This window comes from Protopterus annectens, chromosome 17.part0 (assembly GCF_019279795.1).
Source record: "Protopterus annectens isolate FY-2018-M chromosome 17.part0, PAN1.0, whole genome shotgun sequence".
NCBI lineage: Eukaryota > Metazoa > Chordata > Ceratodontiformes > Protopteridae > Protopterus > Protopterus annectens.
Window position 1 is genome coordinate 160,612,682 of NC_056751.1, and position 72,089 is coordinate 160,684,770.

A 72,089-nucleotide genomic window follows, 5' to 3' on the forward strand; every position below is an offset into this window, starting at 1 on the left:
TAATGATCCTCTCCATAGCTTTACAGACCAGGCTCATCAAGCTTATGGGGCGTTAATTTCCAGGGTCCGTAGAAGCACCTCCTTTGTGAAGTGGGACCACTGTTGCTGTATGCCATTCTTTGGGTACGTATCCTGTAGTAAGGCTGAGATTAAACAGCAGCCTTATGTGCGGGTTTAGTTCCTCTTGGAGTTCATGTAGCACACAACCCGGGACACCATCTGGTCCCACTAATGCTGCGTTTTTAGCTTTGGAGAGGGTGGTTCTCACCTGGGAATCTGAGATGTTAGAGAGGCTACACTCTGCTGCGATAGATATTTCTCCTTTTGGGGGGGAGGGGGGGGGGATTTGCACTGAACCTGTCTGCCAGAATGTTAGCAATGTCTGTGGGTTCAGTGTATTTTGTGTCATTTTGGACTAACTCTGAGCATATCTGGGAGTTTCTACCCAGGTTTCTAACATAAGTAAAGAAGGCCTTGTGAGTGTCTTTTGTGTCCTTTGTGATTTTTCTGTCAAAGTTGGCCTTGGATGATTTTATGAGTGATCGTGGTTTTTTGCTAGTACTGATCAGAGATGCCTTCCCTTTTAGAGATTTTGCTCTGTCATGTAGTAGCTTCCTCCTCCTGTTGTAAAGTTTGTTAATGGCTGGGGTCCACCAGACAGGATGCCTGCCTTTGTGGGAATGGGTCTTGGTTTTATTTGGGATTGCATGATCCATGCATTCTTGAAGGTGTCCGTAGAAAGTGTTTATAAAGGATTCAGCGGTGTGGTCTGTGGTTTCCAGTGGCCCAGGGGCCTTGAAGGATACCACTTCAGTCTTAAGAAGTGTGAAGTCGGCTTTTGAGAAATTCTTCACTGTGGTCTTTTGTGCAGGGGGTGGGGGCGGGATGTGGATTTCCAGTGAGATTAATTTATGGTCTGATCTCAGCAATGACGGGTATACTTCCAGTGTGGAGCATTGTGTCCCCATGTTTGTGATGATCAGATCTAGTATATTATCTCCTCTTGTGGGAGTGGTGACTAGTTGTTTCATTGCATTTGGGTTTATGAATTCTAGGAACCTTTGGGCTAGGGTGTTGGGGCTTGAGTAATGCTCCCAGTATATGTTTGGGTAGTTGATGTCTCCCAATATGATGGTATTTGGAGAGACATTCATACTCTCCAGTGTCTTCAGGAAGGCTGAGTGGGGTTCCTGAGTTTGAGAGGGTGGTCTGTAGCATGCTACAAACTGTATGGCAGTTTTGCCTATGGTTAGTTGCACATGGATGGTCTCCGATGCTTCATGCATTGCCAGTAACCTGGAGGTGTGGGTATCTTTGATGAATATGGCTACTCCCCCTCCTTTAGTGGTTCGGTCCAAGTTTTGGGGCCGAAAAGCATGATATGAGGTATAACCTGGTAGTGCTGGGGTTCTTTCAGTAGCCTTGAACCAGGTTTCCGTCATTGCACAGACATCGATGTTCTCCATACTGAGGAGGGCCTCGAGAGCGTGCATCTTGAGATTTAGACTTCTGGCATTGAGCAGCATTACTCTTAGTTTTTTTCCACTTGTGTTTTCTAGGGAGGTGGGTTTGTCTTTTGAGCCTTGCCTAAAAAAGGCACTATGGAGGTGGCAAGAGCCTTGGCCAATATCTGGAAGCCCACGGGTGACAGGTGCAAGCCATCCCTTGCGAAGCAGCGTGGCTTGTCAAGCATGTCATCCCGAGCAGACAGACATTGGATCCCCTTAGAATGACACCAGTAATTGAGCCAATTGTTAAAGCTGATCATTCTGTGTTTGTATTGTGGCATCATTATTGGTGAGGGTAAGATGCTGCTCAGGGTCAGGGTCATACCAGCCTGGGCTACATAATCAGAGAGCTCCTCTATGTCTCTTTTCATGTAGTCCAGTGAGGTACGTCTCAGGTCATTCACACCGGCATGGACAATGACTGAGTCATATTTGTACTTGCTTTGGAGTGACCTGAGTGCTTGTGTTATGTGGCAGATTCTAGCACCCGACAAGCAGCTTACTGTAACCTTTTCCTTGTTCAGTCTGGTGAGCAGGACATCAGTATGTCTGACTATGGAGTCACCTATTACAAGTGTATCAGGCATGTTGTTTGGCCTTAAGGGCTGTGACTGTTTTGCACACTGACTTTGTGAACTATGTGTTGCATGTGCTATGTTTTGAGGTAGTGGTTGCTTGGGTGTCTGCTTTGGAGGCCTCTTTTGTTTTGGTAGATTTTTAATTAGAGCCTCCAGGAATGTTTTTGTGTGTTTATGTGTTTGGTTTGCAGTTGTGATAGGTCTATGTGAGACTGGGTTTGTGGTGTGTGTGGTTACCTTCTCCTCCTGACTGTTTTTGCCAGTACTGAGTTCAGAGAGCTCAGCCTCCAGTTTGGCTAAATAGTTGCATCTCTCACATATATTTGTATTTGTTGGGGGGAGGAGGGGGTTGTCTGTGTACATGAGACAGGTGTAACATTGCCTCAAGATTCCCAGATTCAACATGTTGTAGCTGGCCTTAGAGGATTTTATGTGTGGCCATATTTTTTTGCCATAATACTGATCAGTGATTACTTTCCTTTTTGGGTTTTGCTCTATCATGTAGTAGCTTCCTCCTTCTCTTGCATGGTTTGGTAATGGCTGGGGTCCACCAGGCCAGATGCCTGTGTGTATGGGATTGGGTCTTGGTTTTATTTGGGATTGCATAATCCATGCATTCCTCAATGTGTTCATAGAATGCATTTATAAAGGGTTCTGAGGTCTGGCCGATATTTTCCACAGGCACAAGGCCTTTAATGGATTCCACCTCAGTTTGGAGGAGTGCAACATTTGTTTTACACATGTTTTTCACTGTGGTTTTCTGCCCAGGGACTGGGGTCAGGATGTGAATATCCAGTGAGATTACTCTATGGTCTGATTTTACCAGTGAGGGATACACTTCTCATCTTGGGCTTAGAGTACCATGTTGCTGATTATCACATCCAGTATGCTTACCCCTCTTGTGGGAGTGTAAGTTGTTCCATAGCATTTTGGTTTATGAATTCTAGGAACCTTTGGCCTAGGGTGTTGGAGCTAGAATAATGCTCACAGTCTATGTTTGAGTATTTTCAGTCACACAATATAATGTTGTTTGGAGAGACCTTGATATTTTCATGTGTTCTTAAGTAGGCCAAGTGCAGTTCCTGGAGTTAGGAGGGTGGTCTGTAGCAGGCTACTAACTGGGAGGCAGTTTTAGCCACTGTTACTTGCCCATGGATAGTCCATGCTGATTCTTGCTGTGGCACCAACCTGGGGGCGTGGTTATCCTTGACAATTATTGATAGTCACCCTCCTTTTGTAGTTTGTTCCATGTTTTGGGGCTGTAAAGCATGGTATGAGGTGTAACCTGGTAGTGCTAGGGTGCTCTTGTGAGCCTTGACCCAGGTTTCTATTACAGAACAGATATCAACATTCTCCATGCTGAGGAGAGTTTGGACTGCATGCATCTTGCAGTTTAGACTTCTGGCATTGGGTAGCATTACTTCTAGGTTCTTATCCCTTGTGATACCTATGGAGGTGGGTTTGTGTTTTGAGCCTTACCTATTCAAGGCACGGTGGGGGGGGTGACAACAGCCTTTGCCAGTATCCAAAAGGCCAGGGGTGATAGGTGCAAGCCATCCATAGCAGGTGGAGCATCGTGTCTTGCTCAGCATGTCATCCCAGGCTGACAGGCATTGGATCCCCTTTGACTAACAGCAATACTTAAGCCAATTATTGTAATTGATCGTCTTGTCTTCATATTGTGGCATCATGCTTAGTGAGGGTAGGATGTTAGTCAGGGTCATCAAGTTTGCATATACTACATGGTGTTACATTGCTTAAACATGGCAATCATGCCTCAGGTGGTGCTGCAGGGCTGTCTATGATGGATGCACATACTACACTCCCTGTACATGTTTGAAAGCAGGTTGTGTCAACTTAGGCATCCCTTTTACTATATGTGTGAGTCAGAGAGAGGTATCATTTCCAGGGTTCCTGCTGAGCCAGTGTATGTGCTATGCATTGCCTCTTTGCCAAGGCCAAGGCATACTGGGCACGCCTCCTTCTGCCTACTGGGGCAGGCTCAGGTTGTTCCTAATCTGAGTCACGCTCTGCCTGTGATGGCCTTGGCAATGGTGGGGGGGCTGTTTGGCCCAGCTCTATGCTGGTCCTGCTGCAGCTGTTTTCGCAGAATCATATTATGTAGCATAGCACATACCATGACAATTTGGGTACATGTAGTTGGTGAGTACTGCAAGGCTCTACCAGATGTGTCCAGGCACCGGAACCATGACTTGAGCAACCCAAACACACGCTCGATTACATTTCGTGTTTGTGCGTGTGCCTCATTATGGCGTTCTTGTTCAGGTGTGTGTGCATTTCTGATGGGTGTCATCAGCCACGTCTCCAGTGCATAGCCAGCATCCCCCACTAAGCGACCATGTGGGATGTCCCCATTGGCAAATGTCTGGTGCAGCTGCGTCAAATGCCAGATATGGGAATCATGGTAGCTTCCAGGGCAGCCAGCACACACATTCATTATTATGCCCTGGGCATCACATACGACCTGGCAGTTGATGGAGGGGAAGCCCTTGCAGTTAATGTAGGCCCTACCCTGCTCACCAGCTGGTGCTTTGATGTGTATATGCGTGCAGTCTATTGCACCCACTACCTCAGGGTATTTCATTATTTGCTGGAAGAGACGCATATTGCTGGCCAATACCTCTCAGGAATTGGGGAAATATACATGATCACCGACATGTGCTGACATGGCATCCAGGAACTGGTGCAGTACCCTGGATGCTGATGCCTGTGATACCCCCATCATATCACCAGTTGGTCTCTGAAAGGTACCAGTTGCTAGTATTCTTAGGCCAACACATACCTTGGTTTCCACTGGGATGGGTTCCCCTCTGTTGGTTCTGTGTGTGAGTTGTGGCCTGCACAGCTCAACAATTTGCTGTAGGAGGTCTCTGTCCACTCTATAGCGCTCCACTATCTCCAGCTCATGTAACCCCTGGTAGGTCACCCTGGGCCTGTACACTCTTCTCCGTCTCCTCACTGTGGGTTGTCCGGCAGCATTTGCATAGTCACCACCCTCAGCATGTTGTATATGTCTCCTTATAACAGCTATGGCAGCCCCTAGCATTTTTGGTCTGAGTGAAGCTTTTTCAGTTTTCACTTCTAATAGCTTACTCCTCTGTTGCAGTGTCTCTTGAGAGAAACATACTGCACTGTTGTTTGCAGAGTTTTAAGTGCTGGGCTGGGCTACTGTTCTGCCTGTGTAATTGCCTGCTTCTGATTGTTTTCACCGGCTAGCTCTGCCATTATTCCCTGCTAGCTTCCTACTATTTCTTCTGCTTCCTTTTTCCTTTCTGTTTCCTCGGGGGGGGGGGGAGCGATGAGCATACAAGCGCAAACACGCTCACAGCGGCTAACACACGCACACACATGCTTAGATGGACTAGAATCTGCTTATTCGGGTTAAACTGCATGCACAGCAGTGCAAACAAGCTTACAGGTCTTTAAACAGGCTCCTACATGCTTACTCCAGCTTAAACGCGTGCACTCACGCTTACACGCGCGCACCCTATCTTACTCGCGCCTCCAAGCGCGCACACGTGCGCATGCACACCCAGCAAGAAACGTTGGTGTTATCCATAGTGTACACCTTCCATTTCTTGGCTTTCCCATGCCTACTTGTTCATACTCCTCTTTCCATGATGTGTGACTGACATCTTTCACATGCCACTGTGCTCCAATGAGCTTCATTTCTTTCATACATACCCCCCTGTGATGTCACCTATCTCCTACTCTATTACTCCCCCTTATCCTACTCCTACACTCCAGGGAATGTGCTAATTTGCTATGTTACAGTGCGATTCACTATCCTACCACTCATTTACATAGGATTGCCTACTAATGCTTAGTTACATGTCTTACACTCAGCTTCCCCTCTTAGCAACCCCTACTCAGTGGCCATGTTGTTTTCAGCCTGCTATTCCCTTACATTGTAAATTCATGCTTTGCATAAAACCCATGTTTGTGGGTTTTAAATTTTTATTTTTCTGTTTTTTATAGCGCAGCCCGTTTGCGCGGCGCTACATTTAGATCGCCAAAAAATGTATTTCATTTTTGCATCGTGGTACGTTGCCAGTGGCCACATATTTGGCCATTGGCATGCTGCCTGGAACATATGCAACCTTTATTTGGAGCTGACAAGGCTCCATTGTGTCATTTGCAGAACGGTACTGTTGTCAACCGAGTACATTTCTGCAGATAACACGGCTCTTACACGGGCAGGTTTCTGCTTCCTGGATCGCTAAATTACCTCATTTGCATGCCTTTTGGCTGCAAGTGAGGTAATTAGCATATCCACGCCCTGTCCGTGTAAGAGCCGGTTTAGGTGCTCTCTTACACGCAAATACAGGCTGTTCCTGGATCGCTATGGCTGCATGGAGTCTTACACTACTCTTAGACTCCGTGCAAGCCATCGTGAATCCTGCCCCATGCCTTTCATACTTTAATAGCATTTTTATTCACTAGCTCAGCACAATGATTAACATAATAATATTATACCATGATATTTTTATAGCACACTTTTTTATTTTCTATTTCATCAATTTTTATTTTCCATAAAAGATTTTTTTTCTTGATAACATCTCATTTCCTCATTTAAACATTCTGATTCTCTTTTGAATTTTTTAACATATCACAATGCTGCTCATATTTGTACTTTAGTAAATTTACTGCTAACTTTTCATTTTTATTATTTATTCAAAACAAAATGTTATACGAATTCAAAGCAGCAGCGTAAACAATTGGCTTTATTAATCCTAATGCTCCAAGTTCCTTATCCATATAGAAAACTCCTCTCTTCACTGGAATCTATCTGAAACCCCATATAAAAGAAAAAAATACTTGTAGTATTTATTTTTCATAGATTATTGACAACATATTTACACTAGCTAAATATGCAGTCTTTCCCAGTATAACAAAATTAATCAAATTAACCTTTTTTATTAAACAATAGCTTGTATAGTTCCCAAAAACAATAAATATCTTTTATTTCATATATTATCCTATTCCATTCTTCCTCACTTACATTTTTACCTGAAAATCTTATAGGTTCATAGGTTCATAGGTTTATACTAGGCTATCTGCCCTAAGGCATTTATAAGCCTAGCCCAAATTATTGTGGCTTACGCCACCCCTTATATGAAAAAATACTGTGCCCATTAGTTTGTTGTGCCTCTGTCCAGCAGTGACCACATAGAGATTTATTTCATTGAAAAAGATACTCCTCCTATCTTTACTTCACTTTTTTCTTTATTTAAAGTCATGCCAATTATACTTAAACATTGATGTATATAACATATAACTTCTTTCATCCAGACTTTGTTTCTTGTAATTAATATGTCATCTGCATAAGTAAACATAACTGAAATTTGTATCCCTTCATTGGTAATATAAGTAGCACCTTTCATATGCAAATCTATATCTCTAATACATTCATAACTAATGTAAATAATATGTTACATATAGGAAGTCTATAATATATGCCATTTTTATATATTTATTTCTTTAACCACCCATTCACTAAAATTCTTACTTTATTTTTATTATGTTCAGAACAACATAATTCTTTATGTTTTCGCTGATGTTATACTCTTCCATAACTGTCCACAAAAATTTACGTTGTACTGTATGATATGCTTTATTTAGCTCTCCTATCATGATCTTGGTCTCATTAGTCCTGTTTATATTATCATCCACAATTTCCCTTACTATTAATAATAATTCCTGACATCCTTTTACCTTTAAACTATATATACTATTTTATAATATGCTTCATTTTACGTTCCATTATCTTCTGAATTAGTTTCATAAAAATCTTATAATCTGCATTGTTCAATATTATAAGTATCCAATTTTCAGTTTTATTTTATCTTCCTTTTAATATAAATTTAAGTATACCACTGCATAAATATTTATACATAAAACCTTCATTTAACCACTCATTCATAACTTATAAAAAGTGTTTTTTTTTCTGTGAATCCATAAAATCCTTATAAAATTGGTATAGTATACCCTATGATCGTGAAGCTGGTTGTAAATTAACTTGTTCAAATACCTTATCTAATTCATATAAAGAGATTTTGTTTTCCAATTCTTTATTTGCTTGTTCTGTTAATTTTTTAACAATATATTTTTTATTTTATTTCTATCTTGAAGCATTTTCTTTGCATAATTTATATTAGATAATTTGGTCCTGAGGTCTTCTTATCTCTCCTCTATCATCTTTCATGTCTCTCATTATACTAGTATTCTTGTTAACTATGCAACTCAAATAAGTTGATAGCTCTTGTCTTTTCTGTTACATTGTAAGTAAGATCTTTGCTTACATAATCATTCTTTAATTTTCTCTTGATTCTTGTCATAAATTCTCAATTCTATCAAATAATATTCTCTATTATTCCTTTCAAAATCATTTCAAGCATCTATATACATTGTTTTATATTTTTTCTGCTTTTTTACATCTAACTGCCATTCTAAAAAACATTTTTTATATTTTTCTTTAAAAGCTACCTACCACTTGGACCAGGTTTTATAACACACTCTCATGGAAATGTGTTCTTTTCATAATTGCATACTTATATTCTTTCTATTTTCATCCCATAATCTCATTTATTCTTTTGATTCTTTGTTTATTATTGTTTGCACCACTGCAACTTTGTCTTCTCTTTGTATTATGTTCATTCATCTCTTATCTGTGCTGTACTCTCAGACATGCAGTCTGTATGGCATTTTGTGTTATTGTCCTTAAAATATATGAGAGTACTACATGACAGTAATATACAGTTTTCAACAAAGGTAGGAGAGTTTGACTATTTCTGAACAAAAACTGGGAAATGTGTGCCGATCACTTCCATTTTAAAGTGTGCTGCAATTACTTCTATACTTTGTAAATGCATCATGGGTGACACACCCACTGCAGGTAAGGGAGTCTGAAATGCTGTTGAGTTTACCTTCTCTCTGCCAGTAATTATTCGCAGTTGTAATCCATTATCAACTAACACTAAGGAATTCCCTACACCATGTTTACACCCACTACACAAATCAGTAAGTTCACTCTAATAAGTTCACACCTCGTTTGCATCTTCACTGTGCTCAGAGGCCTGAATCTACTCTATAAAAAGGTGACCATATAGCTAGGGAACTTGAAAATGTATGTGGAGAACATTGAAGAAGATTGCTATTAATTTGGATTTATCTGCACAGAAACCTTCTGATCTTGCTAAGATACAATTGTATTTTTCAAGTACATGTTAAATTTGTTAACATGTTACATGGAAAATATTTTATGTATATCCATTAGAAAATGGAACTTTTATCCATATGCCCTTCTTATAAGTTCACTGTTGGTACAGGCATTTTGTCAGGCATTTTACTTTCTCATATAGACAGCCTTATTAACTTTCATCACAAGTGATATTGGTACACCTGGTTATCTTATAGTCTTCTATGTTATTTCAGTGAAATGTAATGTCCTATATTGTCAATGAAACAGGGGTGTTAGTCTTCTAAGATAGCGCATAGACATTTCTAAGGGCATACTGGCCACAGGGAGCACTGACTGGCAATCTGTTAAAATTGACTTTTCTGTTGTAAATGTATACACATTTTGTAAGAATTTTTTGAAAGCATTTATAAAAAATTGACTAACGTGTTATTCCTTGCTTGGTGCAGACTGTCATTTGCCTGTTTTTTTTGGAGGTGGGGGAGGCAATTACCATTTGTGTGTTGCCACATCAAAAGTTGTATTGTGTAGTCATCCAGTTCTTTCTGTGATAAACAATACATTTTATTGTTATTCCTTGTTTTGGGTCAAACATTGGCTTGATATTATACAACCACATAACCTTAAATTTTAATACCTGAAATGTGTGTCTGCAGTGGTTATTATTGAAAATACATGTGTGTATATAAAATTTAATTATGTGGTATTTATGTGTTGTATCCTTTCCTGTCTTATTTTACCTAGGAGTATGGCACTCAAGTGTCCCAATCCACATAAACCCCCTTTCAGTGACCCAGAAAATGACATAATTGTGCAAACATTTTGCCGCCATGGTGCCTTTCTGCTTGAGAGAGGACATGGGGATATGTCTGACAGAAGTCATAAATATAAAAAATGTTTTTTTAGAATGGCAGTTAGATGTAAAAAAGCAGAAAAAATATAAAACAATGTATATAGATGCTTGAAATGATTTTGAAAGGAATAATAGAGAATAATATTTGATAGAATTGAGAATGTATGACAAGAATCAAGAGAAAATTAAAGAATGATTATGTAAGCAAAGATCTTACTTACAATGTAACAGAAAAGACAAGAGCTATCAACTTATTTGAGTTGCATAGTTAACAAGAATACTAGTATAATGAGAGAAATGAAAGATGATAGAGGAGAGATAAGAAGACCTCAGGACCAAATTATCTAATATAAATTATGCAAAGAAAATGCTTCAAGATAGAAATAAAATAAAAAATATATTGTTAAAAAATTAACAGAACAAGCAAATAAAGAATTGGAAAACAAAATCTCTTTATATGAATTAGATAAGGTATTTGAACAAGTTAATTTACAACCAGCTTCACGATCATAGGGTATAGTATACCAATTTTATAAGGATTTTATGGATTCACAGAAAAAAAAACACTTTTTATAAGTTATGAATGAGTGGTTAAATGAAGGTTTTATGTATAAATATTTATGCAGTGGTATACTTAAATTTATATTAAAAGGAAGATAAAATAAAACTGAAAATTGGATACTTATAATATTGAACAATGCAGATTATAAGATTTTTATGAAACTAATTCAGAAGATAATGGAACGTAAAATGAAGCATATTATAAAATAGTATATATAGTTTAAAGGTAAAAGGATGTCAGGAATTATTATTAATAGTAAGGGAAATTGTGGATGATATTATAAACAGGACTAATGAGACCAAGATCATGATAGGAGAGCTAAATAAAGCATATAATACAGTACAACGTAAATTTTTGTGGACAGTTATGGAAGAGTATAACATCAGCGAAAACATAAAGAATTATGTTGTTCTGAACATAATAAAAATAAAGTAAGAATTTTAGTGAATGGGTGGTTAAAGAAATAAATATATAAAAATGGCATATATTATAGACTTCCTATATGTAACATATTATTTACATTAGTTATGAATGTATTAGAGATATAGATTTGCATATGAAAGGTGCTACTTATATTACCAATGAAGGGATACAAATTTCAGTTATGTTTACTTATGCAGATGACATATTAATTACAAGAAACAAAGTCTGGATGAAAGAAGTTATATGTTATATACATCAATGTTTAAGTATAATTGGCATGACTTTGGAACCAGATAGTTAATGATGTAAATGCCATGGGGGCACAGCAGGACTTATGATCAGGTGCATCGCATCATAGGGCCACTGATATGATTTCATCAGACTGGAGGAGAGCAGCTGCTGTTGCCTGTGAACAGCTGGCTATGGGGGGGGGCTGCAATAGAGCTACCAATGACACCAAATGAAGAGTTCCTGTCCACCATTAGAGATCCAGAGAGCACAGTGGAAAGTGCACAACAACCAGTGATTGATGTTGGTGCTGATGTTTCTGGGAGGACCCAGGATAAACAATTTATAACATTTTCTTGTATAGTAAAATATTTAAAGTAATAGTTCTTGCTGTTTCCATTTTTTTATTAAACATATTGATAAATTGATATAGTTAACAACATATTTTTGTTCAGTACACATGGGCTTTGGCTGGACGTGTCAGGCACATTTCAGTTAAAAGTATCATTAATGGACATATAGGCAATAATTCTGTCCCCTGTGTTATTGGAATTGTGATGACTGTGTCCTTACCTTTTGCTTAACTTCCAGCACCATCCTCCCTAGCAAGTGTGGCGTCATCTGCAAGTGGTAAGCCAAGCATTTTTATTTGAATATTGATGACTATTTGTCAGAAATATGCATTTTTCTACGTGTGAGGTGGGTGTCATGAAGGTAGGCAGGCAGGCAGTATTCCCAGATAGAATTTGTATATTTTCACAAATACTTGTCCTGTTTGTTTATTGTAAGCTGCTATTTTGTCAGTTTCAAACTAGGGTTACCACCTTTTAATTGTCCAAAGTGGGACATTTTTTTACAGAAGCATAACATTTGTGCAGGATAAACCATACCCACAAAAATTGCAAAGGACTAGACTTTTTTCTTTTTTTTATGCAAAAGTAAAAGCTCATTCTTGTACAGTTTTATTTGTTATGTTGTTTCTTCTAATATTTAGGAGTTTCAGATGCAAACCAATTGCTTTATGCAACTATTAAAGGAAACTTATGAAATATTTTCAGTCCTAAACTCTCTGGACATTCATTATTTTTCAAGTGTCTTTGCAGGACACAAATGGACAAATAGGGACTGTCCTGCATAAAGATGGACAGGTGCTATAATTTTAGTTTTAAACTGAGCATAACTTTTTCTTGAAAGAAAATAATACGACTGATATGATTTTCTTACTCATGATTTTTGTTCAGGTCACCATTGTATTAAAAGATTGGGGAAATGCTCTAAAACACATCTCAGTGCATCTGTAACCTTATGCCTTCAGGGGCCCTGGCTTAATTGTGTTATTTCTTAATGGTTATTGTTGTGCTATCTTGGCCAGGTAAGGTGTTTTGAAAGGATGTAAGGGCAACTAAAGCTGAACAGCAACACAGAATGTATTTCTTTGATCATAATTTTAAACTCTGTACAGGCCATCATTGGATGAAGAAGTTGCATAAAAAGAAAAAAAAATGTAAAATGCACATCAGAGCATATAGAAAGACATGGTTTCTTGAAAATGAAGAAGAGTATGGCACACCTCCATGGCAAAGCCAAGGTTTGCTCTGAATTAGTACTTAACAGTATCACTTACACTTATCCTGTTGACTTAGCCAACCTGCTAGCAGACAAGTTCAGAGCAAACTTCAACCCCCTGTCCCCCTAAAGGCCCTTTCAATATCCCCGATACTTGTCCCACACCTCACATCTTCATAGATCAAGTGTTACAGGCCCTATCCAAGGCAAAGAATACAGCTTCCATGGGACCTGATAGTATCCCAGGATGTATTCTGCACCATTTCCAGCAAGAACTGGCTTCACCACTGAGCAGCCTATTCAACCACAGCCTAAGTACTAGCTTCATTCCAGCAGAGTGGAAAACAACCATTGTCATCCCCTTGCACAAGGTCGGTACCACTACTGACCCTGGAAACCATCACCCCATTAGCTTGACAAGTCTGATCTGTAAAGCCATGGAGCATATTATGGATCTCATAAACATGGACATAGGCAATCTCCAAGCACTTGACTCCACCCAATTCGGATTCGTCAAGGGCAGATCTTGCCTGTTGAACCTGGTTGACTTCTTTGAGACTGTCACCAAGGCACTGGAAGAGGGAAAGTCAGTGCATGCAACTTACCTTGACTTGGCCAAGGTCTTTGACACAACCCCACCCCCACTCGGGCATCATCGAAAAGCTAACACAACTTGGAGTAAATCCCTATCTCATCAGGTGGGTGGCTAACTGGCTCACTGACAGGACCCTCAAAGTCAAAATAGGCACCTCCACCTCCGATAGCAAGCCTGTCACTAGTGGAGTTCCTCAAGGATCTGTCCTGGAGCCCCTACTGTTTGGCATCAATTTTTCAGAGGTCCAGACAAAGAGAAAAGGCCTGTGGCTGACCAAGTTTGTGGACAACTGTAAGTTGGGTGCTGTCATTGACTCCCCATAGTTGTTAACATACTGCAAGAGGGTCTCACAGCAACTAATGACTGGTGCCAAAGTCATGGGCTCAAGCTAAATGCAAAAAAAATATCATCATACCATTTGGCAAAAACACAACCCATACTTGATTACCACATCAACGCAACCCCCTAAGCACACAACCTGTGGTAAGAGGCCTGGGCACTCAGATTGATAACAAACTCACATTCGACCATCATGTAGTGGCAGTGGTCAGAAAAGCCTTTTACTTTACTTGGTTCATTTCATAAGTAAATGGATTGCATCCAGAAAAAAAAGGGTTATTACCTCTCTATACTGCTCCCTCATTAGACCAATAATTGAGTATAACACCCCATTCGGGATGTACCTCTCCAAACATCTGCACCACTGAAATACCTCACAAAGAGAATCCATGGCCTCCAACAACTGTCCTATGCAGACAAGCTCAAATCGCTATTACTCTACTCAGTATCATACATATTGCTCAGGGGTGATCTATGATTAGCCTACATGGCAATCTTGGACCCTGCCCTACTAGAGATGCTCCATATCTGTAAGTCTAACTCCGCATGCACTACCTGCTCAAAAGGTCTGAATCTAATATGCAACATCAACAAAACCTGCTGGAGCGACATGTTTGTCTCTCAGAGGCTGCCCCATCTCTGGAATAGACTCCCCATACATGTCAAACAGAGCACGACACTGACCTTCTTCAAGCACAACCTCGATGAGTGAATGGGTAACCACAAATTTGTTCCAAGGACTCCACCTGTGTCCCTCGCTGACAGGGGTGACAGATGCTGACTGAGGTTTCTTTTTGGGGATAACTCTTGGCTAGGCTTGTAAGGGCCCCAGGGTCAGTGGCCTAGTAACCTCTTATGATCCTATGAAAATATGAGGAAAAAACAGAAAGAACTAATAGACATGATGTAGGAAGCTTGGAATGGGGGACAATAGAGGGGACTACTGGAGGATGTGCATGTGTGTGTGTGTGTGTGGGGGGGGGGTAAACAGCATTCCAGGCCTATAAGTAGAGGTGTTGTGAAGTATTATTGTTACAATTAAATGCCAGCTACTGTGAATGTCCATCTATGAGATGAACCAACATGGTGTGATCCACATTCCTGTCATTATATAAGAGCATTGTAGCTGCAACTCAGTCTTTGCGTATTACTCCTAAAAATGCAGCATGATCTAACAAGTTGCTTAGGAGTGGGTGGAAATAACAGGATGATACTGATACTGTAAGTGTCCAGGGGTCCCCCAGCCTGGCACTTGCTGGGTACCTCCAAAATGCTAACACTGACCCTGGCTCCACCAGTGATTGAGGTGTCCACACCCAAACATGGTAGGCCATGGGGTCATGTTCCTGAGTGTACTCATGAGAAGAGCTCATCCAGCAGACATCATTTACATTCAGGAAGCAGCAGCACAGCTGACCATGAGCATGGACATGGCAGTTGAACTTCTGGCAGAGCTAGTTCTTGCAGTCGGGGATGATGATGATAAACTGTCACCTCTACCGTGCACTGCTCACACCTGTCTGACATACCAGGATGCACAGCTTGCACAGAGTTTGGCTGTGTTCTTGAAGACACTCACATACACATTTCACCTTGAGTGTCAATACAGACATGCACACATAACAGCTACATGGTTCAGTCGTGAGGCTTACAGCTCATTCTGTCTCAGTGGCCATTTGATACTTTATCAAAATGTCTGCCTGTCTGTCTTTCTTACTCACATGCACTCATTGCCTTTTGTGTCAGCCTTGGCCTCCTGCCCCCTCACACACATACAACATTCCGTGCAAATAATAACTGTGCCATATCCTTGATTTTCTATCTTTTGGCTTCAGGAATACATAAGTCTTTGTCTGATGCCCAGGGTGCATAGCTGACTGAGCTCTTAGTGTATGTGTATATATATATATATATATATATATATATATATATATATATATATATATATATATATAAATGTGTGTGTGTGTGTGTGTGTGATGCTCTTTTGAAAACTGTACTTCTTTCGTATAGGTTTTTACAATGTTTGACTCTTTGATGCATGAAGCCTATTACTTGACAGAGAGCAATTCTACTGACATAAGTCACTGCTGTCACATATTGATGTAATTTCTGTAAAAATCTCCCCACATTCTACTTAGTTACATTAGCAAGAACAGTATGCAAGGTTATGACATTCATTTGTGTCTTAGCCATTTATTTTCCTCTTCCAGGTTCAACACTTACCTTGGAAGTACAGCAGTTCCAAGAGTTTTAATTCAGGGCTGAGGATGTGTGATGCTACCAGTTCACAGCCATTACATGGGCAAGTAAAGGTTGTGAGGATTGTCTGGCATCAATGCCACTGTATGTATGTGCATAGGATGAAAGTTTTAGCCCCTTAGGTGGCGAGAATATGTGTTATCCATTGTCTTTTGGCCAGAGGCCATATTGTGCACCTCTGTGTTTGCCTACACCCACAGTGACTGGTGGTTCCCCCTCTGACTCCTCACCTGCATGTGGCTGTGATGACCTTGCTAGTGGTGGTGGGATGTGTGCCCCTTCTCTTGGTGTTCCTGCTGAAGCTGTTTTCTCAGGATAATATTGTGAAGGATGGCACAGATGGTGAAAATTTCAGCACAAGTATGGGGATTGTACTGCAGGGCTCCCCCAGATGTATATATGCACTGGATCCATGACTTTAACAGCCAAAACACATGCTTTATGATATTTCTTGTTTGAGTATGTGCCTCATTGGTCTATATTGAATACATGAATGTTCACAATGTCGAATCTGACATTGTCGACATGTGAACAGCGAAACTGCAGAACATAGAAAAGGTAAATGGAAATCTTCGTAAGGGTAGATTTCCATTTACTTCAATGTAGTGCAGTCTCGGAGTTGGTATATTTAAGTAGTGGGGTGTGTGGGGGCGCAGCCCCCCCCATGTGGGGGTTGCAGGGGGGCTTTCCCCCCTGCTTACAGCAAGTAGTATTGTTTCTTGACTGTTTTTTGCTGTTTTTATTAGGTATTCGATGTTGATCATATCATATTCAAAGTTCAGTAACTTTGAGTATCTAATATAGACCCATGCCTCATTATAGCATTCTTCAGTTGGTGAATGTGCATTTCTGATGGGTGTCATCAGCCACCGGTCAAGTGCATAACCTGCATCCCTTAGTGAATGACCCTGTAGGATATCCCTCCAGAAAACACCTGATATAGTTGAGAGTTGTGACAGATATGTGAATCGTGGTAACTATCTGGGTTGTCAGCACACACATTCAGGATGCTTTCCTTAGCATTACACACAACCTGGCAGTTAATGGCATGGAAGCCCTTTCTGTTTATGTACACCCTTCCCTGTTCTCCGGGTGATACTTTGATTTCAATGTGCGTGCAGTCTATGGCATCAAGGACTTCACGGAAATGTGCTACAGGGTAGAGCCCCTGCATAGTTGTGGCTCTTTCCTCAGGTGTACAGGGAAAATATATCTAATCACTGGCATGTTGTAGCATAGCATTCAGGAATTGTTGGAGGATCCTTGATGTTGATGCCTGTGACACCCCCAGCATATCCCCTGTTGGTCTCTGGAAGGTTCCTGTAGCTAATATTGTAAGTGCTGTGCATACCTTAGTCTCCACAGGTATTGGCTTCCCTCGGTCTGCCCTTACTCTCAGTTGAGGATGACAGAGATTGCAGAATTCCTGTAATGTGTCTCTATTATCCACAGTATAGCGCTCTACAATTTCCACCTCATGCAGACCATGAAACGTTAAACGGGATCTAAACACTCTTCTCCTACTTGGTCAACTCCTATTAGCAGCAGCAGCAACATAGACTTGGGCCTGTTGCACATACATATAAATAAAAGCAACAGTAGCCCCTAATATTCTTTTTGTGTAGAATAGTTTCCTTGGCTATATTCCAATATGTTTTGGAATTTGCAGGCAAAACTAACACTAAGTCTACATGATTGCTTTATAGTGTGTTGAATAGCTCCTCCATCTTGGATTGGTTGGTTAGCATACAATTCAGCTGCTTATGCCACAATGTTTACTGGTTTTATGCAGCTCTATATGGCATGTAGAGCCTCTTACTGAATAGAATTCAGCCCTAATAGTTTATGCTGAATTTTTTGAATTAACTAATTAAGCAATCAGTCTATTTGTTGACCAGTATCGTGTTGATCTACAATGAACCTCTTTCAGACATATCCTGGGTACATAATACAAGTACAAATAAGGTTCATAGTATGAACATAAAAATCTTCAAGCTCTACAACATTCATAAAATACACTTAGGTAGTTACATATAAACAGTCTCATTAGATACAGACATAAAATATTATCATTCAATCTCCATTTACCTGCTTTATCCAATTTAGAGCTGGAGCATAACCCAGCACTCGGTGGATACAAGCTAGAGAATCTAATCCTAGAATAAATGCTAGTGTAAACACACACACACACACACACACACACACACACACACACACACACACACACACGCATGCACGCACGCATGCACACACACAGACACACACACACACGCACACACACGCACACACACACACACACACACAGACACACACACACACACACACACACACACACACACACACACACACACACACACACACACACACACACACACACACACAGATAAATATGGTAAACAAATCTAAGTGCAATTTGGATGATCATCAATTCACCTGTGGCATGTCTTTGGGAAGTGGAAGAAAACAAGAGCACAATCACAGTAGATCATACAAGGTATTCACTGTCACAGTGCATGGACCAGACTGGAGCATGGAAAATGAAAATAGCAACAGCTTTATTTACTCTAATTTTGTAATGTTCAGACTAGAAAAAATATAAATTATCCATCATCATGGAAAAAAGCCATTTAATGAAACTGGTCAGCATCTGGTGGTCATTTGCCGGAGTGTTCCAAAATTGGACTAAACTAATATAGTGTTATTATGTATGCTGGAGATTGTTTACTTCAGAGGGCCTGCAGTAACAATTTGATCTTCTGGGTGTTGTACTTTTCCTATCATTGCCTGTCTGACAGGCATCTGATATGTCATTGAGTCATGCAAACCTGTTAGTGTATGTGTATGTGTGTGTATGTGTGTGTGTGTGTGTGTGTATGTGTGTGTGTGTTTGTATACACACAACTGACTGTCAATGTCCCATGTACGTATATGCTGCCTTCAATGCCATAAGTATGTCCACTAACCTGTTCCTTGTCGTTGTGTCTCTGTGACATTTCTTCTCCTTTCTTATATGTACTGCAGCTATAAGCATTTTATTATCATACCCTTCCTTTATCAGAGCACTAAATCCCTGCAATACACTATTACCTAAATGCACTGCTACACCTCACCTAATATACAGGAGTCATCATGGAATTTGTATCACGTCCTGCCCTTGCTGTGAGTTGCCACTGGTGTACCCTCCCCACAGCCTGGTATGACAGTGTCTCATCATTGGTATATCTTCCTATTCACATATAGTAGTTCCTCTATGTTGCTGTTCCAGCTATCCACCTTGGGTGTTCGGTACAATGAACTGTTACTATACCAGGTGTCTTGTCTTCCCACAGTATGCCTATTTCACCTACTTCAAATCCATTGTCTTAATACAGTAAAGTTCTGATTCTGCAGCTGCTCTATTAGTGAGGTTTCCTGCCAATTTGAGCCTCACAGCACAGCAGTTATGTTAATGGTGAAATTTTTCACATTATGCTATAAATCAAAAGCATAATGCACAATGCCATCAGCATGGTTTACGCTCTACTGCATTACCCTGTCCATCCCAGGATTTTGCACTACATGCTTGTGCAAGGCATCTGTGAAGCTTGTAGTACTGAATGCACTACATAGCAGTTTTGTAGAACCTCACTACTGCTCTGAGATCTGTATCATATGATGTCTGAACATGCCTCCATGTGCACGAGGCTACCATTAAATTCGTCATGCTGATTGATCTGAGTGACTATAGCTTCAAGTGCTGTGTACAGCAGGACTCTTGTGTGGTGCCTGAGGGATGGCAACTTTTTCTTGATCTTCCACATTGACTTCTTGTTGAAACTTCTGGGCCAATATGGTGATCCTCTGTACAAGTTTGATGCCTGTGATGAGCTTGCCTGGATGGCAAGTGATGCATCTGGCATCATTCCTTCTAGTTAGCAATTCAGGCATCACCTTAATAACCTATGGTAGCATACCTTCAACCTGCTTAACCAGTTGGAAGCAGAGGTTAGGGACAGACATACAGACAGACAGTGTTTTACTTTAAGCATTTTTCTTGACTTTTCCAAGTTCAACATTGTACGAAATTATTCCTACTTTGTTTTATAATGATGGAGAAGTGGAGGAAGAACATGGAAGGGTGCTACAAAGGCAAGAAAGCCTATCCCAGGATTGGAGGTTTACATGCTATGTGCATCACTACACTGTACAGCTTCAATAGTATGTGTAACGTGTGTACTAAGGAGTTCTCTTCTGGTTTTCTTTTCACTCTGCAGGTCCAGTTGTAGTCATGACACAGGACCATCAGTGGCCACCTTTCTCACTGTGATGCTAGTGGACATCAAGCATGCTTCTGAGCAGGATGAAAATGCCACCTTGCTGAAGATGACCTGGTGACCTCACTGATGACCTCCCCTCTGGTCACCTAGCTTAATTTCCATTCACTAGTGAAGTGTGAGAAATGCTGGCAGTAGGATGGCTGCACCAAGACCATGGAGGGCCTCTAGGCATAACAAGTTGAGATGTAAAATCAGCATACCTTAGTCATCAAGCCACTAAAGGTGTGTCCTGCACATGGCATCAGCTATGTCTTTGTGGATAGGCCTCTGGGCCAATGTGACATCTGCAATGTACTATGCCCCATCTGCCATTCCTGTGTTACCTCAGTTTTTGTGCACTCACCATAATTTGCTTATTTTTCAGTTCTCCACCTCATCAAGGTGTCCACCCTCAGAATGCATCTGTCTTCTGCTATCCCCATATTTCATATCATAACACTCATGTTTTTGTCTGAGTTTATGTTTATTCATGTTCCCCGGCATTCATGTCTTCTTCCTCTATCACTCCCACGACCATTCCACATTCCCTTTTCAAGCTACCTCCTTGTCTTATATGAAAATTGGGAGCTATTCCCATAAATTAAAATGTGCCACCCCCCCACCCCAGTTATTCCTTATAGTTACTCCTTTGTGTTTTCCCCTGCTTGCTCTTCTGTCCTTTTCCTCCTCATTTATATGATGAAGTGGGCTGACACTTTGCTGTGCTGGTCCTCCTTGGCCTGATTGCCACTGTGCATACAGCTGTGATGAGGCACTTTGTTGCATGTATGAATGCATATAATCTTGTGCATGCTGGAGCCCACATTATGAGAGCTCCTCCCCAGACCCTGCTTAATGTCATTTGTTCCTACATTACAGTTCCACTATTTTTTTGACTGCATTTCACTGATCAATGGCACTATGCAAGTATTGAACTGTAGTCAAGGAGTGACATGTCATACCTTAGTATGGGATCCTTGAAATGAAGTGTCATGCAGCTATGAACTGCTTGTCTATGAATCCCATCTTAAGTTAGATAGTGAAAAAAAAAACTTTGTTTTTCCATGGAAACAGCAGAAACTCCTCTCTGGTTTCATTGAAGCCTGATAGGCCACTTAAGACCTTCTTAATTAAAAAATAAAAATAAATGAAACTGAAAACTACTTTTATTTTATTTTTGTCATATTGCTTATAAATTCTCTAAAATTTAAAAAAAAACATAACATTTCCAAAATTCATGCTACTGAAACAAGTAGGTTCCTGCATTGATAAATATTGTTTATACCAAAGTTCTTAGCATATGAAATAGAAGAAAATGAAGTATTTTTCATATTCATTGTTTTAACCCTAGTTTTATAAATTTTTAACTGGGTAATCCCACTGGACACGTGTCCCTTTTCAAGGGTGACTTGTGAGCACTGCCTAGTTAAGTAACTTACTCAGTCACATAGTAGACAAATAGTCATGGAAGGAATAAAACTCTCTGCCCAACAATGTTCAAAGAATGTCTACAATAATACTGTCCACTGTGACCCAGGAGAAACAGCTAATAGCTTAGCTGACAAATGTAGTGCAAATTGTGTTCCACTCACATTTATAGCTGTTCCCTGAGGTACTCCACTTGTCACTTGTCTGGAGCTGGATTTGGAATCAGATCAATCATTGAGTACAATGCTCCCTTTGGAATGTCCATAACCAGGCATATCCAACAACTGGAATGTCCACAAAAGTTCCTCACTACAAGCATACAGGGTGTAAGTAACATGTCTTATGCAGACTGCCTCAAGGCCCTATCCCTGTAATCTGTCTCGTACAGGTTGTTGAAGGGTGATCTATGCCTGACATTCAAGGCATTGTCTGTTCCCACTCTGATGCACCTCCTATACATCTGCAAAACATTTAGCACTAGAATTACCCATTCTAAAGACTTAAATCTTGCCTGTGATATAAATAGGACCAACTGGAGAGACAGGTATGTAACCCAGAGACTACTCTATCTCTGGAATAAGCTCACCATCCGTGTGAAGCAAAGTTCCGCCCTAACCCAATTCAAGTGTAACTCGGACAAATGGATGAGGATCAGGAAATTCATCCCTGGTTTGGCAGCTATGTCTCTAAAGAACACAGGCAGACTGTCTGCTTGTTTTCTTCTTCTCCTTTTGGCTTTTCCCGGTTGGGGTCACCACAGCGGAACAATGGTCCGCAGAATGATTGGCAGTGGAGTTTTACTGTGTCGAGCTGCCAACATACCTCTCAAGTGTACCTCATTACGAGGATCATAGGAAGTTACTAGGTTATTGACCCTTATAAGCCTAGCCAAGAGTTTAGCCCATGCATAGACAAATCAGCACCTGATGCCCCTATCCAGCAGGGACACTGGTGGAATCCCAGGGATGTATTTTCTATTTCCCATCCAGTTATCCAGATTGCACTTAAAAACAGGTAAAGAGGTACTCTGCTTGACGTGGAGAGGAGTCTATTCCATTGATGGGAGAGTCTCTGGGACACAAAATCTGTCCCGCCAGCAAGTCCTATTGATGTCACAGACCAGGTTAAGGCCGCATGTGCGGGTTACTCGAGTGGAGCTTGACTTGCGAGGAATGTACCTCATTTGGGGTCTTAAAAATTTCATATTCCTCGAAGTTCCACATTTAGAGGGTCTGTCACACATTCAGGAAGGTTTTTAACTCATATTCATGGCAAATAGAAATGAATCATATTAATTCATTAAAAGACTCTTTTTATAAGTAAAGCCAGCGTATTTTAACCATTCTATGACCTCCCTAACTGAAGTTGTTAGTAAGCCATTAGTATGTGTTCCAGATTTTGCCCATTTGTTCCACATTATGAAGGCAGATGTTCCTCATTTTGGAGATGGAAGGTTGAGACGCCTGTGGCTGCCAACCAACTCGGCGCCCAACCTTCCAAAGAAGGCGCACACACTCACACCTAGGGCCAATTTAGAGTGTCTAATCCATTTACAGCGTGTCTTTGGGATGGGGGAGGAAACCGGAGCACCCGGAGGAAACACACGCGATCGCAGGGAGGATATGCAGACTCCACACAGAAGGAATCCCAGCCGAGAATCCTGCTTGTAAATGTTTAATTTCCCACGCCCCTACTTACATTTATCAAGGGTACTAGAACGTATCAGAGATTTAGAATACATAGCTAGACTTAAAAAGGCCCTTATGGTCATTAGCCGAGTAATCACCTATGATCCTATGTCTTTGTGTGTGTGTGTATATATATATATATATATATATATTATTATTATTTTTTTTTTAATATTCTGGGCTGGGTCTGAAAAGGGGCTGTAGGGTCACAGCCTTCCATAGTACACACACAAACAGCCGTGACAAGCATGACCAATAACTGGGGGAATAAAACCTTCCGCAAATACTTTTCTGCTGCCTCAGTGTCTCACGCCATCTAACTACATTACCCTCCTCCCTTCTCCGCTAATAGGTCCTCACCGTTGTCAATCATAGTCTCTAACAGCCATAACGTAACGTTGGGATTCCTATCTGCACAAGTGAAATTCAAAATTTTTTCCATTATGCAGGTTATATTTAATGAGTCAAGCGTTGAAGTAGTTTATTGTGTGTCGTCAGGCAGTATTTTGCTGGCATTTTGGAACTGTAATCAGGGGGTCTAAGAGCAACATTAGTTACCTAGTGTACACCAACGGCATCTTACTGCAAACTGTCATAAGGAAACGGACAAGAAAATACGAATTCGAAAAGGTGGTAGAAACTTTAGGGATCCGGTTTAACTACACCTAGCGCTTTAATAATCCCTAGTTTGGGAGCGAAGAGAACATGGTGTTATAAGGTTGGAATGGAGAGAGATGTGGGTACTCTGTGCGATTGACTATTGGCAGACAAAAGAGGGCCCAGCTGCCCGTAGTATTCTAGTTATTTAGGCCACGAAGTACCGTGGTGTGATACGACGAACCGGTATTATGAGTTCCTGAGGATTGGATTACCAGTACCCATAACTGGGCCATAATTGTGACAACAAAAGGACCTTTTGTTGCTCTTTCGTGGGCAATAAACTGTAGTGCAGGCACACATTTGGTTAAAGATAACCTCTTTTGAAGTCGATATGGATCTAAAAACTGCTGTGTTCAATGCCGCACGGGATGGGAAGTTGCGCCTCATGGACAAGCTGTTGTGTAGCAAGTCACATTCTGAAGTGACGGCGCTCATGTCGGAAAAGACTAATGGGGCTACACCGCTTTTGATGGCAGCGCGATATGGACATCTGGATGTGGTGGCGTACCTGCTGGAACAGTGTGGCGCGCCTATTGAGGAAGGTGGCTCTGTTAATTTCGACGGCGAAACAATTGAAGGGGCGCCTCCGCTGTGGGCAGCTTCGGCTGCTGGCCACCTTTCCGTAGTGAAGGTTCTTTTGGAGCACGGCGCAGTGGTGAATAGTACCACCCTCACTAATTCAACCCCGTTAAGGGCTGCCTGTTTTGATGGGCACTTAGAAATTGTTAAGTTCCTGGTGGAACATAAAGCAGACATAGAGGTGGCAAACCGACATGGTCATACATGCCTAATGATCTCTTGCTACAAAGGGCACAAGGACATCGCGCAATACTTACTTGAGAATGGAGCCGACGTGAACCGGAAAAGTGTTAAAGGTAAACTATTTTAATTTTAGTTTTATTTAGCAGTTTTTTCTCAAGTATTTCGCAAGTTGGGTCAGTTTGAAAAGGGATGCCCGGGGTAACATTAATGTTTTTATGGATATTCCAATCCTAATCCTTTATATGTAGCGTAGATACTCGATCAAGCAAGTAAAATAAGCACACGATAACTGTATTAAAGGCTGCATAAATCAGGGTTTTAAAATTACTCTAGGTGACAATTGTAGATTTCCGGGTAGGTAAAGATTGTCCGTTCAACTGATTGACTACTGCACACTACAGTAACGATCGCAATTAACAGTAAGTTTCGTTTCAGGTTGAGTGTGGGCATTACTACCTGAACATGGATGCTATAGATTCCTGTTTGTGTTTTTAACAGGTTGTTACACTGGTTACGGATACTGTCACTTTGGGTGACCCGGGAGAGTGTTGTAACAGAACGATGTTGAACTTGTGCAGCCAGACTAGGGACGACTCATTAAAATCAGGATAGTTTACACAGGGATGCCCGGGGTAGCATTAATATTTTTATGAATATTCCTAACCATTATTTAGTGTAGATACTTGAAAGCAAGTAAAATAAGCACACTATAACTGTATCAAAGGTTGTGTAAATCAGTTAGGTGACAATTATAGTTTCTTGTATAGATTTACACGGGATGTGCCCACGTATTGCCAAAACACCCGGCTTAATTCTGTTTATGAATGCTCTGCTGTACACTGCAGATGATTTTCTAAATGCTTGCATTTTTAATCAGTGTCCCGCAAAGTTGTCGCATCCTGTGTCACTCTCACATATGCATACATACATTGGAGTATCGTTTACAGCTGTACCTTTCACCCTCTTGGCATACGAAATCTGAGGAAAGCCTGAAGTAATGGGGGGCAAGGGCCTGAAAATGGGGGCAGATTTTAAAGATCGCTCTTATCAGCCTGGAAAGTTACTAGAATAACACGATTTGTTAGCATTCATTTTCTGAAGGATATGAAGTCTGAAACTGTCATTGTTCAGTAACTTCAGTCCTCCACACTTTGCTAGAAAACCACAAATTTATGAGGAACTGACTAAAAATATGAGGCGAAAATCTGGACAGCTGAGAGGCATGTTTACAGTATTTTGCTAATATTACACACACAATTGCCAGGTTATTACTATTTACCAATTTGTAATCTCAGAAGGCATGGGCATTAAGGTAATCTGTACTCAGTTGCCATGCATATTATTACGTTGAGAGGTTCTAGTGCTAATAAGCTTGTCAATTCTGAGTAAGGTTATTGGCTACTGAATGAGCATTTGCAAACAATCCATTGGGGTGGTACTGGATGCAAACTTTCACACTGGTAGTTATTGAAACAGAATGGTGTTCAGAAATTCTTAATTTTTTGCCAGTTATCTGAGTGCTGTAATGGGAAGTACAGTTGTCTGCATGACTGTAAGCTAGAATTTGAGAAGTAGTTGAATAATTTTAAATGGCTTATCCTAGAAAAAACAATATATGTAATGTGGTGTATTATTCTGTTGTAGTTGTGGGTTAGTGTTCCCTTAACCACTTTATTCATCTCACTAGATGTACTTGTAGTATAACCAATAAAGCTATATTTTTATTCATCTCACTAGATGTACTTGTAGTATAACCAATAAAGCTATATATGCGGTCACTACTTTTGTAGTACTGTGCTGCTTCTGCATGCTTGCTTTTTCACATCTGCTTTTACTATATTGGAAGTTTTTGAGTGACTGGAATGGAGTGTGGACTCCCTGCCACCACAATAGACTGGTCCCTGTGCCCTTTTCAGCTACAACTTGTGTACTGAAGTGTGAAATGCAGCTTTGATTCCCATCGTCATTGTAATGCATTTTAGTTTGTCTGATACTACTTGGATACGTTTAAAATATACCAAGTATTGTATAAAGGTACACTACGGTAAGGTGTCCTGCTTTGTATGTGCTTTTCAGCTGTTGACATTTTGCGATTCTGCATATGTCAGCAGAGTTGATGATCTGCAGTTCCTTTACATCTGAAGTTAGAATTTTCTATCTAGAACTGTGAAAAAGGATGGGGATGTAGGAAGAATGGTAAAAAAAAGGATCTGGCGTTAAGGGAGTTGCATGGGAACTACCAAAGATGAATTGCAGTGTTTTTAGGGAACTCTATTAGGTTACTTGAGTTTGCTTACTCAAATCATTTTATAAGAGGAAGGAGATCTTCAAACAAAGCTATCCATCTAAATGTATAGGATTTTGGGTTATTTTTCATGGTGAATTTATTCTTTCACATTTTTATGAGTTTCCTTTCGGGGGGGGAGCAATGGAAGTATATAAGAATATCTGGGTGATTCTTTGCAGCCTATGTTACCATGAAGAAAAAAAATGGGTAAACTGAAACTGCTTATTTTTCTGACAGATGATTACAGCAGAAGTCTCTGGGTGATTAAGATCGCCATGGATTGCAAGTTCGGTGCAGTTGTGAAATCAACAAATTATATAAATTCCCTTCAAGTGAAAATTGCTCATTAACGCAAGGTGCACTTAGAAGGGATGCGTACTAAATGCTAAGAAATGCAGTGCCGTCTCACTTGGAAGACAAATGGCTACCTGGGCATCTGAGTAAATGGTTCTGTCCTATAGATTACCCTATAGGAGCTGAATTCTGAAAGCCCTTGTTATCACAATCACCAAGGAGGTTATTGCTCTCCTACTGTGCCCTGGTTAGACCCAATTACAGAACATAGTACACTCTTCGGCACGCATCTCAGTGTGCATATCAAAAAAAAAAAAAAAGATTCCTAATGGAAAAAAAGGTGGTCTGTACTGTGTGTCAGAGAGACTCTTATTGAGACCTCTGCTTTGCTTTCTGTGCCCTTGAGGATCTCTGTATCTGAGACAACCTTTTTCTCAGTGTGTCACAGTTCAACCAGTGCTAGAGCAAGAGCTCGGAATCTACATCCGGGAATACATCAAAACTAAATGGGGAAAGAGTGAGGGGTCCTCATCACCGAGCTTCTCCTCTTAGTCTGGAATAGACCCCCCCCCCTTTCATGTTATGCAGTGCAGTTCCCTCTCTGCCTTCAAACCAAACCTAGCTTAAACTATTTAAGTACCCTAAAATACTCTTGGGCTTTTTCTTGCCCTCTTTGAAAAGGTTGGTAGATTTTGATGGTGGTTAGTTTTGTATTTTTTATTTTATTTTGTTGACGGGAGTAGTCAGACTGGGCTGTGGTAGCCCCACTTTATCGGAGGCTCAGGGAGGAAAAGCTCCAGTAACCAAAATGGGTGATTTTTTTTATATACAAGATGGGGAAATCTAAAGCTTAGTTACAATGTGGATGTACAATAACTGAGGAACAAAAGTATCCGAGCAAAGGAATAGAAGGCAGTAGTAAATTTATGTTGATCATTTGCTTTATTGTAATACATAGGGGGTAATGAAACTGTGTACGGGCCAGGGTATTCTGGCCTGAGGAGGTGCAAGAACAGAGCCAAGTGCTCCTAATTGAGTCTGAATGGATTGTTGTCTGGGTATGGCTAGAATTCCAGATTTTGAAAACTTAACTTTGAATGTGGGCAGACCAGCAGAGTTGTGGGGTTTAGTTTATGGTTAATGGGAGGTTTGTCTGTGGAGCATAGTGATTGTAAGCACTTTCATCTCCACTCCTTTCCAAAAAGACTTCTTCAGACAACATTTTCATAAAAATGACAAACTTATAGTTTGGGCGGCACAGTGGTGCAGCGGTTAACGTTTGTTGCCTCACAGCAAGAGGTTCTCCGGTTCGATTCTCGGCTGGGGTGCCTTCTGTGTGGAGTTTGCATGTTCTCCCTGTGTTCACGTGGGTTTCCTCCGGGTACTCCGGTTTCCTCCCACATTCCAAAGACATGCATCTGGAACATTTCTCCCCGAGCCTCCGCTGAAAACAGGCTCTATGGAACCTAGTCGGACATTCCCGGTCAACAAATGTTAAATAAATAATAAAAAATAAATAAATAAATAAAACTTGAATATACTATCAGCAGCTAGTCGCATGATCACATTCATCACATTAATTAACTAAGTGATGCTATTTAAAACATATAAAACCAAACAAATTATTATAAATATAGCCTAGCAGTTTAAATATCCTATATGCTAATGTTTAAAACCTCTTCGTTTTAAATACATTACAAATTCTTCCCTATTATTAAGGCCAGGGGGAAAATGGGCATTTAATTTAACTTGCCAAGAGTACTCTAACCAGCCTACCTCTTCCTCTATGTTCATACAGAACACTGTATCACTTAATTTTAAATTTTTAGTATTAGAAAAATTAACTTTGCATTTTTAGTTTTATAATGCTTACTCATAGCATTTTTATCATCCTCAACTTGAGTAGCATATCTGTGTTCATATATACGACAATATAATTCTCTTGTAGTTCTACCTACATAGTACACCTGGTACTAGTTTTACGACTCTGCCAGCAGGGTGTATGTTAAATGATACACCAGAAGGTTCGCTTATTACAACTACAAATTTCTTAAGAGGCAAGCAGACTATCTAACACTAACAATGCTGTAATAGTTACTGAATATGTATTAAAGGGATGTTTGGCTCCACCATTAAATCCCTTTGTACGTAATGTGACATCAAATATAACATTGAGCTCTACAGTAAATCATGCGGAGATGTTCAGTGAACTAGAAAAAGAACTTTCCAAATGCAAAAGACTACAATGGGACAGTCTCTTTTTTGAAACTAGTTTGAAAGAGAAACAAGTCCCTAAAGGTTTGAGTGAACAATTTACAAGCCGGAAAAGACTTGCCCAAAGAATTAGTAGACAAGTGGTTAGAGGTGTAAACCAAAGGGCAGGGTTGCAATACATGGAAATACTAATTGATTGATTGTAATAAGATAACCCATGCCAGTACATCTAACAAAATATGCAAAATCTTTAATGAATTAAAACAAGCAGAGAATTGTAGCACTAAGATGTGTGCTGTACAAGAAAATCTTATTAAATTAAATGATTTGTTAAGTCAGCGCAAACTTAAAAATATGAAAGATGCAAGAGATATCATGAGGGAGTAGCTTCAGCATATGGGCTGGAACTACAGAAGGCGATATGTAACGTTATACCTTGTAATGAAGTGTTAGCTTGCAGTGATAATGGAGCAGTACGGAGATCTGATCGGATAAATAAAAACTCAGAATACTACTGAAGTATCTGGTAAAAAAAAGTAATAAGTCTAAGAACAACGATCCTGCAGGAGCAACTAGTAGTGCTACAGGTATAAGCAACCTTAATACCATTAGCGAAGAGACTACAGAACCAGGAAGTAGTACTGCCATGAATGACTGTAGGAGAGAAGGGCAGTTAATTCAGATTTATCAAAGGAAGGAGGCGAAAGAACCTGGGCCCAGGTAACATCAAAGGGGATTGCCTCTAACAATAAATGGCGCCAGAATCAACAAAAACAGAAACAAAAAAACGGATTTGTGAGGAGGGACCAGAACAAAGCGAATTGGAACCGCAGCAAGCAATAATGGAGGACTTTGGTACTGAGTTTCAAAATTGTGAATCTTTCTAAATATGTGCTGTCTGAAGTTGAATGTTTGGTTATGGGCAAAGGTTGGAATTTTGTACCCACACAAAGAGCGAACAAATTGCAAACAGTTAATGAGCGTTATGTTAGAATGTTGAATTTTAAGTGTCTCTTTATCAAAGGTATGAATGATGTTAAAGGAAAATTGCATTTTTATACGCCAAGCAGTTATAACCCACTATTGCATAAAGATTTGTAAGCGTTTTTAAATCTGTGTGAAGCCAATTGATAGAAGTGTTTGAAAAACAATTTGAATTTAAATATTATAACATGTCTGAGGTTGAAAAATAAAGTTTTGATAGGCTTATTAGCAATAAGGATATTTTGTTTTTAAAGGCTGACTAAGGAGGTGCTATTGTGGCATTGGATACTGATGACTATGAAACCAAAACGAGTTATTATAAAATGAATGTTTTTACAAGAAAACAAATATGACTAAGGTGAAACGGGGGTCTAGAATGATAGAAGCTTGTATTGAGGAGTGGTTTGTAACAGGGAGAATTGAAGAAAATATTAAAGTTTGACTAATAGCAACCCCTAGTTAAGTAGGATCTTTGGAATTCCAAAGATCCACAAGAATTTAAACAACCCTCCTCTTAGGCCTATAGTGTCGAGTGCAAATAGTAAAACAGAAGCACTGTCAGTTTATGTAGATAAGCATTTACAAGTAATACCCAAGCATGTTACTCGTAGGTTCATAGGTAGGTACTAGGCTGTCTGCCCTAGGGCATTTGTAAACCTAGCCAGAATGTGTTTGCTTTCGCCTCCCTTTTAGACTAAATTCCTGAGCCTCTGTCCAGCAGGGCCATAGAAGTGATCCCAGGAGTGAATTTACGATTTCCCATCCACTCATCAAGATTTTTCTTGAAGAGGTTCAGTGAGGGGCTCTGCCTAACATGGACCGAGACTCTCTTCCAGAGCGAGGGAAGCCTCTGGGATATGAATCTATCCCTCCAGAATGTCCTATTTATAGCTGTGCTGAGGTTTAAATCCCTGGAGCGTGTAGCTCTAATGGATTAGGTTTTCTTGAGGTGGAGCATGTCCATTAGTTCCAGGTTAGACATGTCCTTGTACGTCAGGCAGAGATCGCCTCTGAGTAGGCGGTAAGCAACTAAGTAGAGCTGGAGTTTCTTTAGTCGAGCTGCATAGGGCATCTGTTTGTGGCCCACGATCCTCTTGGTGGGGTACTTTTGAGGTCTCTTCAGCTGTTGCAGGTGCCGGGTAATGTACATCCCCAAATGGCGCATTGTACTCATTGTACTCCTATTATGGGCCTGATGAGTAGAGGGGCACAATGATCTCTCTTAATCTAGATGTGAACCCTTTTGTGATTAGGTGAGCTGTATAGAGGGTTTTTCTAACCACTTGGGCAATGTGATTGTCAAAGTCCCCAGATCCCTAATTACTACTACCGTTCTTAGCGGATTACCTCCTATGTGGTAGTTTGTGGGCACTTTGCTTTTCCCAAAGGGGATGACTATACATTTTTTGGCAATTGGCTTGAGGCCATGGTTCTGACACCAGTTATCAGTCTCTGTAAGACCCTTCTGGAGGATGCTTGTGTCAGCTGGGAGAGTCTGTTATGGCTCCCAGTTTGCAGTCATCTGCAAACTTGGTCAGCCACAGTCCTCCCATGCTTGCCTGTACCTCAGAGACGTATATACCGAACAAGAGGGGTCCCAGGACAGAGCCCTGTGGGATGCCACTTGTAACTGGTTTAGAGTCTGACATGGCACTTGCAACTCTGACCATGTGAGTTCTATCCCTGAGCCAGTTTGCAACCCATCTTGTGACGAATGGGTTGATATTTAAGCTGGCAAGCTTATTTATGATACCAGAGTGGGGTATTGTGTAAGGCCTTTGCGAGATCCAAGTAGGCTGTGTGGATTGCCTTTCCCTCATCTATGGCTTTGGTAACTGTTTCGAAGAAGTCAACTAGGTTTAGGAGGCAAGATCTGCCTTTAACAAAGCCAAATTGGGTAGGGTCCAGTGTCTGGAGGTTCCCAATGTTTTTGTTTGAGATCCATGATGATGCGCTCCATAGCCTTTCAGACAAGGCTAGTCAAGCTTATAGGGAGATGGTTCCCAGGATCCGTTGTGGCGCCTCCTTTGTGGAGCGGGATTACCGTTGCTGAACGCCACTCTTTGGGTACATAACCTGTGGTGAGGCTGAGTTGGAACAGTGAATTTATGTGAAGGTTTAGTTCTTTTTGGAGCTCGTGTAAGACTCAGCCCGGGATGCCATCCGGTCCCATTGATGCTGTGTTTTCTTACTTTGGAAAGGGCTGGGGCTGCTTTCACCTGTGTGTCATGTCAGGGGGACTGCATACTTCTGGGATAGACACAGGCCCTTTTGGTGGGAAAGGGGGGTAAAGTTTGCACTGAACCTGTCCGCCAGGATGTGTTGGTGGGTTCAGTATACTTTGTGCCATTTTGCACCAGCTCAGAGCAGATTTGGGAGTTACCACCCAGATTCTTGACGTAGCTAAAGAAAGCCTTGTGATTATCTTTAAAATCTTTTGCAATTTTTCTTTCGAAGCTAGCCTTTGATGATTTTATGAGGGATCGAAGTTTCTTGCTAGTACTGATCAGGGATGCCTTCCCTTTTTGGGATTTAGTACTGATCAGGGATGCCTTCCCTTTTTGGGATTTTGCCCTATCATGTAATAGTTCCCTCCTTCTGTTGTAAAGTTATTTATGGCCGAGGTCCACCAGACTGGTTTCCTGTTTTTGGAGGAGTGAGTCTTGGTTTTACTTGGGATTGCATGATCCGTGCATTCCTGTAGGTGCTCATAGAATGCAATTGTAAAGGTTTCTGCATTTTGGGTAGCATTTTCAATTAGCCCAGGTGCTTTGAAGTTCTCCACCTCGGTCTTGAAGTGTGAAGTTTGCTTTTGAGAAGTTTTTCACAGTGGTTTCCGTGGCTGGGGGTGGGGATGTGGATGGCCATAGTGATTAGTTTATGGTCTGATCTTACCAAAGAGGGGTTTCCTCTGGTGTGGAACATTGAGCCCCCATGTTGGTGAAGACCAGGTCCAATATGTTGTCCCCTCTTGTGGGAGTGGTGACCAGTTGTTCCATGGTGTATAAACTCCAGGAACCGTTGGGCAAAGGAGTTGGGACTTTGGAGTAGTTTTCCCAGTCAATGTTTGGGTAGTTGAAATACCCCAATATCATGGTGTTTGGTGAGATCTTCATATTCTCCAATGTTCTCAGGAATGCCGAGTGGGGGTCCTGGGACAAGGTGGGTGATCTGTAGCGGGCTACAAACTGAAAAGCAGTTTTACCCACTGTTAGTTGCACATGGATGGTCTCCGATGCCTCGTGCAGTGCCACTAACCTGGAGGTGTGGGTATCCTTGATGAAAATGGATACTCCCCCACCTTTAGTATTTCGGTCGGAGTTCTGGGGCCGAAAAGAATGGTATGCGTTATCCCGGTAGTGCTGGGGTGCTCTCTGGAGCCTTGAACCAGGTTTCTGTTACTGCACAGATATCGATTTTTCTCCATACTAAGGAGTGCCTTGAGTACGTGCATCTTGAGGTTTAGACTTCTGGCGTTGAGTAGCATTATCCTTAGTTTTTTGTTTCTTGTATTTTCTATGGAGGTGGGTTTGTCTTTTGAACCTTGCCTGAAAAAGGCACTGTGGGGGTGGCAAGAGCCTTGGCCAGTATTCGAAAGCCTAAGGGTGACAGGTGCAAGCCGTCCCTTTGACTTTCTAGACAAAATTAGAGATTTGGAAGTAGAGCCTACAGATGTTATGGTAACATTAGATATAAAGTCATTGTACACTATGATTCCCAATTTAGAGGGGATGGAAATAATGAGGCTTGAATTGCTAAAATCGGGAGTCTTTTCTTCTACCATTAGTCTTCTTATGGAAATGATAGGCATTGTATTGAGCTACAACTATATGATTTTCAAAGATTAAATATATTTATAAACTAATGGAGTAGCTATGGGGGTGGCATTGGCCCCCAGTTATGCCAATGCGTTTATGCAAGGATGGGAACAAATGCACATTTTGGATAGTGGCTTTAGAGATAAAGTAATTAAGATGTTTAGATTTATTGATGATATTTTCCTGTTATGGAGATGTACAGAAAAAGATTTGAGTGATTTCATTAGTTACATTAACAATGTGTGTACCTATCTTTAAGTTTACTTATCAGAAAAGTTATGAACTAATCACTTTTTTGGATCTAGTGGTGTTTAAGGAAGAAAGTAGACTATTAACTAAAATATATAAAAAAGTACAAAATATGTACTTGCATTATACCAGTATGCATCCAGAACATACTAAATTGAATATAGTTGAAACTGATTTTGAAGAAGCAAGTCAGTTGTGTAATAAGATGTTAAAAAGAGGCCATCTGAAGTCTCATATAGATAAATTGTGAGGAGGAGAAGAGAGCTAGAATAAATCAAAGCAAAGAGGAGGAGAAGAGAGCTAGAATAAATCGAAGCAAAAAGAAAAGTAGTAATAGTAAATATGATGCCAATGTTTCTATGGCTATACATAATAGTGTTGATTCTAAAGCTATTAAGAATGTTATAACTCGCAATTGGGAGTATTTTTAGAACTAATGAAGAGTTGGTAGATGGAAATGGGCCAAGATTTATTCAGAAAAGAGGTAATAGTTTTAAAAATTATTTCCAGTCTAAACTCAATTGTATTAAACAGACTAATTCCAAATGTGGGATAGTCCAAGTGTTTGAATTGCAATATGTGTAATTATTTATATGCTGATAGTAATCAGTATGTAGTGGGAAGGAATATTGTTAAAATTCCTGGTTTATTTAACTGTAAAGTTAAGAATGTAGTTTATCTAATTATATGTTTGGAGTGTGATGCATTCTATGTCGGTAGAACTAAGAGAATTATGTCGTATATATGAACACAAATATGCTATTCAAGTTGAGGATGATAAATGCTATGAGTAAGCATTATTTGTTTTGTGTCTTTTGGCTTTTCCCGGTTAGAGGTCGCCACAGCAGAACTCCAGTCCATTAATGATTGTCAGTAGATTTTTACGTGCTGGCTTGCCGGGGTTAACGCACAATCTTCAACGAAGGAATGCCCATTCACGTATGTTGCCACACACAAGACGCTCTAACCGAGAATCAAACTGGTGACTTCTAACTGTGAGTAGACAACGCTACCGCAGCACCACCACCGCAGTATAAAACTAAAAAATGCAAAGTTAATTTAAAATTTTTAGTATTAGAAAAATTAAGTGATAGTGTTCTGTTGTGTTCTGTATGAACATAGAGGAAGAGTTAGGCTGGTTAGAGTACACTTGGCAAGTTAAATTAGTTAAATTAAATGCCTGTTTTCCCCCTGGCCTTAAAAGGGAAGAATTTGTAATGTATTTAAAAAGAAGAGGTTTTAAACTTGGCATTTAGGATATTTAAACTGCTAGGCTATATTTATAGTAATTTGTTTTGTTTTATATGTTTTAAATAGCATTAATTTAATTTATGTGATGAATGTGATCATGTGACTAGCTGCTGATAGTATATAAGTTTGTCATTTTTATGAAATGAAAGTGTTGTCTGAAGTCTCGTTGGAAAGGAGTGGAGACAAAAGCACTTACCATTGGAAGAATAAAGGATTATTCATTGCTTCTGTTGCCTATTTTGTTTTCGTGTTTGTGGAGTTGGGAGTATTTGCTGCTTTCTTTTGAGCATAGTGATTGTGCGGGGGTGTACAGTTCCATTAAGGCTTGGTTTGTAGATTTATATTATGAACAGTTGCTAAGTGAGGGAGGGGGGGAGTGAAGAAGTTCTAGTCAGCCTAATTAAGGCTAGGTAGTGGTGAATTTAGCTGTCATTTTATAATATGCTCAATATTTGTTGAAGGTTGTAGTGAAAATATGCTAAGGTGCTTTTTAACATGAATCTGCAAAGTTTGCCATTCAAGCCAACAAAAATATGGAATATCTATAATGACACAGAGTAGCTTTGTGTGGGATAATTTCTCTAGGAGTGTCTGAGGTGATGGAAAAGTTTTTGTACAGGACATCAATTTTGGTGTGAAAAATAATGACTTGGTGTTTGGCATTCATTTAATATGTGTCGAGCCAGGTTTATAGAAGTTCTTAGGACTGTGCCACTTATATCAAAATAACATCAGTATACTGAATGACAATTGCATCATTTAGTAGTGTAGAGGTCATTTAATAAAAATGGTATGGGGCCCAGTACTGAGCATTGTGGCATTCCGACTGAGATGGGCAAGAATAGTGATTGTTCTTTCTGCCACATTTTACTGTCTGTAGCCTGTTGGTTAGCTGTGGAACCAGGAGAGGGAGGGGGTTGTCGAGTCATTGGAGAAAATGGGGTACTGTCAAGTGCTTTTAATAAGCAAGGAATTTGCAGGGCTCGTATGGCCTGTGGTTTAGTTACCATGATTCTATTCTGTTTTTTTGTAGAGCATCTGTTTCATCATTTTTTTCAGGGCAGTGTACTCCCCTTGTCAAAGTTCTTTGAACATTGTAGCTTCTTGTTTTTTGTCTCAAAACCAAGACATCTGGGGTGCTACATTTTTGTTTTTCTCCTCCTATATTAATTCTCGGTACAAGTGCATTTCAGTTCTTTACTGTGACTGCCAGATTCCTCTTGGCTTGTGTGTGTGGTTTATTTAAAGTGCATCACAGCAACAAGCGAGTTTAGTGTCATGATGCATTTTGCCCCAGCACACTCTTATTTATTTGAACTACGTTTTTCATTAAAAGCTGTATAAACTTTTTGTATTAAAACCATAGCCTAAATAAATTGAGTTCTCCTCTGTGATTTCCCCTTGGAAATTTCCCATAGACTTTAATGGATTCATCTCTGAATGTCCATTAAAGTCGGAGTACAGCTCACGTTTTCCCTGAGTTGAAGTCACTGAGGCTAAAGATCACCATAGCTTTTGGTGACCTCAGCACAGGGAAAGGTTAACAGATGTTTGAAAAGGATCGGCAGTTTGTGCCACATAAGGTGTGCAAAAGGTAAGTCACTGACATGTGACAAAAAACTTAAAAGAATACTCCAGAAGGTGTCAAGCACAGTTGACCAGCCCACCTGGGTATTCTCAACAGTTTATTAATGCTTTCAGCGTTTTGAAAGTTGTGTACTTGACAGTAGATAAGGTAGAGCGGGATCCTGTTTTGTAGCAGCAGGGCTAAGTTTTGCAGTTATTAGGACATTTTTTGGTGCATAAAACTTTCCCCTGGACACTTTGATTCCTCTCCTATCTTATAGTCCTCCAGTATGCTCTTCATCTCTGGGTTTGTAGTATTCCATATGAGGCTGAGAAGAACTAGCACTAAACGTGTAGCTCAATGGAGAAAAGAGAGGGAAGGTAGGAGGGTGTATTACTGATGCTGGACCATCTTTTCTGTAGCTGTCATTTATGGCAAGTATATTGCTTAGTTGGTGAGGAGAAGGTCTGTCCACTGTAACAGCTGGACATGATACCAAGTTAATTCTCCTAGACTTTCCATTATGGGAATGTACTACTTAAACAGTGGCTCCAGAGAACTCTGCCCGGATATTGCATTTGGATTGTAGTGTCATTTTTTTCATAACAAGAATCTAATGTCTTGCTGCCTGTCAGTGGGTCTGAGATCATTTCTGTCCCTTTAAGTAGCCAGTATCCGCTTCCTTTTATATAAATGTTATGGTAAAGTTTCATTTCCATTTGATGCATTTTATTTGGTTCTGTTTTGAGGTTGGAGGACGGATCCTCGTGCACCTTTTTTCAGTCTCAGGATAGGAGCACTTTGTGGTTACGTGACTTGGTTAGAGTTGCACAGTGGGCATGTGGGACTTAACTGAAGAGTACAGGAAATGGCTGGAAATGGCTTATTTAACAGCTTGTGGCCATAATTCTCTGTGCTGACTGGCTGCATTAGCTCAAGTATTGTAAAAGTATGTGGTGGTCTTGTAGGGACATCTGGCCGATCTGTCAGACCCTAGCAGCATCCGTAGATAATGATTGGCCACAGAGTGCTCTCTATCAGTCTTGAGGTGCATTGTGCTACTGCTCCATGCAAGAAGTGTAGGGTGCAAGATTTGAGTACTTCATCTATTTGAGCAGGTCCTGTGACTGACAGTACCTTATTAGAAAGTGAATGCAGAGAACCTCCACCTTTGACTTTTATGTTCAACATGTATGGATCTGCTTTGTGTGCCATTATAGATGAGAACTTGAATCTTGCATGTCCTTCCTACTGAAGGATTCTGGTAGTAGCTGCTATCACATCCTGCATTGTTGCCTAACTAAGTTAACACTGCAGCAGACCTAGCTACAGTTTACCCACTTTGGTGCCAGAAGACCTTACTGCAGTTGATAATGTGTGCATACTTAACAAAAAGAAGGCTAAAGATGGACGTTTATTGCACTTCGGTTTAGTGTCAACTTAGAATGAGGCCACAGTGCCAGTTTTACAGGAGAGTCTACTTTTGTTAATGACTGTTTGATATGCACACTTGAAACATGCTTGCTTGAGTTATATAAGGCATTGTTCCTTTCTTTATGGGCACTTGAGGGATCAGTGAGCAGAGATTATTTTTTTTCCCTTGCCATTGCTGGAGCTATATATTTTCATATTTGGGAGAATTGGTTGGTAATGTGGGACAAAAAAGGCACCTGTGAAGGGAAGATTTAGTCCAGCTAGTTATCTGCAGTCATTGTTCATATACTGGGGTCTGTATTACAGCATCAAATTTAAAATAAGTTTGAACTTTGTAATATCGAATCCTAAAGTCCGAAAGTTGAAAATGGCGAAGCCACGGCGCATCAACTTTTTTCCCAGGGAAAAGATTCTGTGGGCCGTTTACGGCCATTTGCTATTTCCTTCACTGTGGTGCGATCTCAGAGTTTGTATATTTAAGTAGGGGGGTTTGGGTGGCACAGCCTCCCGCTTCAGTATTTTTTTTTTTTTTTTTTTTTTTTTTTTTTTTTTGTCACGCAACAGTGGCTTTTTTCCCTGGGGGAAACGCTGTTCTATGTTTTCGTTTTTTTGGGTGTTGGACTTTAGAGTTCAATATTACAATGTTCGAACTTTTGTTAGTTCGTTGTGATGTAGAGACCCCATGTACTGTGCTACTCAAAACACACTTCAAAGTTGTGAAATGAAATAGGATTATTCACACAGCATTTGGAGCAACCTTTCTTGCCTTTGCAGGTTCTGTAGTGATTGTTGACAACTGGCAACTTCAATAAGTCTAAGGGTAAAACCTGAATAACTCTCTAATAACAAAATTTGGATTTGCATATACCATTTTTGGAAGAACTACCATTTGAGATGCTGCTTAGTTCCAAGCCTGACATTTACTGCTTAGTTCCAAGCCTGACATTTACTGCTTAGTTCCAAGCCTGACATTTACTGCTTAGTTCCAAGCCTGACATTTGCTGCTTGGCTTGTGTTTACTTATCTGTCTTGGCTGTGGATTTGTCAGTGTAGTTTGGCAAGCACTGTGTGCTGCAGAGCTACTTTATCAGCCTTCTGTTTTGTAAAATTTCTATCGTTTGCTTTTGGCAGTGTATGCCCAGTCATATCCTTTTGTGAAAATTTGGTGCACTGAAGTCTGCTGAATCATGGCCGTTTTCCAGGACACTGTTAAAACGGTTTATAGCAGTGTTGCTAATGGTTGTGGCCTGTTGCTTTTAGTGGTTGCAGGAAATCTGGTGCACTTCCTTCTAGTTTTAACGGTTCTTCCTTATAAGATTCCCACTGCTAGTGACTTTCCCCAGTAAACTGAACAAAAGGATTCTCTTGGTGCTAGGTTTCTTGTGCATTTCTGTGCAGTATTTTTATTCTGGGATTGGCTTTAATTAAAAAAAAATTATATATATATATATATATATATATATATATATATATATATATATATATATATATATATATATATGTGTAGGTACTTTATTTTTTCCAAAGGGGATGACTATGCACTTTTTGGCATTTAGCTTGTGGCCATGATTTTGACACCAGGTATCTGTCCGAGTCCCTTTTGGAGTATGTCTGTGTCAGTCGGGGAGTCAGTTGTAGCCCCTAGTTTGCAGTATTCTGTGAACATGGTCAGCCATAGTCCTCCTGTGCTTGCCTGTACCTCTAAGAAGTATATGCCGAACAGGAGGGGTCCTAGGACTGACCCCTGGGGAACGCCACTTGTAACCGGTTTAGAGTCGGACCTAGCTCCTGCAACTTTCACCATGTGGGTTCTGTGCGTGAGACAGTTGGCAACCCATCTTGTGACATAGGAGTTTATGTTCAGGCTGGTGAGCTTGCCCATAATACCAGAATGGGGAATGGTGTTGAAGGCCTTAGCGAGGTCTAGGTAGGCTGTGTGTACCATCTTTCCCTAGTCTATAGCCTTGTTAACTGTTTCAAAGAAGTCCACCAAGTTTAGGAGGTATGATCTGCCCTTAAAGCCAAACTGGGTAGGGACCAGTGTTTGAAGGTTCCCAATGTCTGTTAATGAGTTCCATGATGATGCGCTCCATAGCCTTGCAGACCAAGCTAGTCAGGCTTATAGGGCGATAGTTCCCAGGGTCTGTTGTGGTTCCACCTTTGTGGAGCGGAATAACCGTTGCTGTGCACCACTCTATGGGTATGTAGCCTGTGGGAGAGGTTGAGTTTGCAGTGTGTTTAGGTGAGGGTTTAGTTTGCCTTTGAGCTCGTGAAGGACGCAGCGTGGGACACCGTCCGGTCCCATTGATGCAGTGTTTTTTGGCTTTGGAGAGGGCTGAGTGTCTGATTTCAGGGAATCTACATTCTTAAGGTATGGATATGGGCCTTTTTAAGGGTGAGGGGGGGTAAAGTTTGCACTGAACCTGTCTGCCAGGATGTTGGCAATATCTGTCGGTTCAGTGTATTTTGTGCCATTCTGCACCAACTCTGAGCAGATCTGAGCATTGCCACTTGAATTCTTGACATAGCTAAAGTAAAGAATGCCTTGTGGTTATATTTGGAGTCCTTGGCAATTTTTCTTTCAAAGCTCGCCTTGGATGTTTTTATGAGGGATCGTAGTTTCTTGCTGATACTGATCAGGGATATCTTCCCTTCTTGTGATTTTACTCTCTTCTGTACTAGTTTTCTCCTTTTGTTGTATAGCTTGATTATGGCAGGAGTCCACCAGACTGGTTTCCTTTTCTTGGAGGAGTGAGTCTTGGTTTTGCTTGGGATGGCACAATCCATGCATTCTTGTAGCTGCCCGTAGAATGCATTAGTAAAGGATTTTGCAGCTTGGACAGTGTTATCCTTCAGCATGGGGGCTTTGAAACTTTCCACCTCTGTCTTAAGTAACGTGAAGTTTGCTTTTGAAATTTTTTTTACGGTGGTTTTCTTGTCTGGGGGTGGGGGTGGAATATGGATATCCAAAGTGATTTGTTTGTGGTCAGATCTAACCAGCGAGAGGTTGACCTCTGGTGTGAAACACCTGTCGCCCATGTTGTTGATGACCAGGTCCAATATGTTGCCACCTCTGGTGGGAGTGTTGACCAGCTGACCAGGGAGTTTCAGTTTATGAATACTAGGAAAAGTTGGGCAAGGGAGTTAGTACGGAGTAGCTCTCCCAGTTAATGTTTGGGTAATTGAAATCCCCCGTTATTAGGGTGTTTGGTAGGACCTTTATGTTTCCCAGTGTTTCCAGAAATGTGGAATGGGGGTCCTGGGATATGGTGGGTGATCTGTAACAAGCTACAATTTGAATTGCAGTTTTGCCCATTGTTAGTTCCACATGAATGATCTCTGAAGCATCATACTGTGCCACTAACCTGGAGGTGTGGATATCCATGATGAATATGGATACGCCCCTGCCTTTTGTGTTTCGGTTTGGGTTCTGTGGCCAAAATGTATGGTATGAGTTGTAGCCTGGTAGTGCTGGGGTGCTCTCTGGAGCCTTAAACCAGGTTTCTGTTACTGCACATGTATTGATTTTTCTCCAAACTAAGGGGTGCCTCGAGTGCGTGCATTTTTAAGGTTTAGGCCTCTGACATTGAGTAGCATTACCCTCAGTTTTTTGTTACTTGTGCTATTTACAGCGGTGGATTTGTCTCTTGAGCCTTGCCTAAAAAAGGCACTATGGGGTGGCAAGAGCCTTGGCCTTCGAAAGCCTAAGGGTGACAGGTGCAAGCCGTCTCTAGCGAAGCAGCGTGGCTTGTCGAGCATGTCATCCCAGGTGGACAGACACTGGATCCCCTTTGAATGACACTAGAAACATAGCCAATTGTTGAAATCGAGAATTTTTTCTTTATACCATGGTATAATTCTTGGTGAGGGCAGGATGCTACTCAAGGTCAGGGTCATACCAGCCTGGGCTACGTGATCAGAGAGCTCTTCCATGTGTAGTCCAGGGAGGTATGGCTTAGGTCATTCACACTAACATGGACAATGACGGAGTCATATTTGTACTTGTTGTGGAGTGACCTGAGTGCTTGTGTTATGTGGCGGATCCTGGCACCAGACAGGCAGCTAACAGTAACCTTCTCCTTATTCAACCTATTGAGTGGGACGTCAGTGTGCTTGACTTAGTCCCCTATTACTGGTATGTTGGGTATGTTATTTTGCCTTAAGGGCTGTGATTGCATGGCACACTGGTTTTGTGAAGTGTTGTGTGTCATGGTTTGTGTTGGGGGGGTGGAGGTTGCTTGGATGTTTGCTTTGGAGGACTCTGGTTTTGCAGATTTTTATTTAGAGCCTCTGAGTATGTGTTCATGTTTTTTGTCGGTGTTGGCTTAATGAGTCTATGTAAGACTGGTGGTGTGATGCAGCAAGTATTTCCCTTCTCCTCTTGACTCTCTGATCAGTCTTGGGTTGAGAGAGCTTAGCCTCTAGTTTGGCTGTATAACTGCACCTCTCGCATGTATTAGAGTTTGGTGGTAGGAGGAGGGGGGGTTGTCTGTGTACATGAGGCAGTTGTAACATTGCCTCAAAATGCCCAGATTCACCAGTTGGACTGGAGAGTACACCTGAAATTGCCCTTTGGACATGCCTGGATAGGCACAGTGAACTGTTTTACTGGATGGCTGGTAAGGTCGAATAGAGAGCCTTGTCCTTCTGTACAGTACAGGAGGGTCTAGTGCTAGGGTTTATAAGTGCTTGCTATAAGTTTTGAGCAAGTGCCGGGCTTAGAAATGAATGGATTGAGTGCTTAAGTTGAAAGTTGGTCTAGTTCCAAGGGAAAATTGAAGGAGACTTTGTGGAGCTGGGAATAGTTTTACCCTAGCTAACCGGCACGCAAAACCGTGCAAATACAGTATTTATAGCAAGGAAATGAAAGAGAAATTAGCCCAAAACAGCCAATAAACTACTAATTTCTGGGCTGAAACCACTCCTCCATGAACAGATAGGCTGCTCAAAGCTCCCCTCTCTCACAGTTGAACAGAGAAACTTACTTCTATCCAAGTAAGGTATGGGCAAACGCAGAGATTTGTAACAGCCCTGAATTCAGCACTAACCTGAAAACTGGACTATACTAGCTTAGAAAGGCAGGAAGTGTGTGTGTGTGTGTGTATGTGTATATATATATATATATATATATATATATATATATATATATATATATATATATATATATATATATATATATATATGTATGTGTGTGTGTGTGTGTGTGTGTGTGTGTATGTATATGTATGTATATATGTATATACGTGTGTGTATATAATTTTTTTTTTCCCAGAAAAAGAAGCAGATACACTCAAAACAGTTTAAAAGCGCAGAAAAGGATACTTATTATTGTATATCGCAGATCAGAGTTGTAGTCAATGCCCCCAGTAATAAAGTAGGAAGAAACACACATACAGTAAAAGCAGATGAATAAAGTGCAATTTATATATATATATATATATATATATATATATATATATATATATATGTATGTGTGTATGTGTATATATATGTGTGTGTTTGTATATGTATGTATAAAACGAACAAACTGATTTAAATAAGTTACCCAATTAACCAGAATATATTTGTGTGTGTGTGTATGTATGTATAAATATATATATATATATATATATATATATATATATATATATATATATATATATATATATGTGTGTTTGTATATGTATGTATGTATAAAACGAACAAACTGATTTGAACAAGTTACCCAATTAACCAGAAAAAAGCTCAAAACTGAGCCCTGTTCCAGCAGTCTTCAATCAGACAAGTTCTAACTGCACACCCCTGCTTACTAGGGGAACCTTTTCCAAAAAAAATGGCTAGTGCTGAAGTTATACAAACAAAACTAATTCAGCTGGTCTGAATCTGGTCTATGCTACAGCAACAAGGAGCACCAATTTCAGAAAGAAGCAGTTCAATTAAGCAGTCACAATAAGCCTGTGATGAGAAATTCGCAGCTCAGAAGGGCAGAATCCAGCCTGTCCTCCCACAAAGAGTGCAGATCAGAAAGCTTCTTAATGTAGAATAACTGGGCTGAAGCCCAAGTGCTTAAACCAGAACTAATACACTTTTAGAATAGCAGACGCTGGGCCTTCAGTTAGCAATTCCTAGCTTGAGATGTAGATATCAAACAGGAGAGGACCTAGGACCGAACCCTGTGGGACTCCACTCATGACTGGTTGGCAGTCTGACTTGGAGTCAGAACCCACAGTGTGAAAGTAGCTAATCTGTAAGCCAGTTTGCAACCCACCTAATGTATAGGGGTTGATGCCTAGTTTAGTGAGATTTTCTGATTCCTGAGTGGGGAATGGTATCAAAGGCCTTGGCCTTATCAAGGTAGAGGCTGTATGAACCACCTTGCCTGCATACACAGCTCTGGTGACTAACTCAAAGAAGTCGACCAAGTTGAGCAGGCATGATCTACCCTTCACAAAACCAGACTGTGTAGGATCCAGGGTTTGGGGATTCCCTGTATCCTTGTTTATTAGGTCCATGATGATGCGTTCCATAACTCTGCATATCAGACTCGTCAGGCTAATTTGGCAATAACTCCTATAGTCGCTTCTCCTTTGTGGAGAGGGATGACTGCAGCAGTGTGCCATTTGGTAGGGACAAAGCCTGAAGTGAGGCTCTGTTGAACAGGGCACACAGGTGAGGTGTCGGTTCACTCTGTAGTTCATGTAGAACACAGCCAGCGATATTGTCCGGTCCCATAGAAGTTGTTTTCTTGGCCTTGGACAGTGCTATTTTAACCTGTGCAGCAGTAATACTGGGTGCCTGGCAATCTACTGGTATTGTGATTGGTCCTTTGGGGAGGTAAAGTTGGCACTGAATCTGTCGGCCAGTATAATGTCCTAAGTGTGATGCATCACCACAGATGTCTGTTTTAGGATGGGAAGGTACTTGATAACCGTCTTACTAAGGAGATTGTCTGCTAGGTAGGGGATGGTGAGAGAGACTGGTATTTAAGCTGAACACTGATTCTTCACTGCAGGAAGTCCCAGGACTTAGTAATGCAACACTGACTACAATAAACATCTCCCGTTTTGCAAACTGTTCATAGCACACAACTCTTGGTGGATTGCTTTGGCTTTTGGCTTGGGGTGTTTCTTAGACTTGACATTTATAATACCCACTAACTGAAGTCTAGTCACAGTGTCAGTTGATTTGAGAGAGGATTCTCCCCAGTGGGTGCCCACTATTCTCCCCCCAGTAACCTGTCTGAAAAGCATTTTTTTTTCTCTTTCTCTATCTGTTGCTTTTGGAGTTTCTTTTAAATAAATAAGTGTGTATGTACTTGCACAACATACTTTTCTAGTATTTGCTTAATGGTTTTGGGGCAAAACTACCGGGGCTGGTATAGCACCCAAAGGTACCAGTGTGAAGTGTTATCCTTTAGTGCTTGGAGTCTGAAAAAGAGCTGCAGGAAAGTCCTGTCACGTCTGATTTAAGGAAAGACTGCCCAAACCAAGTGCAGCTACTGGGTTGTGTGTGTGTGTGTTGCGTTTTTTTTTTTTTTTTAATATTTAGGTAGTCAAGCGGAGTGCGCCAGGCATGTAAACCATGGATCTGAGGTAGTTACTTCATTTGTTCAGCAACCTGTGGGTCTCTGATCTGACCGGCAGCTTTCCAGGCTTCAAGATCCGAGCTCCTAGCTCCTCCCCTCTACCCACAATCCCTTGTCACCACCACACTACCTCAGATTGTTTTTGCCGCGGCTTGAATAACAAGCATCTTGAGAAGAGCTCCTGAGCTTAGACAGGGAAGTGAATATTTTTCTTCAGAGATTTTCTTAAAACTTTAAAACTTAAAAAGGAGAGTATTGTGAGTGTTTCTCTGCCCCCTTTTGTTTTCGGGATTGTGTTTTTTTATTCATACCCTTCCCCCTGGGTGTTTGAGTGTGTGAGTGTGTGTGTCAGGAAAATGGCCGAAGGCCCTAAAGCTATTTTTTCAAAGTGCACTGGGTGTGGCCATAAGCTTTCCCCAGCTGATGGCCACACTCAATGCGTTATATGCCTGGGGGGTTGCCCATTTGTCTTCAGACTGCCAGGTTGGCGCAGCCTTCAACCCCCGGGCTGTGAGGGACAGAAGGAACAGGCTTATTCTGGCGGGATTGCTTCCCCCGGAGGAGGCCTCTTCCTCCTCTCCCTTCAAGGTGCAGGCTACCTAGGTAGCTTCAGCACCCCTGATTCCCTCGACTCAGGCTGGGACTCAACCTCCCACTACTGCCTTGAGTACGAAGGAAGTTCAGTCTTCTCCTTCTAGGGATAAGCACAGGGAGAAGCACAGACACAAGAGGCGAGCCGAGCCTCGTCCCCCGGCTCCACCTTCAAAAATTGTTAAATCGCCCCCGAGGGTGTCCGGACCTTCTCCTTCTTGGCTTTGATCTCCTTCCTTCTCACCGGAGCCGGAGGAAGAGCTCCTATCACCCTCGAGGTCGTCGTGGCGGCCCTCCAGGCCCGCCTCTACGACCTCCTCTAGATCTACTAGGTCTCTCTCCGACGCCGATATGGATAGGATGCTGCGTCAGTTTTTGCAGACCCAAATGCGGATGGGGGTGCTCCTGCCCCCCCCTCCACAGGGGGGGGGGGGAGTGCAGCTTCCATATTTGCCCCGAATTCTCCTTCTTCAACCCGGATCCGGGTTTTGGAGTCTTCGGATCCAAGCCCTTTCGGAGCCGGGGTTTTATTGGCGCTGGTGGCCCAAGCCTTCTCGATGCCGACCATACCATCGAGTATCTTGGATCTGAGCTCTCGGGGCCGTGGGCTGGGCGTCGGATCCGTGGGAGCGGGTGCATCTTCGGCACCGCCTATGTCGGAGAGCACCTCCCTTTCGGATCCGATGGCTTCGGCTCGGACACCGATCCCTATCTCGGAGCCGAGGAGACTGCTTTTGGGGCCGGAAGAGAGTAGTTCTCCCTCGGCATTCGAAGTAGTGGAGAGGGTACTGTCAAGGTCTTCCAGGTCCCCGACTCGGGCTTTGGATCCCTCCACCCCCCCCCCCCACTGCATACGGGTCTAACTTCCATCATCCTTCCATCGGGACAGCCTGCTCGGACCCTCCAGTTTGTTACATCGGATGAGCAAGAGGCCGTTGAGCCCTCTTCTGATAGTCCCAAAGAGTGCCTCGTAAACGGACGTGTAAAAGGAGGCACATGGACTCCCCCGAGTCAGTCACCACAGATATGGACTTAGAGGAAAGGGAAGGTTCCCCAAGGTTCCCCCCCCTTCGAGGATGTCTCCTTTGGAGACATCATGGAAATGTTGCATATTAGGGGGGGTGGTCTGCCCAAAAACCTTCCTCGGATGAGTCCGTATTTCTGGAGGTGTTTGAAGCGGGCCCATCTACCTCCTGGGTGTCCCCACCGGCAGATCCCCTGGTAGATCTCCTGACTACCAGGGCTTGGCAGGAACCCGACACCGTGGAGCCTATCCCATGTCGACCGGATAAAATCCTTAGTCCCCCTACAGGCAGGCTTGGGCCAAAGGGTCTCCAGTTGATGCCATGTTGGTGGCTGCTGCCACTAAAAGAGAACTCTCCCAGGGGAGCTGCACGGTCCACCCGCCGGACAAGGAGTCCCGGGCACTGGACCGTATAGGGAAAGCGGACCTTTGCTTCAGCAACCTTCTCCGTGAGGGTGATGAATTATTATGGCGCATATCATCAGGCTGCAACGGGATTTGATCAAGGAATACACTGCAGCTCCACCTGAGTCCATGTCGATCGAGGACAAAACCGTGTTCTTGACTCGCATGGCCACTCTCAAGTCCATTTCAAATACGTCCATGCGGCTACTGTCTTATGCTACGGAGGGAGCCGCAAGGGCCAGCGGAGCAGGTGTTGTCTTGAGATGTCACGCCTGGCTCCATCTTTGTAATTTCGCGGAACCTTTCAAGGCGTCCTTCGCAAACGCACCCTTTGACGGATCTTCGCTTTTTGGCAAGACCGTATGCGATACACTAGTCCAAAGCGAGAAGGACTGGAAGACGCTGTCTGCCGTCTGAGTCCTTCTCGAGCCCCCAACGTTCCTTCTCAAGGAATCAGAGGGGGCAAAAGAAGCTGTGGTTCCGCAGGTCCCAGCAATTTTATTCAGCTTCGGACTCCGCGCCCTCCAGAGGCAGAGGAGGGCAGGGTGGACGCCGGCCCAGAGGCAGAGGGGGACCGCGTAACTTCGGGTCTAGGGAGCCTTTTTCCGAGAGACCCACGCAACAGCCCTGAGGGCTTACCCGACTGTCCAGCTCTGGAGACAGTCGGGGGGGCGTTTAACGAAGCACCTGTCAATGTGGGAGTCCATCGCGAGCGATCGATGGGTGCTCCGAATTATATCCAGAGGCTACAAAATTCCCTTCCTATTTCATCCTCCCTCAGGTGGTCGCCTCCCCGATGTCACACCCAATCAAAGAGAGGCGGCGACTGTAGAGATTTCAAATTTGTTAGAAAAAGCCATCCAGCGGGTCCCCCCAGACCAATCCGGATTGGGCTACTACTCAAGGTTCTTTTTAGTGCCAAAAAAGACGGGGGACCTCAGGCCCATTCTAGACTTGACTGCCCTGAACATGTTTGTCCCCAAAGAAAAATTCCGGATGGTTACTCTACAATCTATTCTCCCCTTAATGCAGGTAATGCAGGAGAACGACTGGATGTGCAAGGACACGTACTACCACATTCTAATGGACAGGTGGTCCAGGAGGTTCCTCCGCTTCCGGCTAGGGGCCAGTCATTACCAGTTCAGGGTCCTAACGTTCGGACTCACCTCAGCCCCCAGGGTGTTCACCAATGTCATGGCAGTGGTTGCGGCCCACCTGAGGCTTCAGGGCATAAGGGTCTTTCCGTACCCAGACTGGCTCCTCACAGCAACCAACAGGCATCAACTTTGTACCGCGAGAGACTGTGTGCTGTCTCTCGCCGACAGCTTGGGCATCTCAGTCAACATACCGAAGTCCTTTCTTCATCCTGTGCAAGCATTAGATTTCATAGAAGCCAGGCTAGATTCCCGATCTTCTCGGGCCTTCTTGACCTCGGACAGGCTGTCCAGCCTCTCACTCCAGGTTTTGGCTCTTCTTCGCACCAAAGCTCCGCCGGTGGAGTTAGTCCTGAGGGCACTAGGCTCTATGGCAGCGGCTATCGGCCTCTATCTCCATGCTCGCCTAAGAATGTGTATATTACAGTGGACACTCCAAGTTCAATGGTCACTGTTACTCCACCCATTGAACACTCCTATCCCCCTGAGCAGAGTTTGCAGGGAATCCCTCCTTTGGTGGCTTCACTCCCTAGAACTCGGGCAAGGGAGACCCTTTGTGACCCCCCCCCCCCGGTCACGTTAACCACCGATGCTTCTTGCCTAGGGTGGAGGGGGGGCATTGTTTGGGCAGAAACGTCCAAGTTAAGTGGACCTTGTCGGAGACCGCTTTGCACATAAATGTTCTGGAGATGAGGGCGGTGCTTCTAGCGTTGCAGGCTCTCCAAGACCTTCTACCTCTAGGAACGATTGCAATACAGACTGACAATATGTCAGTGGTCTGGTATATAAACAAACAAGGGGGAACCAGATCCTATCCTCTTGTCGAGAAGCCATGAGAGTTTGGGAATGGGCGATATCCACCAACCGCTTTCTGATAGCAACGCACATTCTGGGAAGATCCAACATTCTGGCGGACAAATTGAGTAGAGTAATTCTCAGTCCTTAAGAGTGGTCTCTCAATCCGAAAGTTGCGAAGGAAATTTTCCACAAGTGGGGTTGGCCTCGCTACAATCTTTTTGCTACTCCCCAAAACACAAAATGCAGCGAGTTCTTCGCAATTCTTCCCCCAGAAGGGGAGAGCCCCAGAGACGCTCTGATTCATGCTTGGCCTCCCGGTCTACTCTATGCTTACTCCCCACTTCTGCTCATGGCGAAGTTCATTCAGAAAGCTGCATGGTTGGGGAGCAAGATTATCCTCATAGCCCCATTCTGGCCTCATCAAATCTGGTTTCCATACCTACGGTCTCAGTCTCTCCTCCCCTTTAATCCTGGATCCTATTCCAGATCTGATATCACACCCAACGGGGTGCCCAACACAGAACCTGGTAAACCTCAAGCTCGCGGCTTGGTTGATCCAGTTCCACTAATGGCAAGGACTCCCGGTATCTCATCACCAGTGAACACTATCCTGGTAGCGGCTCATCAACCCTTTTACTGTTCCGATTCCTACAGTCTTGGATTTTTTGTCCATGATTTTTGAACAAGGGGCCAGTGCATCAACGGTTAAAGTACAGTTGGCAGCAATATCCCATTTTCATGTGGGAGACTGATTAGGATCTCTAGCATCTACAAAATTGTGCAAGACATTCTTGCATGGCGTTTTCCTTCTCAAGCCACCAGTGAAATCCGTGACTCCCCCTTGGGACTTAACCTTTGTTCTGCAAACCTTAATGAAACCTCCTTTTGAACCTGCAGCTTCTGTACCCCTTAAATTTCTGTCCTGGAAAACCGCATTCTTGGTAGCCATAACTTCTGCTAAAAGGGTTTCAGAGCTCCAAGCTTTGTGCATGAAACCTCCCTATCTTATTTTCCACAATGACAGAGTGTCTCTCGGGACTAGCCCGTCTTTCTTACCAAAAGTGGCATCTGTGGCAAATATCAATCAGACTATCAATCTGCCAGTGTTTTTCAAAAATTTTCAAAATAAGGGAGAATACATGTTGCGTACATTAGACGTACATAGACAGTTGCGTTTTTACCTGCACAGGACCAAAGATGTTCGTAAGGCTGATCAACTCTGTGTCATTTGCTCCTTCATTCATGGGAAAACCTATATCCAAAGTGACACTGGCTAATTGGATTTGTCAATGTATTTCTCAGGCTTATAAGGCATCAGGCAAAACAACCCCATTCAAAAATCCGTGCACATTCCACAAGGTCCATCGCAACTTCTGCAGCCTTCTGGTCCAGGATGCCGTTGGATGACATATGTTCAGCAGCCATTTGGTCTTCTGCTCATACGTTATTTCTCATTATAAGATGGACATGATATCTAGAAAGCAGGGCGTCCTTTGGCTTTGCGGTGCTTCGGAATATCCTCCCATAGACCACCCAGGTTTCTTTGTTTAGGTAGCTGGGGACTCTGTCCCACAGGTTGCAGAACAAATGAAGTAACTACTTCAGATTTAGAAGTTATGTACTCACCATAATGTTCCATCTGAGTAGGTACTTCATTTGTCTGCAACCATCCTCCCCTGCCATCCCCCTAACCTATATCGGGTTTCTAGGATCTTTATAATTCTTGAGAATATCTGAACCTGTTTATTACAGGTTTTTTCAGGTGATACAGCAAAACCGATCTGAGGTAGTGTGGTGGTGACAGGGGATTGTGGGTAGAGGGGAGGAGCTAGGAGCTCGGATCTTGAAGCTTGGAAAGCTGCCGGTCAGATCAGAGGTCGGATCCGAGACCCACAGGTTGCAGACAAATGAAGTACCTACTCAGCTGGAACGTTATGAGTACATAACTTCTAATTTTATGTATGTCCTACTGCAGCGTTGCTTTGAAAATTCAAGGTTATGGTGAGATTCCTCACATTTATCAGATATGCATTTAATTGTATTGAAAGGAGATGTTTACAGCTTTGACGATTGGAAACCAATAGTGCAGAGTTTCTTCATAGTAAGCATAGGTCCCTTTCAGTCCACCTCTAAACAAGTCTGTACTGACCCTAATTTTTTTGTGTACCTAAGCTTCTTGGTGATTTGTGGGGAATTAGTGAAAATAAAGGTGAAATAGTGTTGAAGTAACTAGCCGGTAGTTGGTTTAAAGATTATTGCTAAAACGTTTTCTGCTTGTGGAACTTTGAGTTATGTTTAAGAAATTCCTTGCCATATTCTGCAACTATGAAGTTTGAACAGACTTTTAGTTAGTTGCTGAACATTTGTTTAAATAAAATGAGAGGTATTTTCAGCATACTACATAGGATGTCCAGTATTTTAGTGTTTAGCATTGTCAAAGTGGTGGCTAAGTGGCAATTTATTGGCTTTTGAGATTTCTTTGCATTTACTGATATATCTGTCTTTATTTTCAGGAAACACTGCATTGCATGACTGTGCAGAATCTGGAAGCTTGGAGATCATGAAAATGCTTCTAGAGTATGGTGCAAAAATGGAAAAGGATGGGTATGGTATGACCCCTTTGTTGTCTGCTAGTGTGACAGGCCACACGAATATTGTAGAGTTCTTGATAGAATACAAACATACTAGTAAAATTGACCGTGTAAATGCTCTGGAGCTTCTTGGAGCCACATTTGTCGATAAGAAGAGAGACCTGCTTGGTGCATTAAAGTATTGGAAGAAGGCTATGGATATGAGGTACAGTGACCTTGCTAATATTATTTATAAAGAAGAACCACTGCATTTAAATATGGCATATGGCTATGCTAAAGAAGTGAGCAGCAATGAGGAGTTGGAAAACCTGATTGCAGATCCAGATGAGATGAGAATGCAGGCTTTGTTAATCAGAGAGAGAATTCTTGGTCCTTCCCACCCAGATACATCCTACTATATTCGTTATAGAGGTGCTGTCTATGCAGATTCTGGCAACTTCAAAAGATGCATCAACCTTTGGAAATATGCACTAGATATGCAGCAGAATAATTTAGATCCTCTAAATCACATGACTGCTAGCAGTTTACTATCATTTGCTGAACTTTTCTCTTTTATGCTGCAAGACAGGGCAAAGGGCCTTTTGGGCACATCTGTGTCTTTTGATGACCTGATGAGCATACTTAGTAAAAGTGTTCTTGAAATAGAGCGGGCTTTGAAACAAACTCCGTCCAGTCCTGATCAAATACAACTTAACAAAACACTCTCTATCATTTTGCACTTGATCTGCTTGCTTGAAAGAGTACCTTGTAATGCAGATCAGGATCATTTTAAAAAACAGTCAATCTATAGGTTTTTGAAGTTGTATCCTAGAGGCAAAAATGGTTTTAGTCCACTTCATCTAGCTGTGGATAAGAATACAACGTGTGTGGGTCGCTATCCTGTGTGTACATTTCCTTCGTTACATGTGGCTGCAGTTCTTCTAGAGTGTGGGGCAGATGCAAATGCCAGGGATGTCGACAAGAGCTGTCCTTTGCACATTGCTGCTCTTAACAGCAGTCCTGAAATTATGAAACTCATCCTCGCTGCCGGTGGCCACTTTGACACCACAAACTTGCACAAACAGGCACCATTTGACTTGTTGAATGAAAAAGAAATATCAAAAAACTTGATTCATCCTATCAATCATACTACACTGCAGTGCTTGTCTGCTAGAACTGTAGTGAAACACAACATTAATTACAAAGGGCAAATACCAGTTAAGCTAGAGGCTTTTGTTTTGCTTCACAGTTGATCCATGTTTATGTGATCATAATATGAGTGCGGAATTGAAGTGCTCTTTGAATGATGTAGTTTTTTGAGCACTGTTTACTTCATGGCATATTTGAAAGTGAGTCAGGCTATTGTTGGCTATTTTTATTAGTTTAATCTGTCTTTGAATAAGAGTATGCCACATCATGTGAGAGAGTTAACAGATTTGGTCTGCAGTGCCATGTTTAGACAATGCAGAAGTTATTGTCTGCCAAAGGTCTTTATGAACTAATCACATAAGATTTCATCAGAACTCAGTATTGTCTTTCGTAGATTTTTATATACTATTGCATTTCTGTTAACTCGCTGCAGCATTTCCAGTTTTATTTTAATTCTGAATTGTAATTCAGTGGACCATTGTTCAACTGTGCAAGCTGTATTGAACTGGTTAATGTTTGCATTTACCGTAAGTGCTTTTTATCTTCCCTATGCACTAGCTTTGAGATAAACTGTGTTGGCATTTCTCTATGCAGCAACCAGCCAACGTTTATGTTTAACTCATGCATTGTATTTCCTTGAGTGTTTGCTTGCTGGAAGTGTTATGTTTTCTATATAGCATGTCGATTTTTGGGACTGTGACTACTAAAACATTATCAGTCTGTCTCTGGTTTGCTCACTTTGGTTCTGTTACTGTACTGAATGGAAATAATTGTATGTGTGCCTGTTCTCCTTAAATCACTTTGTATTTTCTTGTTCTGAAAGCACATTGGAAGTCCTTTTTCTTGCATTTTGTATACAGCTTTTCTTGCACAGTTTTTCCTGTTTATAACCAACACTTTTATTACAAATTTATTCATTCTTAAGTTTAACTCGAGCAGGCCTTTGTGCATAGATGCTTACTGATGCATGGAAAAGACAGGTTTCATGAAAGTGTGAGAATTGGGTGACTGACTTGGGCACACCATGTATTGATAACAAGCAAAAGGTTGGAGAGTAATTAGGCTTATATTGACCTTTTGTGGTTGATTTCTGGAATGCGATAACTACTGCATTTTTTATTCTTAATGACAGATCTCCATCTAATCAAACCCGTTGACTAAGTTAATGTTTGTAATTGCACAAAGCTTTTTTTGTGGAAGAAAGGGCTTCAAGGGTTTGATAGTTTATTATTGCTACTAAACCACAGATGAGCATAAGATTCAGGTAATTACTGTAATTCTGCACTTTATTGTTGATACAGATTCAGTTTATTGTGGCATATTAGCCTTGCTGATGTCTTAACTGAAATGTTCACAATTAAAATACACAATATATTACTCTTGCTTTTTGCGCAGAGTCTGTTCTTTAATAGAGTTTTATGTATTGTGAACACCCTTCAATGCTGTAGTGATTTTTGGAAAGTTGTGGCTTGTGTGTGTCGGATTTATTCTGTTTTTAATTTATTGGGTGTCGGGCACCCTGCCTGAAGAAAATACTAGTTAAGAATTACGGAGATTAAAGTTTTTGTGTTGTGAGAAAGTGAAATTTAATTTTGCCTCATTACATCTCGAATAGACACTGTCAGCTTGTGTTGTCATTGTCTCGAATAGACACTGTCAGCTTGTGTTGTCATTGTTACTTGACTTTTAAAGAGCTCTGGATACAGGAATTGAAGAACTGACTAATTGTACTCTTGGAGTTTTCCTAGGCTGCAGATTCTTCTGTTGACTCCATAGTACCAAAGACACCAATTTATTAATCCGTTTTGTTCACAGGAAATTGTAATACTTCATAATAAACCATCCTTTACTCATTTCCAGTGGACTTCTGCAGTGGAACTGTAATTCATCTCCTGTACTACATCACTATTAACCAAAATCTGCAAGTGAAGTTCATTGCATAGCAGGTCTGTTTCTCAATCCCTATCCCTTCGCAGTCAAGTGGTACTTGTCTAAAATAAAAAAGAGAAGGAAACTTTAATTGTCTCAAATGGAAGTCTTTAAAAAGAGCATTCATCATATCCTTAGACTTGAAGCAGTAATAATGTTCCTGTATTTATTTTTTACATTGGGTCTTCCCAATATAATATGCTGGGCCCTTTTAAACATTATTTTTCTGACTACTTTAAGAAGTGTGCTTTTTTCCCCCCACTTTAGTTAAAAGTTCAACTTGATTGGGGGGGGGGGGCTGCTATGCACTGAACTACACTGCTGCATTTTGTTGAATTGTGATGTTGCACCTGGGTTGAATTGATCAGTTAGCATGAAATTATGGGAAAGAGTAGTAGTAGCTAGGTTAAGAAGGCAGGTGATAATTAGTGATCAGCAGTATGGTTTCATGCCAGGAAAGGGCACTACAGATGCAAGGTTTGCTCTGAGAGTGTTGATGGAGACTTACGGAGAAGGTCTGAAGGAGTTGCATTGTGTCTCTGTGGACTTGGAGAAAGCATATGACAGGGTGCCTAGAGAGGAGTTATGGTATTGTATGAGGAAGTCGGGAGTGGCAGAGAAGTATGTAAGAGTGGTACAGGATATGTACAAGGGTAGTGTGACAGCGGTGAGATTTGTAGTGGGAGTGACAGATGCATTTAAGGTTGAGGTGGGATTACATCAGGTATCAACTCTGAGCCCTTTCTTATTTGCAGTGGTGATGGACAGGTTGACAAATGAGATCAGACAGGAGTCCCCGTGGACTATGATGTTTGCAGATGATATTTTGATATGTAGTGTGATATGTAGTGAGAGTAGGGAACAGGTTGAAGAGACTCTGGAGAGGTGGATATATGCTCTAGAGAGGATATATGCTCTAGAGAGGAGGGGAATGAAGGTCAGCAGTACTAAGAGAGAATATATGTGTGTGAATGAGAGGGAGGATAGAGGAATGGTGAGGATGCAGGGAGTAGAGTTGGCGAAGGTGGATGAGTTTAAATACTTGGAATCAACAGTTCAGAGTAATGGCGAGTGTGTAAGAGAGGTGAAGGAGAGTATAGGCAGGGTGGAGTGGGTGGAGAAGTGTCAGGAGTGATTTGCGACAAACGAGTACCAGTGAGAGTGAAAGGGAAGGTCTACAAGAGGGTAGTGAGACCAGCTATGTTATATGAGTTGGAGACGGTGGCATTGACAAAAAGGCAGGAGTCGGAGCTGATGTAGCAGAGTTAAAGATGTTGAGATTCGCACTGTGTGACGAAGGTCGACAGGATTAGGAATAAGTATATTAGAGGGTCAGCCCAGGTTGGACGGATTGGCGACAAAGCCAGAGAGGCGAGACTGAATTGGTTTGGACATGTGCTGAGGAGGGTTGCTGGGTATATTGGGAATAGGATGCTAAGGATGAAGCTGCCAGGTAAGAGGAAAAGAGGAAGGCATAAGATGAGGTTTATGGATGTGCTGAGAGAGGACATGCAGATGGTTGGTGTGAGCAAGATGTAGAGGACAGGAAGAAATGGAAACAGATGATCCGCTGTGGCGACCCCTAATGGGAACAGCCGAAAGAAAAGAAGACCTGTGTTGAATGATTACTTAAGACTGGTGCAAAGAAGTGTAAACAACATAACGATTGACTGCCCCCCCCCCCCCACTCCTTTATAAGTTCAACCTAGTAGAGAATGTTTTCATTGTGAAAATAATTTTTCCTGTGAACAAAAGTGCCCAATAAATTGGTGTCTCTGATCCTGTGGTCGTCCTCTGACCTTTGTTGGTTATTTTTCACCATTTTGGTACTTTTTTTCATCCCATGAAGTACTAAGTTGCTTCCGTAGTATACAAACTAGAAGATTTCAGATTTGAAAAGAGGAGATCCATGTTTTGCGGTCTTTAGGACTTGGGCCACACACTATTTCATCCACTCATGCATGTTAATGATGTTCTTGACAAAATCTAATGTTTTTTAGCTCTCTTGTTTTTATTATAAGAACTTCATTAGAATAAGACATCCCTTAAAATAAGCTTAAATGTACTAAAAACAGGAAATGTTAATGCTTCAACCTATCAGATATTCTCTCTAAATCTGGAGCAAGAGGAAAAATTAATTCAACTTGGTAAAACATGAAAAGTTTTTAAAATGATTGATGTGACAGTTCCCTACAGACTAGTCTGCCAGTCAACCCACCTTCCCACCCTGGCCATCTTGGAAGACATTTTCCAGTACAAAAAAAAAACAAAAATCCATTAATCTGATTATGTAAATCTTCATTCCTTACTGGTAGGACTTCGGTATCATCCTCGGAACAGACATGGCCGGTACAAAGCTCGTGCCCACCAAAAACTCTCAGCTAACTCCTACCCACAATGCCCCTCTGTGTTTCCGGATCTCATTTGCTGCATTCTTCGTCAGCTTGAGAGAGAGGCTTGGCACGAAGCCTAAGTGTAGTGTTTTTTGTAGTGGGTTTTTTTGTGGTTTTATGGATATAGTTACTTTCCTTTAGTCAGTTCTCTTGAAGGTTATTTCTTTTGCCTTTAATTTTTGTATTTCCTACTAAATCCTACCCTCTACCTTCTGTAGTTCTTTTTGTACCATTGTTGGTACTATCCCTCTCCCCTACCTTTGGAAGGCCCTTTCCCTTACCACTTTTTGGTACTACTTAGTGCCATTGTTGGTACTCCTTCCTCATATATATAGTTGTAGTTGCATTTTATGGCTATAGTGTTTTGTGTGTTTTTTTTCATAATGTCTGAGAAAACGAAAGTAGGTTTTAAGCAGTGTGATAAGTGTGGGCGTAAGATGTGTGTTTATTGTTTGGGTGTTGACCATATTAATGTGTCTTGTGTTATTTGCTCTGGTTTCATCAACTGTAAGATAGCTGAAAGTAAGAACAAACTTATTTTGAAGGGTATGTTGAAGACACCCTTCTTGGAGGCTCTCTGGGACGGAGGTCTCGCCACCTCCTAAACCCAAGTATGTTAAAAAAAACAAAAATGGAGTTGGTGCCAACATCTCCATTCTCTTCTGAACCAAGTTGACACTAGACTTCTTCCACGCCGTCAGCTCAGGCAGCTTCTGCACTGGAGTCTGTCTTTTCCTTTGGTGCTGCCCTTGATCATGGTACAGGCCCCTACTTCTGTACCAGCATAGGTACCATCCCCAGCCATGGTACCGATGACTTCCCAAACGGATGACACCTGCAGTTCCAAAGATTGAATACCTTGCCAGAACAAGGTACTTCCCCATCTTATGATCCTTCTTTGGGGCAGCAATTCAGTCCTTTTATTGAGCGTCCATCAGATCCACCAGGAGTCTCTCGGAACAAGATGTGATGAGGGTTGTGGACCAGCTTTTGGCAGCTAGAGGCTTACCGACCCCTGACTATGTCTTCCCTCCCTCTTGGAACGGAAGCTTTCTCGGCATATTCACCTGTGTATCTTTCTCAGACCTCCACCCAGGTTTCGGAGATTTCTGTACCAATGTATATCCCGGTGCACTCTGTTTCGGGGCAGGCTTCCCTGTCTGGTACGATAACCCTTGGTACCACGGTTCCTTTGGAACTGGTGCATCTTCTGAGCAGTGATTGGGCTTGTCGGCATGGCGCAGTCTATGGTCCTGGCTCCGGCAGCTACCTCTTCTCTTGGAGCTCCTCACCTGGAGGTGGGCTCGTCTGGGCTGGGTGTGACCTCTGTTCTGGGCTCCCATTCCTCTTCGGGTGGGCCTGCTTTCCAGGTGATGGAGAGGGTCCTCACTTCTACAGCCTCACAGTTGGCACTACAGCCTCACAGTTGGCACCATTGGCATCGGAACCAGAACCTCCCTCTAGCATGCAGCTGTCCCAACCGCCTACTCTGGGATCTCGGGCACAGAAGCCGCAAGACCTTCCCTTGAAGGGGACCCTTCTCCGGAGGAGTCCTCAGAAGACCCCACTGGGAGCCACCCCAGAAGAAACTCTGCAAGAAAAAGTATCTCAATTCCCCTGAGGATTCTATCACCGAAGACGCCGATTACGACGAGGGAGAAGGTCCCCACTGGTCTCCCCTGGTGAACGTCTCATTTGGAGACATTCGATATCCTCAAGCAGAGGGGAGATTGGAAATCCTCCTCCGAAGGGTTGGAGGATTTCCAATCTGTGTTCTTGCAGGCTTTCCGTGCTCGATCTACTTCCTGGGTGACCCTACCTGCAGATGATCTCATTAGGCTTATCGTGCAATGTGCGGAAGGCTCTGCACAATATAGAACCTGTCCCCCGGCGGCTTGATTTAAAATTTTGTCTACACCTGAAGGCCAGCCCAACTGGCCCAAGCAACTAGTAGTATATTCCATAGTTATGGCAGCAGCCATTAAGAGGGGACTGGCAGAAAATAGCTCCAGTGTTCATCCCCCGAACAGGGAGTCTCTGGCTTTGGACAGACTGGGGAAGCGGACCTTTGCTTCAGCGACCTGTGCCATTCGGTCACTGAATTACCTGGCACACTTTACTCACCTCGAGAGACCTAATTTCAGAAATGTCTTCTTTGGCGAAGGTACTGCTTGAGGAGGTCCATTATACTGTTGCTTCCCAGCTGGCTACCCTAGAATGTATCTCTAACTCTTCGATGCGCTTGATTTCTCAAACTACCGAGAGGGCTGCTCGAGCAGCCACATCGGACATCGTCATGAGACTGCATGCATTGATGCATTTGTGACTTCACAGACCCTTTTCGAATCTTCCTTTGTCAGTGCGCCTGTTGACGAATCTTCCATCTTTGGTCCTAAAGTAAGAGACAACACTGTCGCACAGTGAGAAAGACAGAAAGACCTTGTCTGCCATGGGCACACGTTTTTCCACCCCTCAGATATCCTACTCTAGGAATCGGATGGGGAGGAAAATTCTGGTTCAAGAAGTCACAAGGATCTTTTTGGACAGTCGTGACGAGCGTCCCCCCGGGGCAGAGGGGGTAACTCATCTGGAAGATGTTCCTTTTGGGGCAGACTTGGTCCATGCAACTAGGGCGCTAGGGATTCGTTCGACCAACCATTCCAGCGCTCCTTTGCAGCAGCCCGATTGCTTTCCTCTGGAAGCAGCCAGAGGACTATTCTCTCTTCACCTACAAGCTTGGCAGCTCGTAACAACGAATTCATGGGTGCAGAGAATAATATCCAGAGGCTATCGTATCCCTTTCAATCTCGCTCCCAGACCCGCAAAACGAATCCTCGACATTCCACCCGGTCAGAGGGATGCTGCAGCCTTGGAAAAGCTGCTAAGAAAGAGTCATCCAACCAGTCCCATCAGACCAATTGGTATCCGGGTTTTACTCTAGGTTCTTTTTAGTGCCAAAAAAGGCAGGGGACTGGAAACCAATCCTGGATCTTAGCCTACTAAACAAATTCATTAAACCTCAAATTCCGGATGATCACGGTGCAGTCCATTCTCCCCTTTCTGGGGAAGGACAACTGGATGTGCTCTGTAGACCTTCAGGATGCGTATTGCCACAAAGATGGACAAATGCTCCTGGAGACTTCTTCGATTCCGGCTGGGAGTCCATCACTACCAGTTCAGGTTATTGCCCTTTGGTCTCTCAACAGCCCCCAGAGTGTTTACCAAATATATGGCAGTCGTCGTAGCTCATATCCGGCTACAAGGATCTAGACTATTGGCTCCTCACTGCCACGACCAGGAACCTTCTCATTCTCTTACACTCGAAGCCTTGCTCTTCGCCTAGGTATTGCGATCAATATGGAAAAATCAAACATGTCCCCAACAAGGACACTTGAATTCATTGGAGCGATTTTCGACGCAACTTCTTTGTCAAGCTTCCCTTCCTCCTAACAGGCTTTCAAAAATAAGAAATAAGATTATAGTTCTCCTTCCACAGACATTTTATACCTGCATGCCTAGTACTACAACTGTTAGGCTCTATGGCAGCAACCATTACCTTAGTTCCCCGGGCGAGGTTGCACATGAGACTATTACAGTGGCTCCTTTCTTCACAATGGTCTATCTTAACCCACCCTCTCGATCGATCACATGATAAGTCTTACAAACCTTTGCAAGGAAGAAATGCTATGGTGGATGAAGCCAGAAACAAATCTTTGGTGTTGACCGTTCTGTCTCCCCCAGTCAAGGCCACGGTGACCACGGACGCTTCCCTGTTATGGTGGGGGGAGGGGCATTTTCAGGGAAGGATGGTATAAGGCACTTGGTCACACATCAAGGCCATTTTGCACATAAATGTTCTGGAATTAAGGGCAGTTCTTTTAGCATTGCAAGCGTTCCACATATCCCTTCCTTCCGGGACTATTGCAGTACAGTCAGACATGTCAGTCGTCTGGTACATCAACAAACAAGGCGGAACCATGTCTTACCCTTTGTCGGGAAGACCTGAGAATATGGCATTGGGTGATGGCTTCCAACTGCTTTCTCATAGCAACTTACATTCCCGGGAGCTCCAGTCTCATTGCAGACAATCTGAGCAGGAACGTTTTGATGCCTCACTAGTAGTCCCTTGACCCGATTTTATAGCGGGTGAAATCTTCCATCGCTGGGGCAGGCCTTGCTGCGACCTGTTTGCTTCACTCCGAAACAACAAATGCAGAAGCTAATTTGCCCCTGATCTCCCTCGGGGGGGGGGGGTCACCGAGGGATGCTGCACGATTGGCCCCCTGGTCTACTGTATGCCTTTTCCCCTCATCTCAAAATTTCTACAGAAAGCTCAAAAGTTGAGAAGCAAGTGATCCTCATTGCCCCTTATTGGCCTCGTCAAGTCTGGTTCCCATTCCTATGGCCTCACCTGGTCCACAGCCCATGGATCCTGGATCAATCTCAAGGACTGTTGACTCACCCTCAGGGATTGATTCTCCCCAATCTCTACAGACTAAAGCTCACAGCTTAGATGTTCGTGTTTCACTGTTGCAGTCATTACGCTTGGGTTATCCTGCTGGCAGGCGACCCGTAGTCGGCCCGAGTTCCAAAGTCTTGGTCCGGCGGCGGTTGCTGTTGCCTCTTCCCTGACGTCAGTGTGCCAGGGGTATAAAAGTTGCAACAGACGCCATTTTCTCCAGTCTTTCTTGCCGCGCGGTGCCCGAAACATAAGCAGTTCGCAAGTGCCGGTCAGCAGACTCCTGAGATTTTCAAAATTTAATTTCAGAACCGAAGTCTTCAATAAAGCTAAGTACCCCGTTGGGGAAACTTTTTATTGCTCCAGACCGAGGTCAGTAAAAGTTAATGATTGTATTTCTTGTGGGAAGCAAATACCTCATAAGGACTTCCACTCTTACTGCATTCCTTGCCTAGGCCCTGACCACAACGTCACTAGTTGTCGGTTTTGTGCTAGATTTAATAAATGCACTGTTAAACGTCTGTTTGATTTTGCTTTACATTATTTTGGACGAAGATTTAATTACATAATGCCGTCGGAACAGCCGACGACCGGAATGTATAAAAAACGCAAAGACAAAGAAAGACAGGCATCTGAGGTCCAAAATAGACTACGAAGCCTCAGTGAGGCGCTTTCGCAGCCCTTGACACCCGCTACCTCAGAGCCACAGGCCGCAACCGACAGCCACGTGGAGACACTGAGGCCTGTTGAAACTCAAGTTATTGGGCCTATGGAAAATGTACCCTCAGATGGGTCCGGAGCCGCTGAGCTGGCACCGGCTTCTGAGGGCGTTTTCAGACCTTCACAACTTACAATTAAAGCTACTAGAGCAGCAAAGGCAAAGTCAAAAACACCATTAAAGACAAAGAAACAAGTTCAGCATTCTCCAGAACAGTCATCCATGCCTAAGAAACAGATGCTTAAAATGGCCGAAGACCTTGTTACTTTAATCAGGGGCTCCCATCCACCTCCTGACAAAAGGCCTAGGCAAGACACTGATTATGATTCCTCTGATCAGGTTTCCATTTCTTCTGATTCTATCTCTGACTAGGGCTATTCTCTCCCTCCCTATGAGGACTCTGATGCTGAAGAGTCCATTCCTTCTGCCTCACCGCCTCAGGATTACTCTTTTGGGGAAACCCTGCACACCATGAGGGAACATTTCCATTGGGAGAGCCAGGATTACTCAGAATCCAAGAAAAGGCTCAGATTTCCTTCTATTGCCTCAGCACAGGCCCTTTGCTATCCCCCCTGTGCTTGATATTGTTGATGATGTTTTTTCTGGATCCAGTCTGTCTCCAGATTCTTTACTTCCTGCACCAGTAAAGCCAGATGGGTACTACAGGGTTCCTGACTCTCATAAATTTCTTTACAAAAACCCCGCTGTGGACCCAGAAACTATTTCTCAGGGTCCAAAAGGGGTTAAAGCTTCCACTGTCAAAAATCCTGTCCCCTCAGATAGGGATTCCAGAGCTCTGGACAGATGGGAGAAAAAAGTTTACACTTCTGCTACTTTAGCTGTAAGAGCTTTAAACTGTCATTTTCACATGCTTAAAATATCAGCAGTATCTCATGTCATTGTTAAAGCAGAAAATGGTTACAAATACAGAAGGTTCTGAATGTTTATTGCATGCAGTTGAGCAAATGGGAAAGCATACTCTGCAATGTGGTTTTGATTCGTTAGAGGTCTCTTGTAGAGCCGTAGTTACAGGCACAGTTATTCGAAGACATGCTTGATTGAAAGAACAATGTTTACCTGACCATGTTAAAATGAAATTGTTGGATGCTCCACTACAGCATGATACTTTGCTTTATCCTCCATTTTCTTTAAAACCTCTTCCGCCTTAACATCAAACAAAGTCAAGATTTCTTACAGGTTCAGCCACCTAGATTTAGCAGGAACTGACCTTCAAAAAAGTGGTCCTTTCCAGTGTCAGGCCACAAAGAGGCCGATACAGACGCCCAAGAGGCAGATCTCTGCCCCAAGGCTCCTACAGATTTAAACAATGCGGTTCTTCAGCCCCCAAAGGAGGAGAAGACAAATCACAACCTTATAGAAAACAGCCACAATGACTTCCCTCTGCAAATGCCAAGCACTTACCAGTTGACAGCACCCCTAGGGGGAAAGCTAGCACTTTTCTCAAAAAATTGGCACATGGTCACCCAAGACCAATGGGTGTTGAATATAGTTTCTCAAGGGTGCAGGTTCCACTTCCACACGCTTCCAAAACCAAAAGGTATGCCAAACCTGCCTCAAAACCAATGGGCAGAGGCACAAAAACAGATTGCAGCTCTTATGGATATGGGAGCTATTCAAAATGTTCCACAAGAAGAACAGGGCCAATGATTTTACTCACGATTTTTCCTAGTACCCAGAAAGGACAAAGCATGGAGACCAGTACTGGACCTGTCGATCCTAAATACTTTCCTGGATGTTCCAAAATTCAAAATGTTAACACTACAACAACTCCTGCCCATGCTGGGCAAAGAGGCTTGGCTAGTTACTTTGGATCTCAAGGAGGCATACCTGCACGTCCCAATCAGACAATCGTGCAGAAGATACCTCAGATTTTATAGCAGGCTCAATGCATTACCAATTCTCTGCACTGCCCTTTGGCTTATCTACTGCACCCAGGGTCTTCACAAAATGCTTGGCACCAGGGTCTTCACAAAATGCTTGGCACCAGTAATTGCATTTTGCAGGCAAAAAGGAATTCAAATATATCCCTACTTGGACGACTGCCTTATTCAAGCAGAGAGCAAGGACATTCTTCTAAAGCACCTGAAGTTTGTAAAAAGATTACTAATTTGCCTAGGGTACACAGTAAACTAAAAGAAATCAAAACTAGTGCCATCTAAAAGAGATAATATTCCTGGGTGCAAGCTTGAATACAACTACCCAGATGGCTTATCTCACACCAGACAAACAAAGGCAACTGACTCATTACTTTCAAATGATGGCAACAAAGACCCAGCTCTCCAAGAAAAATTCTGCAGGCCCTGGGTTTCATGGCATCTTGCGTTCTACTAATTCCATATGCCAAACTGCATATGAGGAAACTACAATGGTATCTAAAAAGTGTTTGGACTCAGCATTGTCACAGCCTAGAGACAATCATATCCTTGATTCCCTGCCTACAACAGGAGTTTCAATGGTGGTCACAGGCCTGTCACCACAACAAGGGACAGCCTTTCACCTTACCTATAGCCAGGCAGACAATAACAATGGATGCATCGGATTACGCCTGGGGAGCACATATGGCAGGAAAATGTATTCAGGGCATGTGGTTCAAGGAACAACTGTATCTTCGCATCAATCAAAAAGAGATGCTAGCTGTACAGAATGCCCTGACAGCCTTCAAGGACCTAATACATCCAGGACAATTATTATTAAAGACTGACAATACCACAGTTATGTGGTACATAAACAAGGGGGCACACATTCCTACCCCCTATGCAGACAAGCCATGATTTTGTGGAACACAGCACTGACTTGCCAGGTACATCTGCAAGCACAATTCCTGCCAGGAACAAACAATACACTGGCAGACTGACTAAGCAGAAATCTCATTGATCCTCACGAATGGAAGCTAAATCCACAAGTGTTCAACATAACAAGGGAATGGGGGCGCCCAGACATAGATCTGTTTGCCTCCCCTCACAATTGCCAATTACAGAAATTTTGCACAAGGACTTATCACTCTCAAGCATGGAAAGTGGATGCTCTATCTTTCAACTGGAAAGATCTGACAGTCTATGCCTTCGCTCCGATGCCTCTTCTCACCAAAGTCAGACGAGAGGCCAAAAATTATCCTGATTGCACCAGACTGGCCACGCCAGCACTGGTACCTAATCCTAAAGATTTTATCCCAAGGCCCTCCTTGGCCTCTATCTCAAATCCCTCATCTTCTGACACAGCAAAACAATCCGATTCTGCACAGTCAACTCAGAACCTTTAAATCTGGCAGCATGGCAGATAATGTAGCCACTCAGACTGCACCTCCCTCTAAAGCTGTTATGGATGTAATTTTGGAAGCCAGGAGACCCAGCACTAGGAACTCTTATGCGGAAAAATGGAAGAGATTCTGTGCTTGGAACCAGGCACAAGGGCTCGACCCACTGGTCCCTAATATACCTCCGATTTTACAGTACCTGACTGAGATGTTGGACGAAGGCCTATCTTTATCTTCTATTAAAATCCATGCCTTTGCCATTTCAGCTCATTACAATACGGATCCTCCTATTTTTTTCACATTCTCTACTACAACAGTACCTCAGAGGGGCAAAGAATACAAGACCTCCCCTAGGAGAGCACCAGTACCTACTTGGGACCTCAATTTTGTTTTAGAAAAACTAACACTGCCTCCTTTTGAACCAGCCAGCACAGCTGATCTAAAATTCTTGTCATGGAAAACTGCTCTGCTCCTAGCAATAACTTCAGCAAGAAGAGTTTCAGAGTTACAGGCATTGATGGCTGTGGAACCTTTCCTCATTTTTCACCAGGACAGAGTTTCTCTTGGCATGAATGTTTGGTTCATCCTTAAAGTGGTCTCCAATGTGGCCTTAACTATTCATTTGCCTACTTTCTACCCAAACCCCAGAATAAAGTGGAAAGACTTCTGCACTCTTTGGATATTCACAGGCAGCTACGATTTTACCTGGACAAAACAAAAGCTTTCAGAAAAACTATTGTTTGTAGCATATGCTGCAGGATCACAAGGAAAACCTATTACAAAGCATCCAGTCTCCAAATGGATAGGACACTGCATCCACTTCTGTTATGCACAACATGGCAAATCTGTGCCTAAGGGCATTAGGCCTCATTCTACCAGAGCAGCAGCCACTTCAGCAGCTTTCCTCAGAAGGGTACCAACCAAAGACATGTTAGAAGCTGCAACCTGGAGCTCAGTGCACACTTTTTTACTAAACACTACCACATCCCCCTCTTTGCTGGGACTATTCTGAACTTCTCAACTCTATACAACCTATGTGGTGTATTTGCTTTTAGAAGTAGAAAATGTTTTTAGTGATATATGCATGGTTGTTTGGCGTATTTTTTATCTTTACAGCCTTCATATCTGGGGGCACCTGACACCCGGGGCAAGAAAAACTGAAGAAAATGGCGTCTGTTGCAACTTTTATACACCCTGGCGCACTGACGTCCGGGAAGAGGCGACTGCAACCGACGCTGGACCAAGACTTTGGAACTCGGGCCGACTACTGGTCACCTGCCAGCCGGATAACCCAAGTGTAATGACTGCAACAGTGAATACACCCTAACATCTACATTTATGGTAGGTACACAACTGTACTTTTCTGCACTCCGATGACTGCCAAGCTGCCTGATATTTCATCACCTGTTTGCGACATCCTCCTGGCTTCGCACAAACCATCCACCAGAAAAATTTATTTCAGTAAGTGGACTAGGTTCTGTATATGGGGCCAAAGAACAAAACATGGATCCCTTCTCTATGCCTATTCAGAAGATCCTAGAATATCTCACTACCCTGTTGCACACTGGGTCTTCAGCATCGACGTTTACAGTACATTTAGCTATTGCAAATTTTCACAATGGAATCGACAATTCATCAGTTATGTCACACCGACTGTGCAAAACCTTCATATTGCATATTAAACCTCGTGTCAAGCTTCCTACAGAAGCATGGGACTTGACGTTGGTGCTTCAGTCATGAACAAGTCCTCCTTCAAGCCTTCTTATTCATGCGATATAAAAATTTTTGTCCTGGAAAACCCTACTTCCTAGTACCCTTACCCTGGAGCGGCCTTGGGTCAACTGGTGCCCTAGGCAAAAGGCTCCATGGCACCCACCACCACACCACCTGGTGCCCCCATCCTGGTCTACCTACATTAGATAAATACTGGAAAAGTGCCCCTGGTAGAGCAGTGCCCTAGGTGGCCTATGCCTAAGGCCGGCTATGCCCTCAGCTAAAAGAGTTTGAGTTGCAGGCCTTGACTGTCAAGAGACCGTATTTGATTTTCCACAAGTATCGAGTTTCTCTCCATACTAATCCCTCCGTTTTGCCCAAGGTCATTTCTGTTTTTCCATCAACCAATCTATTGCCATACCGGTTTCCTTTCCCCATCATTCAAATAAAGGGGAGTACCTTCTACATATCCTTGATGTTCATAGGCAACTTCGTTTTTACTTGGACAGAACAAAATCTCTTAGGAAAACGGATCAATTGTTTGTAGCATTTGCAGGACCCAGGATGGGGCAAGCCCGTTTCCAAAATTACCTTCTTTTTTGCTCAAACGCCATTACTTTTATCTACCAACAAAACAAAAATGTCCTTGCCTTCCAAAATGACTCCTTCAACTAGATCGATAGCAACCTCAGTGGCCTTTCATTCCAGAGTCTCTATGGATGATATCTGCGCAGCAGCTACTTGGGCAAGTCCACTTACCTTTATCACTCATTACAAATTGGATTTGGCCTCCAGGGAAAGAGCATCTTTTGGTTCTATGGTGCTCAGGAATATTCTTCCTTAGGGCCACCCAGGATTAAAAGTAGCTGGGGACTCGGTCCTATCCATAAGGAATGAATGAAGATTTACAACATCAGATAAAGAAGTTATGTCTTACCATAACATTTCATCCATGTTGTAGATCTTCTTTCATTCATTACATCCCGCCCTCTTTCCCCCTGCCTGGACTCCTGGTGGACTTTAGAATTACCTTATTGGTTAGGGTATCTGCTCAGGCAGAGCCTCCTACCAGCCGTGTCATTTCCTTGGATGGAACCAAAGTCTTATCAATAATGAATGAAAGAATATCTACAACAGAGATGGGATATTATGGAAAGACACAACTTCTTTTTTTGATAAAATGTAAATATTCATATATATATAAATACATATTTGTATGCCTCTTTCCCAGTGATATTGTATACTCCAAAGTCAGCTCAGCCAGCAGCCTGCAATCCAAACCTCCCCTCTCCTCCTCTCTATCTACTTATCATACATTCCCTGTAATATCCGTAGCAGCTTGCCTCACGCTTGAACCCTCAGGCCCTGTATACAGCATTGATAGAAGTACCTGCTGTGGCTTTTAACTGGCCCCCATCTACTAGGGGCTCTCTTTTCTTTTCTTTTGTAAACTGCTCATACCTAGCAACCTCTCTTTTTCTTACCCTATCTTACTGTTCGCCCCTTTCTGCTCCACTACCTCTTTCTACCCTTCTCTGTAGCTCTGAGCTTCTACTCGCTCCTACCTCTTGACAACAAAGTTACTTATATCCCTTTGTCTTACTTATCTTCATTCTGAGTACTTACTGATAGTTTTTCTCCTGGTCCTCTTCTCCTTTGGCTCTTCTCTTCCCGCTCCGTTCGCCCTCATGGGCTCACTCCGCTCCCCTCCCTACCCCCACTTCCCACCCACCCCCCGGGGTCCTACATTTATCTGGAATATTGCCACACCCCTATTTACCTACTCTCCAATCACAGCTCCACACTACTCCCTAAATACATCTCAGTCACCACTCTCATACTTACACACCCTCCCCTTTCTTAAACACTATACCTATCTCATTACATCCCTACCTCCAGCCCCACCCTATCTAATTTACTATCATCTAATCATTACCTCATCACACTATATCCTATATCACTACAAACAACCACCTAGTTCACAATGCCCATATTATCCATCCATCCTTTACTGAGATTACTGATCTCTATACTATTATTATCATCTCTTTTATCTACTTATATCATAACTTCTTACGAATTCTCCAAGAATATCTCTCCCTCACTGCCCTCTAAAAGCACCTCTACACATGCAATACCTTTATCTGCATCCAATATACTCTCACCCTCTCAGTCCATATACCTTCTAGCCAAATACCACAGGCTAGTACATTGCAAATTTATAAAGACTCTAACCAAAAAGACATATCTTTCTCACTATAATCTTAAACAACATATATTTCTTACTCTTTTCCACTTACTACAAGATGGTGATATTCACCCTAATCCTGGCCCACATCTTACTTCCACCAACATCAAAGAAAACCAACCTAAACCATTATCTCTCTTGTACTCTAACCCTTCTAATTCCCTTTCCATAGCCCATCTTAATATACGTAGTATCTGCAACAAAATCAGTCAACTCCATGCCCTCCTTGAAACTCAACAGTTTGACATTTTATGCCTATCAGAAACGTGGTTAAAACCTTCCATTAAAGACATCGAAATTACCCCACCCGGTTATAACATAATTAGACTTGATCGCACTACCAAGAAAGGAGGTGGGGTAGCCATTCTGTACAAAGCAAAACTTAAACTTAATCCTCTAGACCTGACTCTTACCCAAAACACAAATGCAGAAGTTATTAGCTCCAAAATACAACTCAATAACACTAAAGCAATAAACATCATTTGTACTTGTCTCCCCCCTGGAAATAACATCAATACCCTTGAAGATATACTTTACCAACTTTCTATCAAACTCCCACAAGAAACACTAATCCTAGGGGACTTCAACATAGATTGGAATTCCTGTAACAATGATAACCCTACTTCCCACATTAACCTCTATGGCTTCAAACAACTTATCGATGGTCCCACTAGAATTAATAAAGCAAACAATAAGTATACCACCCTAGACTGGATTCTTACAAATACCCCCTTGCAAACCTACCAATCTCACATCCTTCCAGATGACCTTAGTGACCACGCACTAACCTATATCATTAGATGCAAAACAAACCTAACCCTACCCACCACTTTCCAAACTCTACACTCAAAAAAGCAATTTAACCCTGATCACTTTCAAGCTGAACTTTCACAATGTCATTGGGCCCCACTAAAATATCTCCCACTCAACGAAGCAGTAGACCACTTCAATTCAACATTCCTAGCTATACTTAATCAGCACGCCCCAAGTCGCACCATTAGAACTAAAACTGCTCCCTGGCTAACCACAAATACTA

The 72,089-nt window shown here is 42.3% G+C and overlaps 1 protein-coding gene across 1 annotated transcript; it reads left to right on the forward strand.

The window, feature by feature from the left end:
- The first annotated feature begins 23,892 nt into the window (after positions 1 to 23,892).
- Positions 23,893 to 55,702, forward strand: FEM1C (fem-1 homolog C). The gene is made up of 2 exons (XM_044059459.1): positions 23,893 to 25,079; positions 53,114 to 55,702. Exons 1-2 carry the CDS (start codon positions 24,536 to 24,538, stop codon positions 54,421 to 54,423), a joined length of 1,854 nt encoding a protein of 617 aa, XP_043915394.1. The 5' UTR covers positions 23,893 to 24,535; the 3' UTR covers positions 54,424 to 55,702.
- The last annotated feature ends 16,387 nt before the right edge of the window (positions 55,703 to 72,089 follow it).

What these genes read in the sequence shown, in the direction of transcription:
- FEM1C (XM_044059459.1), top strand. Translation starts at nt 24,536, where the DNA reads ATGGATCTAAAAACTGCTGTGTTCAATGCCGCACGGGATGGGAAGTTG. An exon ending in GAACCGGAAAAGTGTTAAAG is followed by an intron (nt 25,080 to 53,113) that starts GTAAACTATTTT and finishes CTTTATTTTCAG; the next exon opens with GAAACACTGCATTGCATGAC.